This window comes from Leiobunum rupestre, chromosome 5 (assembly GCF_980474605.1).
Source record: "Leiobunum rupestre chromosome 5, qqLeiRupe1.1.hap1, whole genome shotgun sequence".
NCBI classification, from domain to species: domain Eukaryota; kingdom Metazoa; phylum Arthropoda; class Arachnida; order Opiliones; family Sclerosomatidae; genus Leiobunum; species Leiobunum rupestre.
Genome location: NC_143388.1, coordinates 39592035 through 39664123, shown reverse-complemented (window position 1 = coordinate 39664123; position 72089 = coordinate 39592035). Strand labels below are relative to the sequence as shown.

The 72089-nt window shown below is 36.5% G+C and overlaps 1 protein-coding gene across 1 annotated transcript; it reads right to left on the bottom strand.

The window, feature by feature from the left end:
• Window positions 1-59713: 59713 nt before the first annotated feature.
• LOC149944443 (cytochrome P450 3A56-like) lies at window positions 59714-71013 on the bottom strand. Its single transcript, XM_090175939.1, has 6 exons — window positions 70947-71013; window positions 70368-70476; window positions 63496-63584; window positions 61489-61626; window positions 61172-61337; window positions 59714-59936 (listed from the first exon to the last, which is right to left on the bottom strand). Exons 1-6 carry the CDS (start codon window positions 70994-70996, stop codon window positions 59841-59843), a joined length of 648 nt encoding a protein of 215 aa, XP_090032065.1. The 5' UTR covers window positions 70997-71013; the 3' UTR covers window positions 59714-59840.
• Window positions 71014-72089: the final 1076 nt, after the last annotated feature.

The following is a 72089-nucleotide window of genomic DNA, read 5'->3' as shown; positions in this document are numbered from 1 at the left end:
CCAGAAAGCAGTTGGCCAAGATTTATTTCTTGATGTCAGTCAGGCAACGGTCAGTCGCTGTCTGCATCAAGAAACCGATGCAATAAATAGCATTTTAATGGCAAAATGGATAAAATTTCCACTGAGTAAAGGGAAGCCACCAAGTTGAGGTAATTATAAAATCTTCTCATAGCAGAGAAATATTAATTTAACAATGCGTATAGATTTATGGAGAAGACCAGATTGCAAATGTTGCTCCAAATTCACGAGATTCAAATTATCGTGAACATTTGTACATTAACAGGAAAGGATACCATTCCTTAAATGTGCAATTGGTAAGCTTTATTTATATATATAAATAATATACATGTACATTCAAAAATTTACATAGTTTTTAGGTTTGCGAAAGTGATTTGGTAATTTTGAATGTCAAAGCCAAGTTTCCTGGGCGTACTCATGATGCCCACATATACAAGGCATCAATGGTTTCAAGATATCTTTAAAAAAAGTTACCTAGCAACCAAGAACTCTAGAGATCATTCCTAAGGTAAGTTTTGGGTATTAACTTCTCAATATAATGGTAAGTATGAGTATGTATAGGTAACAGAAAAACAACTATTTTTCTTTTGAAAACTTTATTAATGAAATTGCAAAAGATTCTTCAAAATAAAAAATTTTAATTTTTCACTTACTTTGTTTTAAAACTAAGCATATGAAACTCAAATTGTTTTTACAATACAAATTCTCCTTTGAGAACTAGCTATATGGCACCAAGTTTCCAACTGATCTTCCATTATCTTAGTTTGCTTATCAAGATTTGAATTTATTTTCTCAAGAAATTTGTGAGCCCTCGCATACGGCCCTGTTGCCTTTGTTGGTTGCGACCTTTAAACGGTTTAAGCCAAATTATCTTTTCCAAATTTTAAATATTTTTAAAGTAAATGATTTTCTACTTACCTCGTGCAGCTGGAGAAATATTTTTACCTTGGGAGTGATTAGAACTCACAGACGCTACTGGTGAACTATGATTAAATCTTGGAGATCTGCGGGAATGGGAGCCAGTGGGAGAAGAATGGGCGATAGTGACTGAATATGGAGGAGCCATTGTTGAAGAAACTGCGGGACTTTGATCTAAAGTAGCCAATGCCGCATCCATTTTCTTCAATTATCTGTTGTTAAAACCAAGAAATGTTAGCACGAAATGTATTCATGAAAGAATACTTACCCCAAAACCAGCTTCTGGTACTTCGTAGTGGCCATATGTACCCCCTAGGCCACTCAATAAACGAGAGCTGCCCAGCATTTGCTCGACCTTCCTCAGTTGTCTTAGTTCTAGTTTGGGAAGTTCCAGTCAGCCAAACTCTGGAATATTTATGTATAAGTAATAGAAGTAATAGTATTTATATTCCAAAAAAATTACTGCACCTCCAGTACGGTCCACCACAGGCATTAAGCCTTTGGACAAGACTAATCCACATCGCGGTGTACTGTACGCCTCGTTTGTATAGTTTGCATCAAACTTACGGCTAACGAAACGTTCATTAGCCTCCATGTATTCTAAAATTAAAACCTTTAGATTTCCGCAGAATTTTGTGGCGCGACTCAATGTTATTTATTAAAAAAAATTACCTACGAAGAACCAAAATGACAACTGCGAAAACGTAAACAAACGCAAAAATATTACAGCAGCCGACAGTGCGACAGAAATAAATAAGTGCGATTCTTATTGGACGATTAGAGGGGCGCGTCACCGGATGTTGACGTCACAACTCGCCTGCCGGTATTTTCGTTTTTACGACATTTCTGATAGCGACAGGGGGACAAGAATGTCGGTATGGCGAAGTGATAAGGCGGAATCGTTATGTCGTAACCGAGACAAGAATAGGCCCCCAGGCTCTAGTTTCTTTTAGCGACTTCAAATATTGAGACTGGGCTTTAGATGTAAAATGATGACGTGAAAATTCAATTGTTTTATTGGAAAAACTTCGCATATACTCTTCTGTCGATTCTGATATAGATATAAGGTGGGTTTTGTCGATCGAAATCCATTGTTTATATCCGATTTCTTCAACATCGTTCAGCATTGCGCGAAAGGTTTCATTATTTAGTGTTCCGTTTTCTCCGGGACATTTTTTGCACCATCTCATCATGCATTGTCTGTCGTCAAGATTACAAACAGTAAGGGTCATTATATCGGAAACTTTCATATTATTTTCTTTTGGTAATGCTAAAACCATTAATTTTACATTCTGATGATAGGTACACACATACCCCTTAGCACCAGCCAAAATACACTAAGGGGGACGCAGTGAACAGAAAGAAGAAAAACCAACTTGTGGATTACTTTCTTCGTTATACTTTTGATAGAGTTCTTTTAGATTTAGCAATAGAAGTCTTTTTTGTTTATGATCTTTAATTCCGGTATTTTTGTTTTTCGCTGAAACATCGTCTTTTTGACCAGGGGTCATTCTGCTATACTCGTCGCTTTCGAAAAAAGTAGAAACTATATCTTTCAACTCGTTGCCAGGGACACTTAAAATTCCCTTTTCATTATTTAACTGTCGACTTCTTTTCACTAAGTATCGTGAGGCACCAAATCTTTTTGCAGTTGTGGTTGCACTGAAGGGTGATATTGATAAAATTTGCAACTTTTCCGAATACGTAGTTTTTTCGGCATTGAACTTAGCTGATAATTCAACCGCCATTTTTTCATATAAAGCATGTTCTCTAAGTTAAAGTTTTAAACTTTAAGGATCTTCAACCTCCTGCAGAGACACCTCGCAAGTTTCTTCCTATTTCCTTTTTAAACTATCAGCTGCCGAATAGTATTTATTTTTCGCCATGCGTTGTACGCCTCTTGAGTTTAGTCCCTCTGTAAAATTTACAGCATATAACAAACACCCTTTAAAAAAATCAAAAACGCTCTCACTTTTCTTAACTGGTGATTGATCAAGGAGTGATTAAGTTGTATTAATTTGGACTTCAAATATTTCCCTATTTTTTACGATTGGTGGTGTAGTTTGTGGCGCACTAGATGGACTTGATTTGGAGTGAATAATTGACGATAGACCACTTGTGGTACTTTGACTAGTGCTGGGTGTCACCTTCATATTTATGTCAACCACTTCTCGAAATTTTACGAAGCATTCAAGCATAATGTTGTGTTTTCAACTTGATATATTAAGATTATGCCAGGATGAAAATAGATTTTAATGTTATCAACGTATATACAAATTAATTACCCTAAAATATAAACTGGAGATACCGACATTCTGCCACTTGCTAGTCTGTCGTGAGAGGGGGCAAGCGTGCCTTTACATTATCATATCTTGTGTCTGTAGATACCCTATCGCCCTCTATTGACATAAATTTAAATACGATAGTTTATTTATTATACATATCATTACCTTCCCTCAAAATATTTGTTTCGCGTTAAATGTTCATAAAATGTTCTAATGATATTAAGTGTCCGGATCATAACGCTTTGGTGGTCTTCGTTGACGGTCAGATCTTCTTAACTGTACTGAAGATCCAGGGTCAGGGTTTGGTGGATTCTGGACATTTCGTGGAGGAAGTCGAATTGGAGACGGTACTACTCGTGACGGATGAGAGGACATAACGCACATCGGAGGATGGTCGTTGCGTACTTCGATGACTTCAGTGTCTCCAGGAAAATACACATGTGAACGTTTCTTAGTTGTGGTTATTGGCGTCGATTCAGAAATCTGTTGAGGAGCAGGTTTAGCGTCGTGTGATTCAACAGTCCTTTGTCGAACTTGGTTCCGGTGCCTTCGTATAACACCTTCTGGAGTTTGTATTAGGAACATCATGTTGCCCAAACATTTGATTATTTGGCCTTTAAGCCAACGAGGACCTTTACCAAAGTTTCTAGCAAAAACATAGTCACCAGAGTTAAAAATAGATTGACTACGTGATGGTGAGGTCTTGACCTGAGATTGATTAATTTGATCAGTCGATTCACGACAAAGATTGCGGTTGGTAATTGGGTTGAATAAGTCAAGTTTTGAGCGAAGTCTGCGGCCTAGCATGAGTTCTGACGGAGAGAGTCCTGTTGAATTTGGAGTTCTACGATAATTGATAAGGATTCGTGCTATACGCAACGGAAGGGGATCCTTATGAAATTTCTCTAATCCGCGACCAATTATATTTAATTCTTCAGATGACTCACCGCTGATTTTCTTGAGAGATGACTTTACTATTCGAACCGATCGCTCGGCCTGCCCATTTGATTGGGGATGATAAGGTGCTGAGGTAAGGTGTATAATGCCGTTGTTATTGATAAAAGTTTTAAACTTTTCACTAGCGAAACAGGTACCGTTGTCCGTAACAAGAGTTTCCATAATTCCATATCTTGCAATGTTGTCTCTTAAAGCATCTATGACAACTTCAGTTGATGTTGTGGAAGTAATGGCTATCTCGATCCATTTTGAATAGGCATCGACGATTACTAGTAGGAATTTACCTTCCACTGGACCGGCGAAGTCGGCATGTACACGCTGCCAAGCAATTTGTGGTTTGGGCCATGGAGAAAACGTCTGGGAGGGCATGATAGCATTCTGAGAACATATTTCACAGCGACGAGAGAAATCTTCAATGTGTCGATCTATACCTGGCCACCAGACCGTATTTCGCGCTGTAGATTTCATGGCAACGATACCCTGGTGGGTACTGTGTAATTCACGTAGAATGTCATTTCGAAGGCTGGTTGGGATGATCACTTTGTTTCCAATTAATAGGATATCGCGTAGAAGTGATAACTCGTAACGTCTGTTATAAAAGGGGTGTATTACTGGATTATGTTTCGACGCGTCAGGAAAACCATTATGGACATAATGTATCACTAACATCAAAGTACCATCATCAGCTGTAGCTTGTTGAATACGATCTAAGCTAATTGGACCGGTGTCGATGTTGTTTAACAAAAGGACCTGTTCTTGAGGAAGTGGAGGTTCGTGGATCTCGGTTGGCAAGAGAAGTCTGCTTAAGGCATCCGCGTTAGCATGACAAATTCCTTTTTTGTATTTGATTGAATAATCGTATGCAGATAACATCAGCGACCATCTCTGTAAACGCGCTGCAGCAAGCGTTGGAGTGGGTTTGTCTTCGGAAAAGATAGTTGTCAAAGGCTGGTGATCCGTAAGTAAGGTAAATTTCCTACCCAATAGATACTCCTTGAAGCGGGTTACTCCGAAAACTAAGGCCAAGGCTTCACGTTCAATTTGTGAATAGTTTCGTTCGGCTGCACTTAGGGTGCGGGATGAAAATGCAATAGGCGCTTCCTGACCATTAATCACGTGGGAAATAACGGCTCCAATACCTACAGGTGAAGCATCGCATGCGAGCTGAACTGGTTTAGTACCATCAAAATGAACTAACAAGTTAGAATTCTTCAGAGATTGTTTGGCACGGTTGAATGTTTCTTCATGGTGGTCATTCCAAATCCAAGGTTGAGATTTGGTCAATAAGCAATATAGAGGTTCTAGATGAGTCGCGTTGTTTGGTAAAAATTTGGCGTAATAGTTTAACAATCCTAAAAATGATTTTAGCTCTGTTACTGATGTTGGTGAAGGAGCATCGAGAATAGCTTTTAGTTTTCCGTCCTGAGGTCGTAGTCAATTTGCATCAAGGTGGTGTCCAAGACAATTTATTGATGACTGTAGGAATTGACATTTAATTTTATTTAATTTTAAACCGGCTTCTTCAAGTTTGGATAAAACTTCATCCAATGTCGTTAAGTGCGCTTCAATTGACGGTCCACCGAGCAAAATATCATCTTGAAAAGGTGATACATTTGGACAGCCTTGAAATAAAATTTCCATTTGACGCTGAAAAATTGCGGACGAGGAGGATATACCGTAGGGTAGTCTATTATATGTGTAGAGTCCTTTCGTTGTGTTGACTACTACTAGTGATTTAGAGTCGTCGTCTAAAAGTAACTGACTGTAAGCTTCTCTGAGATCTAGTCTGGAAAATATTACACTACCAGCAAGCTTTGCGAAAATGTCCTCTGTTTTAGGAAGGGGATACTTTTCTGCATTGATAACTTTATTGGCTGTGACTTTATAGTCCCCACATATCCTAATTTCACCATTGTTCTTCTGCACGGGAACGATTGGAGCAGCATACTCAGAATACGGTACAGGTGTAATAATAGTTTCTCTTTCTAGTCGAGAAAGTTCATCTTCTACTTTTGACTTTAAAGCATAAGGAATTGGACGAGCCTTAAAAAATCTAGGGTGCGCATCAGGCTTGACATACAGTTTCACTTTGACTCCTTTTAAACAGCCCGTACCGGAAGAAAATAGATGAGCATGGCTTTCCAATATCTTATCAAGTTGAGCCTTTACTTGAACGCCAATATTTGCGGTGTGTTGAATTTCGGGAGAAACTGTTTTAATTTTGGGCAATATTCCCAATGATGAAAAAAGCCAAGACCGGCCACAGAGGTTAGGACCGGGGCCTTCAAAAATTACGAGAGGGAGAATACAGGTTTTAGAGCCATATGTAACAGTGACCAATGTTTGGCCCAAAGTGCATACTGAGTGTCCAGTGAATGAAGTGAAATTATCATCTAGTGGTTGAAGATCAGAAACGTTAGAAATTATCTTTGTATAATTTGAAGAAATCATGGAATGTCCTGATCCAGTATCCAGTTCCATTGTAATAGGAGTTCCATTAATAAAGCATTTAATATATATAGGGGGCGGTGGCTGGTTAACTTTGGAACATTTAGCTACCGTCTTGGATTCATAAATGTGATAGAGGCCATATTCGTTGTCATAAAAAGTGTCTGCACTATTTAAATTATCACTTGGTTCTGAATTGGAAGGATCTGGGAACACTGCAGCACCTTGAGTACTCTCGGTGTAGGAACTATTTGAATGGTGTGATTGGCAATCATGTTGATACGCATTGATATGGTGAGAATTTCCTTTATTAGAATTGGATCGTTGAAAATTTCCACGTTGAAATTGTCCACCTCTATTTGGATATTGATTTTGTCTACCTCTATTTGGGTAATAATTTTGTCCACCTCTATTTGCATATTGATTGCGTGGAAACTGTGATTGGTGTTGGTGTCTGATACCACGGCACGCCTTGTTAATGTGACCAGTTTTTGAACAGTTATAGCAAACGGAAGATTTGAAAGGACAATTCCACTCCTCGTGAGTCGTTTCAGTGCATCTAATACAAGGTTTAAATTGCCTATGGTTTTGATACTGACTACTACTCGGTTGATTTCTAGTCTGATTGTTAAATTGATTTTGAAAATTTTGTGAACCTCTATTTCCAGTATTAGATCTTCGAGACTTATGAGTTACTGACATTTTGTTTATTGGAAGAGATTCCTGAGGGCTCTTCAAGTTATTGGTGTCGCGAGCTGCGGACTCCAAAGATTGTGCTAAGGCAACTGTTCTTGTTAAATTCAAGTCTTCTTCAAATAATCGTTTTTGCATATTTTCGTCATTGATACCACAAATAAATCTGTCTTTAATCATTTCTTCTAATGAAGCTCCAAAATCGCAATGTTCAGTCATTTTTCTCAGTTCTGCTAAATATTGTGATACGGTCTCACTTCATTTTCTATCGCGCTTATAAAAATTTGATCTCTCCACAATTTTCCTTGGTGATGGACTAAAATGACTTGCTAGTGCTTGGATTAATTCTGCGTAAGATTTTGCATTGGGTTTATCGGGTGCGACTAAATTACGCAACAAAGCATACATTTCCTTTCCAATAACTGAAACTAATATAGCTCTCTTCGTGATTTGTACTTCAGCATTGATATCCGGATCCAAATTATCCTTGATTTTACATGCGATGAAATGTTGTTCTAGGCGCTCGTGATATAATGTCCACTGCTCAGTTTTAGGATCAAATTCGTCAAAATGGGTTTGTTGTGCCATGGCTATGCTATAAATACTTTTCTTGATCTATATTACTATTTCAATGAAATGTCGGTGCTTGTTTTCTTAGTTTAAATTTTTTTATGAATCTCAACAGTCTTCAGGGATTTAAATATTTGTATTTCAAAAGGCTTACGTTTGTCTTCAGTGGCACATGTTATGTTTGACATTTTAGGCTTAGCTTGTTACTTGATATTTTCTTTCTTATATACTTTTATATTCTCTGGCATCCCATCTCCGTCGCCAAATGTTGTGTTTTCAACTTGATATATTAAGATTATGCCAGGATGAAAATAGATTTTAATGTTATCAACGTATATACAAATTAATTACCCTAAAATATAAACTGGAGATACCGACATTCTGCCACTTGCTAGTCTGTCGTGAGAGGGGGCGAGCGTGCCTTTACATTATCATATCTTGTGTCTGTAGAGACCCTATCGCCCTCTATTGACAAATTTAAATACGATAGTTTATTTATTATACATATCACATTGCAAACAAAGTTTCTGGCCAGAAACAATTCCATCTATAATTCCTATACTAAGTTTGTAGTCTTGAAACGTGAGTATTTTCAGGGTCTTACTGCGTGGTTTTTTGTGGTGTTTAAAAATATTTAAACACCTAAATTGTCTATGAGAAAATCTATTCAAATGTAACTCTTCGTGGTGCAAACAAATCGTTTTAATTGTTTTTCTCGAGACTACAGTTCGTAAACTTAGTAGAGTTTTTTCTCTTTTACTAGTAACTTCTCTTAAATTTGCATTTTCAGTAAGAACTTTGCGGTGACAATCACCGGGAACTCCTTTAAAAGAACACGCATCCATCGCGAATCGTCTATAATAATGACAGAATGGTAGAACAAAAAGCAGACGACTATATAAATACCAGGGGCTGAACATATATTCATAGAAATCGGATAACAAACTAGAACGATTTTTGAAATTTTATCGTGAGGTCCAATTAGAACTTTTTAAAAACCCTGCCTTTGGCCCATGCTTTTCGTTTGGCTGGCAACGAAAGTTACGCCATCGGTGCCAAACTGGTGAACTAACACTATTTCGCCTAAAATTAAATGGCCGACTTTAGCTCGACGCTAACGCGGTTTTTTTTAAATCTTTAAAGTAACTTATGTTTAATTAAAGTTGAAGAATGGCATAAAACTGCGTAATCAAATCGTGTAAGAGTACATACTCAAAAGAAAACATATCTTTTCACAGGTTAGTGTTGGAAATAGTTTTCTTTTTACCATAATTTCCAATCGCTAGGAACGCACTAGAAAACGCGTTTCTTTCAAATCATTGAAAGCTAGTTTTTTTAAATAAAAAATGAAGAATGGTTCAAAATTAAGTAATTAAATATTTTAGGAGTATTTACTCAAACAAAAAACATATCTTTTCACAGGTTACTGTTAGAAATAGTTGTTTTACGAGCAATGGTTATGTGGGAAACCGGTGCACAGTAATGGTTTATCGCAAATATCTACGTTAGTATTGTATGTACGGCTATAAACCGAATTATGAACATTAGGGTCCGGCTATTTCCCACAAAAAATGTCCTATGAACATTTTACATACGAGCAATCGTGTGTCGTATTCGTAACGTTGTATCCGAAATTATGGCGAACGCTCCTTGTAATAAGAAAAAAATAACGAAATACGTTCTAAGCTTATTTAACGCTAAAAATTCCACGTATTTCGTTATTTGTTTCGTATTAAAAATATCATATTATTAATCCAAGATTTAACGATTTTAATCCGGTTTTTCCGTTTCAAAATACGCAGTAGATTAAACCGAGGCTTAAGACTGGGAAAGATTCACCGCCTTCAAATTTTCGTCTACTTTAAAGATACATTCTGAACGAACCAATGGATGAAAAGTTATGAAACTAGCTTTTAAATAAACCTTGAAACTAATTTCAAGTCATATTTATAATTCACTGATGACAAAATTCGTGAAAAGTATTAATATCGTTCCAAATTACAACCTACTTTCTAAAATCACATTTTGCTTTCTTATACGCGCGTTGACAACACAAACTTTACCTAGACGAAAAGATGTTCGCTTATCTACATGGTGCGGGAAAAATATTATTTTTGAATGTTATAAAGTGATAAACGATTTTTCAAGGCGATTTTATATTACATTTAAGTTCATATAAACGAGAAAATTTGTCAGTGTAATATTTTTTATATCATTTGGTAGGTTAATTAACGTTTAATTATCGCCAACTTTACATTAATAGACGGTAAAATAAATTCCAATGGCTTCCCAGCCTCTGAAGGGTTTTTGAATTTGGGGGTACGAAAAAGGGGAAACGTTTCGTGACAGCATGGCTGCCCGCCTCCCCGCTTCGCGACTTTAATTGTCACTGAAGTCATTTCGTCCGTTTTTCACGTCTATTACGATTGATCTCTGTTAATAATTTGTATTTTAATTTAAAGAATTCAAGTTGTAGGTGAATTTACAGTTAAACAACCATTTGGTCTAGCTTTTATTCCCGAAATATAACGGTCAGTTTACTTAGATGGCGCCACGTGCTCTACGAAGAATCACGATTTAGATATTTGTTACTCAGCGACAGTTAAAAATTGGTCTCTGCGCATACTCCAATACCAACCAATCCGGTGTTCCCTCCTTGGCTAGTGTCCAGTTTTTAAGTGGCAATGACGGTTTAAAATTCCACCCCATTTATTTTACCGTCTATTTCAATGGGGCGGGAAAAAACGTTTAACCAAGTTGCGCGAGCGCGCCTCTAGAGGCAGCGCAGATGGCGTTACTGTCGTTTTAGCCAAGAATCTAATCGGTGCCTTGTCAGCCATTCGATTAAGCGTTCTAGTTTGTTATCCGATTTCTATGCATATAATAAACGATTGTTGCGTTTATCGCAGGTAATTTGAGCCATATTCCCTGGGCTCTGCGTAAAAGTTTCAAAGATAAACGTTTTGGATATGGTAGCACTGACTACGAAATAAATGAAAAATGTAAACAATATATATACAAATAATGAGATTTTAAATAATAAATTCACTGAAAAGACTAATAATTAATAACATTACTAATAGTAATGTTAATAACAAAACAACAGGTTTTAAGTTTTAATAAATATGAGTTCCATTAAATTTATATTAAATTCTTATTTTCTGGTGTTAAATTCATAATTAAATATCTCGACATCTTGAAACATTACTTTGGGATTTTAACATTTTTAGGTAAATCACGGGCAGGGAATTCGAAAATGACCATTATTTTTAAATTAAAAGGTCTGTTAAAGCCAAAGGTTAAAGGTCAAAATGTTTGACCTTTAATATTGACCTTTATAATTTGTCAAATATTTTTTTGGTTTCATAATGTAAAAGGAACGTTTCAATAGCTTGAAAATGGCGTACTAAATTTGAAACTCGGTTGAAAACTCGTCATTTTATATCTCACTCAACGTTAAGGGTCAAGGTCATTTTTAAAGATTTCGACCTGCCGTATCTCCGAAACCCCTGATCCGATTTAAAAATAATCGAGAATTCATTTATTACGGTATTGGAAACCCCCTATACAAAATTTGAACCAAATCGGTTGAGGTAGGGTTGACATGCTTTGACCATTTGTCATGGAATTACTCGTACCGAATAGGCGAACTTTTGAAGCTGTAGACTGGCACCTAAAAATGAGTGGGCAACTTCAACCGTCTCGGTAGAGAGTGCAGAACATTCTACTTGACGTGGAAGAACCTCGGTTTATAACTACTTTTTAGTTAGGTACTTACAATTTCCGATGATGATCCGGGAACAAGTACCCGCCAAGTTGGAAGACAGTTAGGTGTCAATCATGTTTTGGTCTGGAGAATTCTATGTAGTCATCGTTTTCACCCTTTCCATCTTCAAAAAGTCCAAGACTTGAACGACGCCGACTATCCTGGACGTACCAACTTTTGTCAGTGGTTTGGGGACAGAGTACTGAATGATCAACAGTTCGCAAGTATTTTTTCCCGGAACGGCATAGTCAATTTGCACAATAATCATCAATGGAGCCAAAATAAACCACTTGGAACTTTAGTCGCGACTCACCAAAAGCGCTTTAGCCTCAACATTTGGTGTGGCATTGTCGGAGACTATCTAGTTGGACCATATTTCCTTCCGCCTAGGTTAAATGGAATCGTTAACAGAGCTATTGGAAGACGTCCCGTTGGCAACTAGAGTGCGAATGTGCATGGCTCTTGCACGATGGAGCACCACCACATTTCAGCCGCGCGGTGCGAGATCACCTTGATGCAACATTTCCTTTAAGGTGGATAGGACGAGGAGGAACTATTTCGTGGCCGCCTCGATCGGACGAATTAAACCCTTGCGATTTTTTTTGGGGGGATTTCTGAAGGACCTTGTTCATAAAACAGATGTCCGTGACATTAATGACCTTCGTCAACGCATTATTGATGAATGTGAGACTATTCGGAACAAGCCTGAAATCTTCGAAAAGTTCCGTAAATCATTTGTACGGCGTTGTCATTTTTGTATAGCAGCCCAAGGTGGGCATTTTGAACAGTTATTGTGATGTTTTACAATTTATTAAAAGACTATAATTATTTGTAACTGGTTTTTGCGTATCACTTCATAATAAGGTTTAGCTGGCGTTATCATTAATCTAAACGAATTACGGATTATTTACACTTTTAGGTTTTAAGTTTATTCTACATAAATACCAATTCCCCCCATACCACCTACAACACGTACAAGCTTCAACAAAGCTGACTATCCTCGTAGAATTGACGTTTGTCAGTGCCCCAGCAAAGCCAACATCACGCCTCCGGCGTCCTATGGACAGTACGCCGGTATATTGAATTTGTCCGTATGATGTCCCGAAAGCCGGATGGAGATAGAGATATTGACGTAACTCGGAGGTTAAAAGACGAGCAAAGGTCTGATTTTCTCAGAGTCAAATTACGTCCCGAGGACCAGTACTAAGACGTCCGTCGGGCATTTAGTGAACATCCCGAGGATGAGCGTAAGTTAAGCCTAAAGACGTCCGAGAGTATTTAGTATCAGCTTAATCGGGACGTATCCAGGACGTTCATTTGATGTCTTGTATTTCTCTTAGCCGTCTATCTACAGACTCAAAAGCCAGTCGATCTGACACCAGTCTTTTAGGAAGCTACTGCTGGTTGAATCTTTGAGCTTCTAAACCATTTTTCTTGAGCCCGTCCGTGCAATAAGCGTTCCTAGACCAATGTGCCATATTAGCTACAGAACGAATTAGACAATTTTAAAACCATTCCTTTAGAATTTTTATGAGATTTGTATCTTTAAATTTAATAACTAAAATCGTATCACTAAACTAAAATGGCTTTGTCTTAAAACTCATTTTACTTCTAAAAGGACATTAATGAACTTTTGCCACTTGTTATTAAAGTTTCTCGGCTCATGGATAAAAAACAATTGATAGTTTAATGAAAACAATTTGATTCAAGGAAGAATGTTGTTTGCCAGATTTAAGGCTGTGTCCGGTTTCTGGGGTAGTTTTTTGGGAGCCCATATCTCTGAAACGAAGCACTTTAGAACCCATGTTTATTGGACATTATAACTCATAGATACCCATAGAATGCATATATAAAGCTTCGGTACTCTTATCCGTAACACCTTGTATAGAATTAAATATATCAATTAATATAGAGTTAACGTACATAAAATTAAAGGAAGCAGTGCAGGTGAAATTCTTCCTTAAGCCCAATCCAGTTTGCAAGTAGAATAGAGCCTCGTCTACAGTTTCAATCATCAAATTCTTCGAAAAACTGTCCTCGAAGATTGTCAGTGTCATTACCTTTTTGCCACGAACCATTGTTACTCGACCTGATTGAATTTCCAATAAATCTTCGGGATGATAGGGTCTGCTTACTGTTACACTACGATATAAGTCACCATCCATCGACGAAGGCTTTAAGCAAGAAATTATTTCTGATAAATATTCAAAATCAATTATGCATGGAAACGTTTTAACTTGGTAATCTAATTGAAGAGTGCATCTCCGCATTATTAAGGTAGTTTTCTGCAGTGCTATCTTATTTAAAATCGAGGTAGCATAGAGCGCATCATGCCAGTATAAGTAATATATCCAAGCACTATTTTTTTAAACATCTTGAGCCCTGCTCAGATATAGGTTTTCAAGAATTAACTGTTAAATATTGTTAATTCTTCTCAATAAGAGATATATTATATGCTTATCATTCAATCAAAATATTTCGGTGTAATAATAAAAGTATACATGTATGAGGTATTTTTAAGAAATGACGGTATTCAATCTAAAGGTTTTGTATTCACGAACCTGTATTGGAAAGTGTTAATTTTAGTTTAATACATTTTGAAATATTGTCAGTAATTACAGCTCTAGACCGGTTTCGGCATTTTGAAACTTATGAGTACTTTTACTGTATAGAAATACTAATGTTTACTAGCAGAATTTAATTTTCCCTACATCAGTTTCCATAAAGCGCAAATTAACTTATATTAATTTAGGTTAGTCGAAGCAAGTTAATGTTCCTTAAAATACTACTAAGTTAATTTCCACATTTGAAACCCCGTAATTTCTCGTCTACTTCCGTAACTAACATCAAGGTAATTACCAACGCAGAAAGGTATTCTGAAAATGAATCGTGAGGTGGAATCCAAATTTGAAGGTTTCCTTGTCGAAATAATCTGGCCAATTTTTCCAAAGTGTCGATGTTACCGTTCCCGAAAGTAGTAGCGGATGCTTTCAATTCGCTGCTGTAATAACTGTTGAGAAACACTGATGCCAAGAGCCAAGTTAAAGTCAGTATGGATGTTCGGAATCCGTAACGATGCACGATAAATCCTAAATGAAGCAATTGAACATACATTTAGACCTTGGTTAACCATTGCCTGATATGTGATAAGGGGAAAATTACGAACCTTGGTTAAAAAGAACTCCTAGTAGGTGAAATAAATGTTTAAATTTATCTTCAAATTTAGTTGTTGTTAGCCCATACAATATTGTTAGTATTATCAATATTAGAAAAATCAAAAACCAAACCTAAGAATTTAAAAAGCATTAAGATAATTAACATTATACTACCAAGAATTTACTTGTCAGAAACCAAATTATGAAAATCGATCATTGTGTTTTACTGTCAAAGCTAAACTAGGATTGCATTTTATAATAATATAATAACCCCGTCAATTATTGATTTAATAGACGGACAGCGATGTATTGGACCTGGTACCTGTTTCTCCCAGACGACTCGCGAGCTGGCTGTTAATTTATAACTATGTTTGTTTCAACGTTCTGTTTTAGCCCTACAGAAATGAAATATTTAATAAAAAATTGAAAAATGAAATGAAATTTTACCCCGGCGTGTACTAACTTGTAAGTTCTAACTGAAAACGGAAGAGCCATAACTATTACAGTGATAGAGGTATGTTGGATGTTGTACATAACATTACTCAGTGGCGTAACTTTAGTCCTTGGGGCCCGCCCGCGAAACTCGTTTTCAACTTTCAAGCCCTTTTGATCAAGGGGACCATTTATTGGACCAAATTTGGGTTATTCTTCGGGGGTTCTGCAGGTCCCTTATTAACGCCACTGACACTAGTCGAATTCAGTAGTTTTCCAGCATTTTATATCACATATTCAGACATAAAACGTTTCGATAGGTCAGGGGCGGCTATAAAGTGCACGCAGGGTACGCAACTGCGTACGGGCGTAAGAGATGATGGGGCGTAAATTGTCGAGGACTATAAGGTTAGCAAGTTTATTAGTTGGCGCAAAATGTAGGTAGAGAAAGGTTTAACTTCACATTTAGTTCAGTCTTTATATACACGAAAAGATTATCTTACCGAGTTACGAGTTCTACTCTACTTCACTTTAACTTAGACTGCCTAGAATTAGTTCAGAAACAAGGACACACGAAATTACCATAAACTGATTTTAGTCAAAACAACATTTCTATGCGACGCGCGGACGTGGCGCAAATTTATATTGAGCTGATATCTACCTTCGATAATTTGTTTTTAATCAAACACCTTTCTCCGGACACAGCCTATTTTTAGGGTGTCTATGTGCAGAGTGCGGACAGAGAGTGTAAAGTATAGACTCTTAAACGCGCCTCCCCAATCGACCGCCATTACCTTATAGTCTACGTAAAACAGATAGAAGTGCCTAATGAAACGGGCCATTGCTCAACCGATTTTTTTTAAGTTTAGTGTCAGCCAGCTTTAAAGATTAATTCTTTTGTTGTTATCACAAATGATTTATATACACAGGGTGTGCACTTTAAACGACCCAGAGCTTATAATTAAAAAGCTACTTTTCCTCAGAATTTGATATTTTTAGATCGCATAGCACACGCAAGGGGTCATTGGATAATATAAAACCCAATGACCTTGAATCATGTACCTAAGGTGTGTGCCATCGTATTTTATGCCCAAGTGGTTCTAAACGGATATAAATTGGCCTTTAATAAGCGAAGTAAATGAACACAAGAAACAAGAAGATCATAAATAAAAATGTTCAATGACTATTTATCATCATAAAATGTTTTTGCAATTCAGTTCAGATTATGTTGGTTGAAATGAATTTGTATCTAAAAAGTGATGGCGCACACTTTTGGAATCGGAACCGACTTTCCAAACATAACGGTTTTCGATATACATTTTGAATAACATTGATGACTGGTTCAAGGTCTTAACAGAGGGAATTTTTCGTAAAATGTTCGATGCCGTAACCCAAGTACTTTCTTTATTATTAACACCATAAATATATGATACCTATTATTAACTTGGACATATATATTTATGACTTTCTTGTTTTTGGTGAATATATTCTCTGCTTCCTATTGGCTAATTTCCATCAATTCTTAGTCATATGGTCATAAAATGCGATGGCACACACCTTTCTACTTGGAACCGAGTCTCTAAGCTAAGTTGTTCTTCGTCACATTACCATTAACTTTCTAATTGGCATTTTTGCTCTAAACCTAATGGTTCTCGAGATAATTTTAGGTGACCTTGAAGACATGGTTCTAGGTCATACAATTTTCTGAATATAAAAATCTCCCACCATGATGAGATTTTCTAGCAAATTTTGACAATGTAACACGACTTGTTTTGGAGTTATTAGCGCTTTCTTGCAATTTTCCCTTTTACGACCTTTGTGATTTTGGAAATTTTTTCTCGACTTGCTAATGGTCGAATCCGATTGGGTCTACTCTAATTAGAACTACAACATGACGGGGAAAACTTTTCTAATTGGAGCCAACTTTCTAACTAAATTTGCAAAGAAGTTTTCCCTCTACATACTCTATGCGACCTAAGAATTTAAAATTCGTACCTAAACCTGCTTGGAGATATTCCACCTGGTCCATATTTTAGTGGACACCCTGTATATTGAAAAAAATTCGAACAAAACTTTTATTTTAGGCTATGAAGGGGAGGCGGGGGTTCTAGAAAGGGGGGAGCGGTGGCTCACAAGTGCAAGCCAGCAATTAAAAATTAACACTACGCCACTGTAGGCGGATTCTTATCAAATTCATTTTTTTGGTTCAATCTGAAACGAATTAGATGTCTAATATGGAATTTTTACCAAAAATGGTTAAAAATGTTTTATTTGTAATATTAACTCTGCTTACTTCATTTTTAAATGGCTTTAAGAAGTAGAAACTTTGAAGTTGGGGTACATTTTTCATTCCTACGAAAAAATGTAGGCTGTCGATGAAATACGGTGTACTGAAATCAATGACTGTTCGTCGCTGGTAGGTATCGCTTAATTTCACCAAAGCAATATCAGCCTCCTTAAAGTAAAATATAACAGTCTCCATAAAGATTACAGGCTGCTTTTTTATTTATATAAGTATTAAACTGTATTAATTAAAGAAAAATCCAAGGGGGATTTGAATAAAATATTTTCCTAGTTTAACATATCATTGTATTCATATTAAATATTTATATAGGATAAACAGATATTATTTTAAACCAATAAAATAATTTATATTTTTATTATAGTGATTAATATTTTTAATTTATTTAATATGCATATTATTAATAGAATGCCTGCAGTATTTTTCGATAGTGGAAAATTGCATCAGAGGCTTCAATGTATTTCCCCCAAACAAGTATGGAGGGGTACGCTTTTATTCCTATGGATAAGATTTTCCTACATGAACATAAATGAATAGTACATTTCTGGAAATTATAAGAAACTCAAAAATTCGTAAAGGTTTAGAACATTCAAAATATTTTAAGATATTGGCACAAGAAATTACGTTAAAGTGGAAAATATTCTTTTATCATATATAAACTTAATACATTTTAAAGGGGAAGTCAACAAAAATACCATTAAAGGTAAACCAATCTCAAATAAAGAAATAAAGCATGCTTAAACGGCGAGTGAACCACCAAGCAATACTTATAGACTTAGAGATAGTTAAATACATAAATTTTAATCAAATACAAACCGAAAAATAAATAATGCCCGTAGTTAAATAAAAATGTTATTTCGATTCTTTTTCAATATCGAGATTTTAAAATATTTATCTTCTACATAAATTCTAACTACTGGTGTATCTCATGACTAAGTTTATATCATTATGTTAACAATTTGGTAAATTTTTTCCATAACGGGGGTTATTGAAAACGAGTTGTTTGTATATGTTGCTCGTTTCTCAGGAATTAATCCCAAATCAGTGGATAGTGGCAGCTAGGAGCAACAAACAAAGTACCCCACACAAGGAGAACGCAACCCTTCAAAGTCGTGCATTTTCTTACGTACAGTTTTCATTGGTTAGACGCTTTAGCGCCTGCTGCCGCCGGAAGGAGAAAATTCGGAAATTGTATTCTCCCTTTCCGTAAAACGCTCAGCGTAAGGGCTCGTCCCTTGAAATTTGTACACAACACTGCGTTAGCGTGTTTAAAGGCTAGCTGCATACTTCTTGTGTTTGTTGCCCCTAGGGGGCAGCTAGTGAGTTCTTGTAACGACTTCGCGTCGCCGCATTCCAATGAGTGGAAAAACCCCGTGCTCGCTACGCTCGACTATTTCATTTTAACCCCTTCAACCGATGTTTATTTATGTCAAATTTGTAAAAAGTTAGTCCATGTGCCTTTTCTTCATAACGGTAAGCTAAGACACGAATAAAATAATTTATCAATAAAAATTATCGTTTAATATTATTATTATTATTTATTTAAAAAATATAGCACTCCCAAGTCAAAATGGTGCGCTAAGAAAGAAAATAAAATCGTTTTTATGCACATTACAGATATTCATGAGTTAACGAGGAAACAAAAACATGGTCAGCTCCTTTATTTACAAAATAAAACAAACTTATTATCTTCGTTTAAGAATAAATCAATCACAGTGTTGTTTGTGATTTAAATTTTAAGTCAAAAAAGCTTGTATTCTGTGTTGCTTTATCATTCCTAATAGACTGATTGAAATTCAACACCATCTTTTAAAATTCCGGCCTAATTCTACCCATTGAGTGCATTTTAACCAAATCACCTGATATTTTTTATGTTGGTAAGGTACCCCTGGTTATGAGAACCTTTGGTTTTTGATTAAAATTCAATTCCTTCTTCGAAAGCAACAGTAGCTTAACTGTTTCTGAGTGAAAAATATGTGATAAATATACAAAAGGAAACAAACAGGTATTTTTAAATAAATTTGCCTTAACTAACACAAAAATTTAAAAGAAAGATTGTCAATGACTAGATTGTACTAATTTTTTCTGGAAGTCACAGGGTCATGCACAACCTTTTTAGGGGCAAAAGCTTAAAATATGAATTCGAGAATTATTAAAATGCTGGACTCCGCAATTGAATACATTGTTTGTGTGGATCCGTTAGTGGGCTCTGATTCAAATAAATATGGTGAACATGTGAGTATACTTTTAAGAACTATATTTTAAAAAATAAAGCTAAAGTTAGAATGATTAATAGTTAGAATGATTAATTTGGTGATAGTCTTCAGAAATCTTAATCCAAAGGGACGGTAGTCCCTATCAAAACCAGTGATGTATCGTTTTCAAGGTTACAGGAAAACTAATTCCATCTAACAGGGTTGACGCGAATTTTGTTAGTAATGAGTCGAAGTTAGACTTCATTTTTTTACTTCTTATTTCAACTTCTCCTCGCAGACCGCTCTTCAGCAAAAACTACTAAACCGATTTAAATCAAATTTGGTAAACATTTTCACCCAAGGCTCCCATTGTGGCCTTCTAAAGTTCTTGAGCTACGGCGAAACATGTACAGTTTAGCGAGTCGGTAACGGTGCCAAAGAGTAATTACACAATACAAAACGTTAATCCATCTTCTCCTAATTTCGTTACTAGACGAAAATAAAAACACGTTTGCAAACAAAAATAAAGAAAGCTGGTCTGCTTTGATAAACAAAAAGGTGGGAAATAAACCCAAAAAACATTTGGTTCAAAATAGCAAGGTCCTTAAAACAAAAACGTCACGTCCTATATTACTCTAGCACATACAAGTCGTGAAATCAAACGATGATAAAGGTTTTTACTGCTCATAAAAGTCGTGAAATCAAACTATGTGAAAGGTTTTTACAGCCCATAAAAGTCATGAAATCAAATAACGAGCACGATATTATATTCCCATAAACTGGACTTATTTCTTCGGGGCACATAACTTGTCGAAAAATATGCTAGACCTTGCGCGTCCTAAATGTTTTACTGAGTTCAATATAATATATTTCGATCTAAACAATATATTTGATACAAATTACTCGGACCTATTCTAATTAAATTTACTCTTTTATATTAAAAGCATAATTACATAAAGCAGACAAGTTGTTGACTGTAGTAATTACGTCAAAAAATGTGATTCAAATATTAGCGATTCTCTTTGATATGTTTTATGGTTGTACCAAGATTTTCAACTTCGAAAGGCATTATATCATTGGCTTTCTGAATACCGTCAAAAAGGAAGTGGTTTTCGACTTACTTTATGCTCCATTTTGCAGGACTACTTATCTCTTGGTTACTACTCTTGACAATTCACAGAGCTTTAAATTAACTGACTGAGTAGCCTTAAAAAGTGGTTTCTTTTCGAAAAATTAATCTTTCTTTAGTCGTTAGAATGGTAAGTTATTGTTGTTAGTTTGTAGACCGAGCACAAAATAACGCGACGAATTGGTGAATTCGTTATAAACAACTGTAGATGTAATTTGGATTCCAGTTTTTTGAGTAGGCTTCATTGAGAAACAGTTTTGATACGTTTTGTTTCATTTTGTCTATAACAAACAAAAATGCAACACAACATGTCAGTTTTTTCCTCTAAAGTTACTTTCCTGGGAAACATAGGATTTACCGAGGAGCACAAATTGTTTGATTGGAAACCATTGAGATACTTTCTGGCACTTTTGTTTGTGCTTAACTAGTGAGAAATGCCATAAATATTGTTGGTTCGGTCCCTTTAAGTATCTTTTCTGGCTTAACTGATAAAACGACTAAGATACACAATTTTTATCCGGTTTTCGCATTTTCTTTCACTCAGAAACGGTACAGATGCATTTGGTTGGAAAGTAATTTAACTTCACCAACAGTCTAAATTTGATGTAGTAGGTAATGAACCCATTAAGATAACTCACAGGGTATCGCAAATTCAACTAAATTCTAATAAAAAGGCTTGAGTATTTGTGGAAATTGATTAAATATTTGAATGTGAATGTAGTAATAATAAAAAATAAATAAAAAAACAAAATTACTTGTCTTTGCAATTTCCCAACTGCTCCGGTCCAAGAGTTATTTAATAATTTCTGTCCAAAATGGCCATATTTAACTTCCGTTAAATCGTACCTGCCGTAGAGAATTGTTAGAATTGTACTTCATTTTTAGCAAATGAATGTTTAAGCACGATGTCGCAACTCCCAATGTTAAATACGATTTTCTAAATACAACGCTCTTCAAGCGACATCTCGTGGCAGGTTATTTATTTGTATAAAATTAGAACCGTCTGAAAAGTGGGTGACCGAAAAAGACAATCCAGCGCAAGACCGAGAATTGGCAAGATACGCCTGCCAAAATCCTTTGGTGCTTACCAGCCTAGCTTGGAGTCAACAACCGGATTTTCTTGGCCAAATAAAGAAAAAATGGGTTTGAGACGATGTCGACCGATTTGCAACTCGCTTTCCAAACCTTTCTTAAATCCGAGGTACAAGTTTCTTCGTCGCGAATTTTGTCGAGAGCTACTTAGATGGCCTTAGACCTTTAGTCCAGGCTTATTCTTTTTTCTGCGTAAAGATATATTGTTCGCATTAATAATTTTAACGTAAAATAATTTTGATTTGATTTCAGTCTATTCAGAGTTCTCCAAGCTCGCCTACAGTTTGGGTCACGCGACGAAAGAGACAACGGAATTAATCCAGATTCCTGAAAAGGACGAAACGAAGTGGACGTTTTACAGTAAATGTGTGGAGTTGTATTGGAGATTGCCAAGCTGGCATACATAGTCCGGTTGTCAGTCACCTTAATGCTCTATCCTATATTGAAATCCTTCGAGATTTGATGTTACCTTCTTTGGCGGCGATATAGGACTTGGAAAATAGTCTCTTTTTATTAACTTGTGTTTTTGGTTGGCTGTCTCAGGTTTTACTTCATGCACGATAATTGTCCAGCGCTTAATTTTTGATCACTGAGGGAATCGAAATGCAAGAGTGGTCACTGTTGTCTCCGGACTTGATCGCAATTGAAAACTGCGGGGCTAAGATTGTTTTTCTTATGGAAGAAAGATTACCCTCAGACAGTGAAGATATAAAAAACATAGTGGTCGCAGGCTTTCATTGAGTCACGCCCCAGGAACTCCATATTTTAACTAATTCATTCCGACGTCGATTTCGAGAGTGTTGGCGAAGGAGTGGAGACGTCATCCCGTATTGAAAGAATTGGCATTGTTTAATAATTCTTTTAGTTAAATCTTTTCTTTAAAAACCAAGTTTTCAAAGTGTTTTTTATTTAGTAACTAATAATAATTACTTATTATTCATAGGAATGACTTAAATTATAAAAATATTTACTCTATCTCTTAATAGGTTTACTTGAAAACGATTTAACAATTAGTGTTTAGAGATGACCATCGAAGTGGACAATGGTCGTTTTAAAATAAGTAAAAATATATGAAATATTTACGAAATTGGATTCTTATTAATTCCATACTAAAACTAGCGACTTACTCAGAATGAATTCTGATAAAAAGAACAAACAAAATGGAAGTCCAATAGCTTTTATGGATCTATCTGTAATTGTTTTCTAGCACAATTAAAAAGAGTGCAAAAATTACACTTGTCGAACACTTTTATGAACAGAGTGTACATTTTAGGTCGAATTTTAAAACATTTTTTTTGTGTAAAGAAACATTTTCTTACGTAAAGTTCAATTTGTGGGAGAGAGTTTGAAGAAGCCGCCATTCGTATCCTTTCAATGTTATTTTATCCGATGGTGAAGTTTTCGTGGTCACTAGGCTCAAAAGTACTGTCTAAAATGAAGAGCAAGACCCAAAATTTGATAAAAATTGTTTTTTTTTTCAGGATGGTAGCCTATCGCAAACTTTATGGATTTGTATAAAAATACAAATTTTAGATTCATGGAAATCTAGGTCTATAAGATCGCAACGAAATTTTCCATTTAGCAATTTACATAGTTTGTCGTTTTTTTTAAATACTTCATAATTATTTAACCTGAAAGCATTCTATATAAGCATTTCGTTTTATACCACTCCGATTTATATAATTTTTTTATATGAAGCCCTTTAAATCATTCTTACCTTCATCCACGTAATTTTTAGATTTAATCCACAGCACGGATTCTTGTTCAATGACATTTTTAGCGATTTCTATGTTAAGTAAAAGGAATTTTCAGTTAATATGTACAAACGAGAGCACCATCATTTAAAGTTAAAATAGCGCAATATGAATGTATTGTGCAAACTAAAAGTGCCGCAGAGAGTGAAGCAACCGAAAAAATGGTCCAATTAAGAGGCTCAAAACGGTGGAGTGGCTGAGTGGTTATCGAGGTCCGATCCCAGCTAGCGCCACTAGGTAAAAGCTCGGAACCACTCCTTCTGCATTGAGTTTGCAAGCTCTCTCACCACTAGTTCAAGGGGTTTTCCCCAAGTTCTTCGAATCTTCCTTACATTAAACTTGTTGAAATTAACTGTATTAGTGAGTGTAGGGAGCTGTTGGCTCGCGTGGCATGAAGGCCTGTCCACCACCCTCCTACGCTTTTTAACCCGGCCACCTGTTCAAATGCATTAAAAAGTCGCTCGATGACTTCGGCCTAGGGTGGTGCCTTGGCTATTAGCCTAGCTGATTACTATAATTATTCACCGGTGGGCCCCACAAACCCTAATAGGACACTAAATTTTGTATCTTGAGATCCAGGCTAGTTCTTCGTGGAAAATTTATTTTTCTGGAGACTAATATAGGGCTTTGGATACCAATTTACGTCTCTAAACACACCTTTATGTGGTGTGTGAACACAGCTATAAGTCTCTGAACACGATTATATGTTTTTAACACAGCTATGTCTCATAAAATAATTTTGCATAACACAATAATATATCTTTGGATATAATTATATCGTAGTAGAGAAAACTAAATGCCTCAGTACACAATGTCAGTAAAGATAACTCAATGTCTCAGGATACAACTATATGCCTCTGAAGACCAATTTCAAAGGCGACTCAAATGTAAATAAATCTAAAGCTCGCCGCTTGTAAGTGCCCGCTGGAATATCGACAAAATACCCTCAATTTAAATTTTGTGAACAAAATCGCCCCATTCCAATAGTTCTTTCTATAAAATACGAGAGGTCACGTGTAAATGTTTTTCCACGTCACTAGCCAAGAGTCATTGAAGATAGAGAGCGCGCGCTGGAGTCGATAAAGACTTTAGAATTTGAAGTCCACGTGCGGAACGCGCGTGCCAATAAAGTACTAAAAAGCTCAAGCTCGTGACGCGGAGAAAAACATTTTACACTTTTAATTTTTTTATTGTTTTATTTTATGGAAACACCTATTGATTGTTTGGACAAAATCCCCTCAAAACGGCAGATCGTTTTGGAGAATATTCGTCAATTTCTACCGATTCGAGGTTAACTTAGGTTAAGTTAGGTTAGGTTAGGTTGTAGCTTACTTTTGGGTTGGTTGTAGTTTACTTTCGGTCAAGTTGTAATATACATTCGGGTAAGTTTTAGTTTATTTTCCGGTAGGTGGTAATTTACTTTCGGTTAGGTATAAGCTTACTTTCGGGTAAAACTGACTCACTTCTTTCGGGATAATTCTTACATCGTAGCATAAATTAGAATAAGTTAATATTGGTTAAAATAATACCAGGTGCGTTAGGCTAGGTACTGTTCTCTAGGTTGCTTTATAGACGGCCCATCGTGATAGCAAGAATGGCCGACGGATGATGCTAATTTTCGTAGAAAAATTTCTTATATTCATAACGACTTAAACCAAGGAACGATAAGGTACTATAATCAAAAGCTAAGTTTTAGGCATAAAATAAAGAAAAGGTGATCAACTGTTTACATTTCAGAATCGTGGAATAATAAGTTTTCTAACATAGTCAACGGGGGAAATTTAAATATTTGGAGTCTCATTGAGGGGTATCATTGGCTTAGTAGAAAATACACTGGCAAATTTTAATTATGGCAATATTGTTGGTAGAAATTAGTGTTGTAAGTCGGGAAATTTTCCGTATTTTTCCGAAAAATATATATATTGTTTGCAAATTTAAATAAAGCGGCATTTTCACCTCATTTTTTCTAATCTAAAAGTAAAACTAAACCTATAGACTAGTTTAAACTGGTTGAAATGTAACACTATTAATGTTTTGTAGTATGTTTACTGATATTAGTCATTTTAAATCGATAAAAAGTTTAAAACATTAAAAACCCTTGAAAAGTAATTTATGTTTAAATTTTTTATTTTTCCGATTTGCGGAAAATATTCCGCAATTCGGAAAATTTTCCGCAAATCGGAAAAATGTTCTGGAAATTTTTCCGCATTTTATTTTTCCCGAAAATTAACAACCCTAGTAGAAATGAATTACAAAAATCACGGGATAAACAAAAGAAATTGAAAATATTTTGTGATAAGTATAATTCGAAAAATATCGATTTAGCAAATTTTTTGGTTAATATTGGTAACACTTGTCGTTGAAAATATTGTAAGTGGTCTAGGTTGTTTTTTTTTTAAATAAAATTAATGCATTGAAATATTAATCTTATTAAAATTTAAAAACTAGGCCAAAACATTAAAATCAATTTGGACTTTCTTTGGGGGATTTTGTCTTAGAAAAGCACATCGGGGGTATTTTGCCCGGGGGATTATGTCCCGGTGGGATTTTCTCCTAGATCCGTGCCTGCTATTTGCACTCCTGAGACCCCAGCGCCGGATGGAAAATCGTATCGCGAAAAACATGTAGTTACCAGGGAGTACAGAACGGGAGTTGAAAAGAGGGGGGTTTTTTGGTTCTTCTGCAATGAGCTACACTTCAGCAGGCGCCTCTGCAAAATACGGGACACCTCGACTATTTAACGCCATCTATTATCAGCGGCCATGCGGTTTTTGTTGAGAAATTCAAATTTTACACTCACGTGGTGAAAATAAGAATGGAGCATTGTTACATAAATCGACTTTCAAAAGTCAAAAGAAAAACAATTTAATTATTTTAACAGATATTATAATTATTTTATGTCATTTTTTTTTATTTTATTATGGGAAATATATTAGCCAATCATTGCAAAGGCTTAAGGTTTAAAACATGATACAAAATTATATTTACATTGATTTAGTACTATGATTTAAGTTGTATTGTATCCTAAAAATGATACGCTTTACTCAAGAAACTAGGAATATTGCCAGTCGTAAGATAATTTAAATATTTACAATTAGGATCTACGTTATCTAATGAAAGACGGCAGCATCCACTTCCTCCATAAACAACAAAGCCAAAAAAAATTAGGTAGATGGTACCCAAAAAAACTAATGAAAATATATATTTTCGTTGAAAAATTTTATGCGACAAATAAAATGCATTTTGAATCATGAATCATTTATTCCGGAAAAAAATAATTTAAATTTAATGTTACTGAGTTAAAATAACAACAAATGAAAATCAAAAATTAAGAACATAAGACGTTATTATCAGAAAATAAATTACCGTGCCAATTGTCTCTTTTTATCATAAAAAAATACACTGTATATGCCCTTTTAAAAAAACGACAATTACTATTTTCCCTACCTTGTTTATGCTTATACCCCAAACATTTTTCGAAAATAAAACTTTTTTAAACAAAAAGAAAGGATTTGTACAGTTCTACAACGAAAAGTATAAATGACGGACTTGGAAATGCTTAATTTACATCATTGGTGGAACGTTTTCTCCAAAGCCTTTTCGTGTACCATGAAAACGTTATGCTTTTTTTCTACTGAATATAAGTATTTTATATTTGGTTTGCAAATAAAAGGTTTTTATATTATTGACAGAAATAAATACAATGTGCCACCAACATTATGAGCGGATATGCTACTATATTCTGCAATCCTTTGATAAATATATGTGGAGGGAAGGAAATCTATAAAACAAACAAAAAATGACAATATTGAATTTCTGGAATAGCACGAAATGTTAGAACTAGCAAATAGAAATGTTTCAACTGCCTACACCTATTTGGGTAGATATCGAAATATAAAATTTATAAATACGCCCTACGAACGTATCCAATTGTAGTTCTTTAAAGCTTTTACTTTTTTAAAGAAAAACGGATATTGCATATCTAAGTTATTTCTCAGAACATTTCTCTACTTGAACCACTAAATGAATTTCTTTAATGACGATTTTCAGTGTTTTCTCATAATCGTTATGATAATTACGCGTAGTAGTGATGTCAAATCAATTAATAAGGGTTAAAAAAGTTGTTGAAAATTTCCATATATCAGAATAAAAATTACTTTCATTTTGTTTTCATTTTAAGTCTACTTTATTTTTGTCTTCGCGTACCCTCTTAAGTTTTTCGCGGGTAATATCAGGAATATTATTAATTTGTCTATAACTCTAAGAATTCTTTACTAACACTATTAGTCCGAAAGGCAGCCAAGTTACCGGTACCAAATGGGCGCACCAAGTTTTAATCACATATTCAAATAGGCCAACCCCCAAGGGTCATGGGAAAAATTGGTGGAAATTTGGGCCGTTTAGAAGCATTTTGGGGCCTCTTCTTTAGCTAATTGTTTTCAGGAAATAAATACTTGGATGATAAAATACGCGAAAAAGTAGATAAGTCCATAATTAAAAGGGATAATATAGCTAAATCCTAAACAAATTTTAAGAAATTTAAAAACTTACTAATAACTCGTAAATACTTGGGCCCCCTTGGTGGTATTATCTTGCTTACTCCCTGGCACTGCTACTGAAGAGCGAATGGAACAACTGTGTAAACAAATCTAAACCAACAACTAAAGGCGCTGCGTGATAAAACACTTCACAAATAGCCATCCTTGATATGGAACCTGAGACATTCCATTATACGACATGAGGGCCGCACGGAGAAAATTCTGCCAAATAGGCCTATAGTCTTGAGCACTTCTGGTTAAAAGTATCCGATGGAGGTGCTGGCAACAGGGCCGTCTTAAGGATTTTTGGGGCCTTGGGCCCAATGAGATTTGAAGGTTCTTTTTAACATTAATTTTTTTAAAAGATTTGTAAAAATATGATTGTCCAAATTGAAACCACTATAGCATGTATCGAATTTTTCAAAAACCAATTATTCCGTCCAATTAATGCAATTGCTTTGGTGGCCGGGGAAGCACTGCGGTGGGCCCTTTGGAAATTTTTGTGGGCGTGGGCAGTTTTTCACCTCCCCGGGAATTTTTCTCCCACACAGAACGACCCTGTATTACATTTATAATATCCTCAATAACTACCTAAAATGTTAATTAAGGTAAAATTAATGTATTTATATTAATTCTACTCATATGGCTACCGTTCGAGTGTTTCCATTGAAACTATACATATGAGGACCTTCATTATGATTTCCTGAGAGTGTTTTATTGAAATTTAAAATACTATTTGAGAACCTTCTGTGTGTTTCCATTGAAACTATAGATATGAGGACCTTAACTTTGTGTTTCTCTTCCAGTGATAAATTTGTCTTGAAAAGTCTTTGTGAGAACTTTTGTTGTGTTCCATTGAAACTATACATATGAGGACTTTAACTTTGTTTTTCACTTTCAGTGTTAAATTTGTCTTGAAACGACGTTGCGAGAACCTTTGTTGTGTTCCATTGAAACTATACATATGAGGACACTTAATTTGGTTTTCTAATAGTGTGTTTTATGTGTATTAAAACTCTTATGTGAGACCATTTCGTGTATTTACATTAATACTACACATATCAGTACCCTTCGAGTGATTCCATTGAAACTATACATATAAGGACCTTCACTTTGATTTCCCGGTAGAGTGTTTTATTTGTATTTAAACTACTATTTGAGAACCTTTTGTGGCTTTTATTGAAACTATACACATGAGGACCTTAACTTTGTTTTTCTCTTCCAGTGTTAAATTTGTCTTGATAAGTCTTTGTGAGAACCTTTGGTGTGTTCCATTGCAACTATACATATAAGGACCTCCACTTTTGTTTCCTGATAGTGTTTTATTTGTATTTAAACTGCAATGTAATGACCTTCTGTGTGTTTCCAATTAAACTATACACATGAGGACCTTAACTTTGTTTTCTCTTCCAGTGTTAAATTGGTCTTGAAACGACCTTGTGAGAACCTTTGGTGTGTTCCTTTGAAACTATACCTATAAGGACCTCCACATTGGTTTTCTGATAGTGTTTTATTTCGATTTTAACTACTTTTTGAGAACCTTTTGCGTGGTGCCATTGAAACTATACATATGAGGACCTTAATTGTTTTCCCTCAGTATTAAATTAATTTTGAAACGACTTCGTGAGAGCTTTACGTGTATTTCAATAAAACTATACGTATTTTACGTGTGTGTCAGCTGTAAATTTTCCACAAAGTCGTTTCAAGACTAATATAAAATCGGTAGAGAAAATAAAATTTATGGTCCTCATATGTTTAATTTCCATAGAAAACATGTTCTCACAAACTAGTTTAAAGACTATCAGCAAATCAAAGTTAACGTCCTAAAATATGTATATAGTTTCAATGGAAACACGAAAGGTTCTCAAATAGTAGTTTAAATACAAATAAAACACACTATTAGAAATTAAAAGTTTATGTCCTTATATGTGTAGTTTTATGAAGACACACGTCTTTTAGGAATTTCGGGCTTTGAACTTGGAATATTTAATAATTTTCCCTATCTCTGTTAACAGCGTTATGAGGACAATCCGTGTGGTTCTTATAAGTATGGTATAATTTTTAAAGTGTTTGTTAGTTCACATAAGATTGGTTAAATACTTACCGAGTGGTAGAAGATATAAAACCGGAAATACGTCATTTCACTTTTGGAATTTTTTGTTTTTTCCATATCGGAATTAAATCACATCTACACACTTTTTTTCCAATTTATCGTTAAAGGTTTTTTACGGAAGTTATTGATAAATAAAGCGGGTATTTATATGGTCGTCAACTATTGGTCGATTCATCTACCGATGTGGTCCCAGTGCGCGTATGGGTGTGTGTGTGTGTGTGTGGGTGTGGGTGCGGGTGCGTACGTGCGTGTTTTTTTACATTCGGACGTAATGTGTGATCTTGACAATGCGTGGCTCGTGTTCTTACCTATTTAAATTAAATATCGCTTGTCAAATGCTCAGATACCTCTAGCTCGGCCACGCCTATTATCTTGAGAAAATGAGTTATAATGCTATTTATTCAATCTAAATTTCGAATACAAATGGTGTTGACTTTTTTACCATGTTTCCGATTGTATGTGATAAGATCCATATTTAGTCACTGAATAGTAATCATGATCCTGATTCAACTATTTCTAGTGGTAGAAGCAAAAACGTCAAATGATGTTCCCACTAGGTGAAATAAATTCTGAATTGTGATTCTGAACTCCTCAGTACAATTTTCCCAAATTCGCATCTCGAATTCGAATTCAAACTCCTGGAGGTTATGCTACCCATTCCAAAATTGGGACTATTCTCGAATTTGCATCGCCAAATCAATTTACGGGAATCTACTTTTTGATTTACAAATAACTAATTCGTTCGATTTAGCTTCAAAAAACTTCTTTCCCCCGAGCAAAGCCTTAACAGATCTCTAGAGCCACGATCGTATCAACGAATTGGGGAAAGCCTACTCAGAAGGAACGGTTTCTAATAACAGATCACAATGCGAAAGCTTCGAAAGTATTAAATTACATTATCTGATATTATACGGGCTGAAGCTAACGGGTGACATTGATGCGAAAAAAATCGCGATTTTGCCCACCACTGGGGTTGATAGATGTTGTCATGAAAAAGACAAATTTCAATTATGCACTCTGAAATTCGTAGCTTTTCAAGATGGCGGCCGTTTCAAAATGGCGGTCACGCAACATCTTAAATGCGCATTATCTAAGGTTCACCTTGTCCGAATTTGACGTGCTATACGTTATGTAAAAGCTCTTTAAGTGAACTACATTTCAGGTTGGAAATATGAATTCGCTATGTGAAGTAGTTTTGAAGACACGCCCAATTTACGGTGACACCACCCGTTTCAATATGAACATTTCCGGTCGCTATTCAAAACCGAATTGAACAATAAAATTGCGAATTTTCTTGTTAATACTACAAATAATTGGCTTTCTTTCAACGTTTTATTCAAAGAAATCAAACCAATAGAACCGGAGGTATAATAAATATCATGTGATTTTTAATTTAACCCACATAAAAGTAATCAAATGGAAAAGAAATAATACTTTCAAAGAATCTTTTTAAGAAACCAAGATAAGTAAATCCGTTTACCTAACCATACTGGCATATTAGCTTTCTTTGTGCTTTCGCCACCACTTTGAAAAACGGCCCCCGATTCCTAAAACATTTTTGCTTAAATCTTTACTTTTGATTTTCCTATATATATCTAACCATTTTGAAATTATACCCCCTTTCAACATGTACCACTTTCTTTCGTCATAACTCTAAGTATATTTCTAATTTCAATATTTGTTACTGTAATCATTAACTTAATTTCATTCAAGTATTAAGGTACCATGTCATAGGTATTTTCTTAAATAGAAAAGTAGTTCTCGCGCCTGTATTAGATGGCGCATGAACTTATTTTTTTCTATAAAACAGTGTTGTTTGCCTTGGCTTTTCAAGGACTACTTTTTTATCTAATAATAGCATCCCTTCAAAGTAAGTTTCTTCTTCTTGAAAATTCGAACGAACTTGGCCATAAAGTTTCAAATGTTCGCCGCGGCTCTTTCAAACCTTGCGACGTGCATAGTATATTTTAGACTGGTCGAGGTCAAATATCTACTATATAGAGACGAATAGCGCGAGTTCGTTCCGGATAAAGAGAAGTTACATTATTATTTGAACTTTGGTCAAAAAGGGGTAAAAATCGGGGTAGGTAAATGAAACGAGCTTCTCTTACGGGTTCGGTTTTGTGTAGTTTTAGCACTGGAATAAATTATTAAAATATCGATGACCTCTAGGCTATAATAAAGGGTTAAAAATAACTATCTATATCTTTATAGCTTTGGGTTTCAGTGAAGTTAATTTCCGTATACTTAGGAGATTGTGGAAAACTGACATAGTAGTAATAATTATATGGCTCAATCTCAAAGCCCATCGACAAAGAAGACCACGCCCTTTGTATAATTTGCAACCGAGTGTTTCCAAAGGGTGAACTTTCGAAATTAAGGGATAAGAACTCATGGTTGAAGCCGCGAAACTTCACAAGTTTGAAGCGATTATTCGACAAGAAAGTTGCGAAGATTTACCAGATATATGGTATGAAGCTAAATGTCGCTTACAGTTTACGCATTACGGGACTTTGGATACTCTTAGACTAGCATCTCGCCAGGAAACTTTGGAAGTTAGTACGGGTAAAACCGCGATTCAGCGATCACAACGAGAGGTAGAAAACACCAAATCACTTGTGTATGAAGCCAAATGTATATTTTGCGAAAGGTAAATAAATATGCTAAATAGTGGCCTAAACAAAAACTGATTTCCCTAGTAGCACAATTCCACTGGCCCAACTGCTACAGTTTTGCAGTTGGCCCACAACCCAAATTTGAGTTGAAATGTCCGTCTGGCCAACCACAGATTTTATGGTTGGGTAGGTGGTGTTGGTTTTTGTAAAACCTAGTGACGGCCAATTAATGATTTTGGGAATGGATAGTAGAGTTGGGCCACAACCCACATTTGAGTCGGAAAGTCCGCCTGGCCAACTGCAGTTTTTATGGTTGGGAAGCTGGTGGTTGCTTCTGTAAAACCCAATGATGGCCGAATAGTGGTTTAACCTATGGATAGTACAATTGGGCCTCCATCCATATACGAGTATAAATACAGTGGCGTAACTAAGGTCCTCGGGGCCCCCCGCGAAAGTCTTTTTGGGGCCCCCTTATGAGACTCTTTTTGTGAGACTTTTGTTTACTACAAATAAACAATGGCGTATTTAAGGAGGGTTTTGGGGATTTAGCACTTTCAAAGCTGTGCTTCCACCACCTTTTCTTTTCTTCCAACCTTCCCGAAAAGCGAAAACCGCCTCGAAATTGGATTCGTGGATGCCCCCTTGCTGTGAAAATGCAACTCAGGGCAGGACTCACTGGCTATGTTACCGACTCGCTGAACTGTACATTTGTCGCCGTAGCCAAAGACCTTTACAAGATATGAACTTCTAATTTGAAGGACACAATGGGAGCTTAATTGTAAACTGTATACCAAATTGCATTTAAATCAGTTTAGTGGTTTTTGCTGTAGAGTGGTCTGCGAGGAGAAGATGGAACAAGAAGAGGAAGAAGAACAATTAAGCCTAACTTTGCCCCATTACTTCGAAACGTCGCCTCAACCCTGTTCGATCAAATTCGTAGATGTTTGTCGCGTTCCTGTAACCTTTCTAACGATACATCACTTGTGTTTATATGACCTATAGTGTTTGAGATACGAGGGGGTAAAATCGGCTTCATTCTGACTCGAGATAATATAACAAGTGCTCTATACCCGGACCTTGCATAAGGACTACCGTCCCTTTTGATAAAGGGTTTCAAATTATATTCTTCCAACATATTTTACGTAGAAACTTAGTTTCAATGAGAAAGTTGTAGAGTGCGGTCGAAAATGTTCAAAGAACTTGGTTTCATTGGAAAAGAACCCTTTTCCACGAAAAAAAAGCTATCCACAGGGGCCAATAGCGTTCGCATTTTTGTACGGAAATGAAAGAAATGTCTGAAAGATTTAATTGAACATTTAATTCGAATAAACAAAAGAATTTTACAAGTGAGGTTCTATGATACCTCCGTTTGCCGCGATACATGTTTAGGCACGATGAAGCATGTTTTGAAACGAGCGTCTGATCATATCAGGAGTGACAAGTTTGAAGGTTGCAATGATTCGGTGACGCAAATCTACGATATTCTCAACGGGCGTCTCGTAAACTTGTGCTTTGATGAACCCCCAAAAGAAAAAGTCCATCGGAGTTAGGTCCGAAGACCTCGCAGGCCATCGAACGTGACCGTTCCTGCCAACCCAACGCTGAGGGAACTCGTTAAGATGCTCCACTACACATCTAGGTACGGGGCGTGGTGTGCCGTCACGTTGGTATCACATCTGTCTGTAAGCTTCCAGCGGAATATCTTCCAAAGCGTCTGCTTTTTCGTTCTGCAAAAGCGCCAAGTAGTGTTGTCCATTAAGATGAGCTGGGAGGAAAAATGGGCCAATAACTCGATCCCCGAGCAAACCCGCCCAAACATTCAGTCGCAGTTGTTGTTGATGATGGTGAGGAAAGCCCCAGTGAGGATTTTCGTCATACCACATGAGTACGTTTTGATGGTTGAAAGGCTCATCTCTCGAAAAAGGAAACACTCGTCGGTCACCAGCATTGATGTAATGTAATGATGGGTTCTCAGAAATTAAATCTACGTTCCATATCTCCTTCGTGAAGAGCTTGGTGGAGGGTCGCTCCATACGGATGGAAATTATGATTTTGAAGAGTGGTCCACACGTTATTCGTCGATAACCCGAGATCGTTGCTTGTACCTCCGACGCTTGCTCGAGGATACGCAACAAAATAGGCTAGAACGGTATCTTCCATGTTGATGTCTTGACGACCTGGTCCACGAAATCTGGGATTGACGCTTCGGTATTTTGGAATGTCACGAACAGCTCCAATAACGGTGTTGTGGCTTGGTCTTCTATCTGGATATCGAACGGTGAACAATTCATTAACCCTTTCCGCGTTACGATTGGCTTCACCATAAAATAACTCGACCATAAAAGCACGCAGGTCACGAGCAAAATTTAGTGGCATGTTGATTAGACTTAATAAACGTTAGAGAATGGTTGAAAACAAAAGTTTTCACATTAAATACTAATTGAAAACTTGACCTTTGTGCGTAGTTGGCCTACTGATACGTTTTTAGGTCTACTGTAGGCCTAAATTGGCGTTTTTGTAAATAACATGTACTTTTTTTACGGAATTTAACTTTTAACGTGATTTACTTCATTTACGTACAAAAATGCGAAGGCTATTGGCCCCTATGGACAGCTTGTTTTTCATCTGCTCATATCTTCGTGAAACAGTGTTCTTTTCCATTGAAACCAATTACTTTGAACATTTTCGACAGCTTGCTACAACTTTCTCATCGAAACGTTTTTTCTAGCACCTAACGGTGAAATTTTTTTTTACAAAAACCCGTAATTATTTCCGAATTTTTCTGAAATTTGGAACTAGAAAATTTGCGCCTCCAAAAATCTTTACGCCCGTACGCAGTTGCGTACCCTATTTCTCCACCCCTCCACATGTTTTTCAGAAACTCTGCCAATGAAGTTTCTTGACTTTCTTCATTTATACTTATCCTCGACTTATCGGAAATGATGACCGAAATTCTTTTCCTACAGATTGAAAAGCTCGTGCCGTGATAGAATATAAGCAAGGTTATAAAACGAACTAAAACGGGGCCCCCTCGAACCAGGCCCCCCGGCACCGCGGGGTTGCGGGAGGCCTATTTACACCACTGGCTACCGCCACCATCAGACCAATCATCATAAGAAAAACTATCAAAGCTTTCATTAACAAAGTCAGAAAATTCATCCGAACCATTTACGCTCTCATCTACGTGGTGTGAATTTACAAATATGCTTGCTATAGATTGACTAGAGGAAGCCGAAGGCTCACTTTCGGGAAACTAACTGATTAGGGAGATTACCCGAAATTTCATATTCTCTATCCGAGTTAATTGTAGCTGCCCGCTCTAAAATGTGATTGATATAATTGGCTTTTTTTCTACGTTTTTGCCTCTAGTCTTACTTGACTCAGTTTCAACATCATTCTGGTAGTCCTCCCGAATTGTCTTGGTGTTTTTACTATTATCCATTTAAATCAAATAATAGCAAAGTAAAACCTAGCTATTTTAATTAAAAAATCTAAATACTCCAGAAAAATATAATTTCAAATTTAAAAAAAAATATTTCAAGACATATCTACATACATTTTCATCTGAGTCAACTTTAAATGTGATAAACCAAAACGATACTGAAAAACATTAAAACAAGAAATTAGAAACGGTTCAAAAGCACCATAACAAAGCCTAGGCCTAGGCCTAAGTGCTTTGTTTAAATGGTAAACAAAGCATTGGTACCGTTTCTCATAAAAATATACTATTATATAATAAATGTTAATTAATCCTCAATCTAGAATTAAATATAATTGATAATTAATATTTACCTTCTGAAAAAAGTCCTCCCTTCAACGTGGTTTTAAAACAGTTTCAAAGAAATTGTTTGTCCTCGTGCTCGTATAAAAGAAAAATGTTACTCTTGCAATAAGCGGACAAGAGTCTTGTCCGCTTATTGCAAGAGTAACATTGTTCCTACTCTTGTGGGAAAAATTCGCGAGGTAAAACCACATTCGTTTTATGAGCTCGTCACGTGCTTTTCGCTAAAGAAATATCCGGCAGCGCCCCCTATCCAAACTACGAATTACCCCCTCCCTTTCTTCGTACACGGTTCGCGATAAAAAGAAAGAATAAACACCGAATAATTTTCAGCGCCTTGTTCGTATTTTTTAATATTATATGTGTTTAAAAATGTTCATAGAACCATTATACATTTCATTTTAATTTTTTCTACTTTTAAAGGTTAAAATAAATATTATATATAAAAAATTATATGAACTACGATTTTAGAGCTAGCTAGTCGATGTAGCTCAAACCCGACTGCGACTCTTTTTTAGTGACTCAAACCCGCTTACAAACCGTCTGACATGTTATAGGATAATATCCGGATGATTTTACGGTGGGGAAAACGTCGGAGCATAAGTGAATTAATAAAGTTAAATTTTAATTAATACTGTAAAAGTTAAAATTATTTAATATATCACATATATGAACTGTAAATAGGAATTATTAATTATATCTAATTTTACAACGGTTATGTTTCTAAATACATATGGAAATTAACGCAAAGGTTTATGTGTTCGGTATGTCGTCGGTAATTCGATTTCATCTCCTCGCGCTTAACTATCTCAGCGGCTCTTACCCGACTTCAAACTGGTGGCCTTGTCACATTTAAGATAATATTTACAAAAAAAACATTAAATCTGAAAGAAAGAAATGGAAACTTATATGAAACATACGGTAGATCTAACATATTTCTTCAAAATAGGGATTTATTATATTTCATTACTGACCAAATATTCGATTGGGAATGCTTAGGAATTGCTGTTGGTATTTTGACTTAATGATTTTGGCGTAGTTGGCAAAGAGTCGCTCTACAACTCAAAACCAACTCCACACTCACCCAACACCGTGACTCATAACCGACTCATAACCGACGGTCTTGTGCTACTAGGGTTAAAGCGTTGATCTTCGCGCTGATCACATCATTCGAGAAGTAGCAACTAGAATGCTTGGTACCGCACTATCACCAGATGAAGTTATTTTTTACCAAAGAAAAGCCGCCCTTACAACACGAGATATAGTTGCAGCCGAGTCGTGCTTCATTAACTACACAAGACAAAGGGAAGAAAAATTTACAACGACGGACAACAAACAAAACGAATCTAGCCAATATTCAACGAAAACGTCTATCGCATACACTCAGTTGTTCCGTTTTATAAGGGACGAGCTATTTGGGGTTTATCTTCAAGATTAACTAGCTTCGCTCATTAAAGATCAGGGTGAAGTCGATGTGAGTCGAGATCTATTTAAAAATATGCGACGAAAATTAGAGACGAAATTTGGTGAAAGCCTTCAGATATTTTCCAATGACAATGGAAAAAGTATTGTGATGCCTGACAATATTACCCGCGAACACCTAGCCAAAGATCTCCTGATGGCACAAGAGAAACTGAATCGCTTTACGGGCAATTCCAAAGAAGTAATAGAAGTGGTTAGTATATTCGCCGTATTACTTCAAAGATAAATAAAACAATTGTGTGTCCAACAATCTAGGGAACAATTGTGGCCACCGAACCCAATGGAGCTCGACGTAAACTACATTAACGTTCCTGATGTCTTAACTCAATTTCTGAAAGTTATTTTTAGTGGTGAATCACCTCGTTCTCGTACATCACGGGTTGACAGGCTAGTGTGGTCAGTCAGTCAAGACTTAATTTACGGTGTCACCAGCGGGAGAACTGAAACGCCAAAGCATATTTTGCTTCCTTGGGCAGTGAAAACCCTTATAGGAAATATCGAGATGGTGAAGATTCTCAACCGCTTAAGTCACAGAGTATCGTATACCAAATTAGATGAAAAATATACTGCTTTATGTTTGCAGAAGATGGCTGATACCAATGAAAATTTACTACTGCCTTCGAATACAGTCTCCGGGGTTCGAGCTGTTCTAGCTTTCGATAATATTGAACGAATGGAAGAAACGTTAAGTGGTTCAGGAAACTCACACCGAGTTAATGGCATAACCATCAAACCACAAGTCGTGACTGCCTCTATACCACCTCAGAAACAACAGAGGGGAAAGGGTAAACAACGATCAATTACATAAAGTATCGTAACACTGCCGAATATTGTATCAGCGTCTAAGAAAAGTCATTTAGCTATAATATCACTTGAACCTTTGAAAACTGACGTTAATGAAGATAACGTTGCTTAGCTTAAGAATTTCGTGTGGATTTTAGCCCGCCTTATTCGTGAAGAAACGCCAAATATATGTTTAACATTCTCATTAACATTAACAAAACGTTTAAGCCTGACACTGTGGGATACTTGCCAACAATAAATGCATCGGCTACTCAAATGTCCACTGTTCATGAAATTCTCCGACAAACACTAAAACTCATGTCTCTCAACATTTCAGTAATAGTTTGCGTATTTGATCAGGCATTGTACGCGAAAGCTGCCGAAATTGTGTGGAATGATTTGGACTATTACAAGCCAATTGTTTTGAGACTGGGTGCCTTCCACACCATATGTAATGCTTTGTCAATTGTAGGAAAGCGATTTAGAGATGTGCCGTGGAAGCTGGAGTAGTTGCCGAGCGATCCATTGACGCTGTTCTTGATGGTCGCCAATACAATCGAGGAGTGAGACGCTTAAAAATTGTTAACAGTGGTCTCTTTCGATTATCCTGGAAGAGATTTTTAATATAGATGCGTGAACATAATCCCGATGACCTCACAACTCTGGAAAACTTGATGAAATGTGTCAAAGACGATTCTATAAAACCCGATTACCAAATCGTATTTGATTTAATGAAAAGTCAAACTTTTGTTCAAATATCAACTTTATTTGGATACTATCAAAATATTATATTCGATATGATTCGGGTCCTATCGCTTCGTTTTGGATGTCTTACGTCGACATGGCCTAAATAATTTTGGGATTAATTCGAGCTTCGCGGGAAGGAAACTGGAACCTCCACTTGCAGGCCATTCGGTCACTGATTCCATGGTGCTTCACGTACGACAAGCAGAACTACGCTAGATACCTTTCAGTGTATTACTCGCGGATGCTTTTCCGTTCAAAGGTCTACAACTAACAGCTTTGGCGGAATTCCAGTTGATCAAATGATCGAATAAACTGTAAATAAGGATATACAAACAGCTGGAGGAACGAAATAATTTAGCCTGAAACCATCTACATTGTCAAAATATTATCTGACAGCTGAGTATCGGAACGTGTCATTGAAGCAACTTCGCAGCCTGATCGATACTTATCAAAAAGAAAATAGTCATCCGGACTTTGGTGTTTTACGTATGAGAAAAGATGAAAACGACGTTCAGTTGGTCACTGATCTGCTAGAACTTAATTTGATAAATCCCTCTAAAGGACACGAGGAAGATCTGTTTAACGTTTCAACCAGTGTAAAAGCCACGCAAGACGTCGCCAGTGATCTCCTTAGGGCAACTGAAATGGGTGACGCGGCATACCAACTATTTGTTGACTCTTGACTAAAAGAAGGCGCCTTCTTTTATGGTAGACTGCCAAATTAAAACTGAAAACATTCACCACTGCCCAAGCCAAAACTAAAACTAATTCAATTACGAAAGGATTTATTCTCAAAGCTGAACATCACTTATTCCGTCGTATGATACTGGTAGCTTCGAGCAGAAAACTCAACATGGAGCAGGTGTTTTCAACACCATCTGGGACCGTTATCATGGTCCTTGCCCAATCATGACGGAACTATGAAGAAAACAAATAAAGGCCTTTTCACACGAGCCAACTTTTTGACCCAACTAGATGAATCAACTTGAGTTGAGTCAATTAGTTGGTTCGTGTGAATAAAAGTTCGATGAGTTGATCCACCAAAAAAGTACGCGAGAAAAAAATGGATCACTGATCCATTTTTGCTGACTCAGCATTTTGATTTGAAAAGTTGGCTTGTGTGAAAAGGTCTTTTGTCCGCTTTAGCAAAACACATTGAATCTGGAATCTGTCCTTCTGAAAACGATTCAAGGCCTAAAGCAATTATAATTATGGAATGGCGCTAGTACAAAAATAGAAATGCGACAACTACACCATTGGAGAGCTATCTCAATATCCTCTAAGCCAAGTGCTTCAATTAGGCTCTGAAAGTGGAAGAATCGACATTGTATTCGATGTCTATAGGGAAATCTCCATTAAAAATAGCGAAAGGCTAAAACGAGGAGCAGACTCTGGCGTTTCCTTTTCGAGAATCGTAGCTGGTCACAAAATCAAAAACTGGAGGCATTTCCTTGAAAGTTCTTCCAGTAAGAATATCTTAATTACGTTCCTTGCCGAGGATTGGAGTTTAAAATTGGACACTATAGGCACAACCGTGATGTACGTTGCCTACGGTAAAAAATGTCTTCAGATATCAAAAAGAAATACTAAAGAAGTTGAGGAACTAAACTTACCCCCGGAAGAGGTAGACACGAGAATGTTTCTACACGCTAAACACGCTTCAGAGCACGGATTTAAGTCCATTACCATTGTGGCAGAAGACTCTGACGTGTTCATTTTATGCTTAACGTTTGCATACAACATAACGGCTGAAATGAATATCAGATGTGGAACCAAAAATAGGACTCGCTTAGTTAGTGTAAGTAAAGTAGCAGCGTCACTAGGATTTGAATTTTGACAAGCTTTACCAGGACTGCATGCATTTACCGGATGTGACACTGTTAGCGCATTATCAGGTCAGGGCAAAATTAAAGGGCTCAAATTCCTTCGACAACATACAAAGTTGCAAAAAGCTTTCACCTTGTTGGACAAGAGTTTCGACTTAGATAAATAATTATTCGGTGATTTACAGGAGTTTACTTGCCGATTGTATATACCAAGAACCAACGTTATCTCGGTAAATGAGCAATGGTACCAATTGTGACGTGCCAAAAAAGGAACCGTGGAATCAGGCCAGCTACCTCCTTGCGCAGATGCTCTCCACTTTCAGGCACTCCGAGCAAATTTTCAAGCGAGGATACGGAGACGCATGTCCGAAAATACCTTAACCCCAAGGACATGGATCGGAAACAGGAAAAGATGGTCTATTGGACATCAAATGGATGTTAGGGCCCCCCGCACCTCAAGCTTCACTAGAATTTTTTGCTTGTAGCTGCGCAAAGTCGTGTCAAAATTCTAAATGTCTATGCGTATCAAATTTCATAAAATGTACAGACACCTGCAAACTTCAGGACATTTCAAATATGGCCGCTCCAGTGAAAAAGTACAAATGGACCTAAATGAGGCAGATAGCGAAGATGAAATAGAAACAATTATTATTAAGTTTTTTAAGAATTTTGGTTTACAACTTGAAAAAGAACATTAAATATTATTAGGTTAGTTTTTTCATTTATAATTAATCATTATGGGGCTTATTATTATGTTATGGTAAAAATTGATATTGGCCTAACGTTTTTGAACCATTTCAAATAGTCTAGCGACTGAACATCCCTACTTCAAAATCCTTTTTAAAAAAATAACTAATATAATATCTTAGGAACCAGCGTTCATTTTTTCGAAATGGCTGCGAAATCACAAAGAAAGCTAATATGCCAGCTAAGTTAGGTAAATCGATTTACTTAACTTGGTTTCTAAAAAAGATTCTTTGAAAGTATTATTTCTTTTCAATTTGATTACTTTTATGTTGGTCTTAACTAACTTGTTTTAATTAAAAATCACATGATATTTATTATATCTCCGGTTCTTTTGTTTTATTTATATAAATAATACGTTGAAAGAAAGCCAATGTTTTGTAGTATTAACAAGAACATTCGCAATTTTATTGTTCAACTCGGTTTTGAAATTGTTCATATTGAAACGTTTGGTGTCACCGTAAATTGGGCGTGTCTTCAAAACTTCTTCACATAGCGAACTCATATTACCAACCTGAAATGTAGTTCACTTAAAGAGCTTTTACGTAACGTATAGAACGTCAAATTCGGCCAAGGTGAACCTTAGATATGGCGTATTTAAGAAGTTGCGTGGCCGCCATCTTGAAAAGCTACGAATTTCAGAGTGCATAATTGAAATTTGTCTTTTTCATGTACAACCTAATAAGCCTGAAAAAGTGTCTGGCTCATGGACTAATAAGGCCTCATAATTTTGCTTGAAATCCGTCACTTCCTTAGAAAAAAAAAACGTTTATTACGACCAAGTATAGATTTTGGTTTTGGTTAGTCACACCTGGCAAATAGAGCTTTCATGTTTTAGGTAAAAGTATAAGCCATCATAAAAATAGCGAATCAAAACCAGACCTTCCTTATTTTTATATCAAGAAGGAACTAAACCATCTTGTGAGTTTTGTGGAAATCGATCTGGAGCAATGATTGGCTTTTGAAACATTTACGTGCTTACGAGTGCTATACTGAAATAAATACCCAATATGCACCAACAACAACCATAGTGATCGTGTTACGCAGATGGACGTGATGATATACGGACCACGGGGCCATACTAGTGCTTCTTCCTCTTAAACTCCGTTATTGCGAGGAAATCATGAATAGAATATTTACGAAAAAATGGGCTTATTATGGTGTGATATAAAGACCATATCAATACAAAATAATTAACCGCGTTCACACATACCCTCTGCAACGTTGCGAGTGCTGCCGCAACATTTGTATGCCGTCGTGTGAACAGTTACCGTTGCGCGTCCCAGCGTTTCAGATCGCTTCGGATGAACCGCTTCGTGGACCTTTTTGGCAGCGATTCATGACGTCATCGAGTCGGGTTTTGTGAACCACGAGCCTTTTTCTTACAAAAATCGTCTATCGTTAACTTTTTGCGTCTAATAAAATTGTTATGCTTTTTTATAGGATTCGAAGACGGGTTATATGTTTGGCACCACAAAAGCTCTACACTATGACGTTCCACCGAGAAGAGGGGTAATGACGTGACGATTTAACTACCGAGAAACGCTGGTGGGTAGGCTTTAGAAGGTGTGGCGTAAAAAGCGCGCGGGCCCCCGAGGGATATTTCAAATATCTTACGGAGCAATTAATTTAGGCTATACGTTTCTGAAATTTGAGTGGTTGGATATTTCCTAGAAAAAATCTCGGGATATGTGAAGCCTACTTACTTCTAGTAATAATATTAACAGATAATTACCCGGAATATTCTAGCGCAAGACATTGCTTTCACACGTTGAGATAGTTTTCACGCTTTGTAGTAGCTTTAGTTGCTATTCATCTTTTATATTTCCTTATGTAGGGCACAGTTATAATGAGTATCGACACACCTTACTCCAGTCCGGCTTGAAAAACTACGAGTCAAGAAATAGCTTTATCCTGTACAGTCTGCGCTCACTTTTTCATTCCCTCGACACATTTATGGGGCTGGTTTAACCTTACCTGTAAATGTTGCTCGCGTTTTATAGGATCTCAGGAGGCTACTACTCTACTTTCATCGTTAGACTCTTTAACGAGCAAAAAGTCGTAAGGAGTAAAAATTGATTTTTTACTCAATTGCTAAGGAAATCCTTGATAGGGAACTACCTTAATTTATAGTTAAATGAACGATAGGCTAAGGGGAGTAGCTGAGCCCTGAACGAGCAATACTTTATGGACAAAACATTGTAAGATTGGAAATCTTGAGATTATCTGAAATTGCGGTTATATTGGCTCGTCGAAATATTCGGCAACAGAGAGTAATAAGTGACAAGTCGAGGGCATTTGAATTAATTATAGTACTAATTAAAACGTTTCTCTCTGTCATATGACCATGGTGCTAACATTCCCCTACCCTTCCTAAGCCCAGATATTTTTAAAAATTTACCGAGGTATGAACTGTGCAAGAGACCAGTGGCGTAAATTGCGCCCCCGCAGACCCCACGGCACAGGGGGGGGGGGGTGGCGAGAACTAGGAGGCCCCCAAACGTTTAAGATTAAAATCGGTGCTATTTAAAAGGGCCCCGAGTCATTTTTCGCGGGGGGGGGGGGGAGTTCCTAGTTACGCCACTGCAAGAGACAATACCAGCAATGTTCCCTCAGCTCACAGCGATCCCATGAAATCATTTTTATATTCGTGGGTCTCCAACCTATTAAGAGCTAACCAGAGTCCAACAAAAGCGTGATTTTGCCAATCCTGCAAGGTAAAGACCACGTCTCCCGCAACGACGATAGATACTACCAACTTTTACGTTATCTCCCACTTGAACTCAATGTTAGATTCCAGGGTGTGGGCACACCCTGGAATCTAACATTGAGTTCAAGTGGGAGAGTTTCTGCTTGGAAACGAAACTTAAAGTGACTCAAATAGACCTCCGACTTCTGACATTAATTAATATTGCGTGGACACCTTTTATAGTTTAGAAATATGTTTTTAAATGACGTCACAACAAAATTGAAACCCTAATAAAAATATTATAAGAAAAACCACTTGTGATTGTACGATTTTCCCTTTTCAGTTTAACATCGAAACATGTACGCGAAATGTAATAAAAAGTTCGTCGTTGTCACACACCAAACATTTATTGTAACTTTTGAAAAAGTACATTTATGTATTTAAGAATTTGTTTTAAGGAACGTAAAGTCTTCTAAAGTGGATCCACTAAGAGAAGCTCGACGAGCTGACATTGTAATTCCTGTTGTAGAAAAGGTACGCCCATCACTGGCTTGAGAAGCAGGAATTCCCAATATGGATGCGGCAACATTTTTTAAAGTTCCGAAATTGCTACACTTCCAATACTCCAACAGATCAAAGTCCACAGCTGTGTGTTAAAGAGATACTTTCACATAAAACCGTTAAAACTAAAGCAAGAGTTATTTCACGACTAAAATGGTATTCTGGAATACTGAATTTAGGTGCTTAGTTCAAACCGTTAGTTGAAATTAATTCTAAATCGTTTTTTAAAGTTGTTAGTGGCAGTAACATGAAATTTGGCCGGAGTAAGGGGGGGGGGGGTGCTATTTTCATTTTTTAGGTTTCTTAAATGGATTTTCAGGCACTTATAATTTCTTAGAGCGAGCAAAATATGGTGATCCACCTACGAAATTTCAATTTCTAGGTTCCGTATAATTGTTTCGCTAAATTTTAAGATGAACTTTTGGGCTCCCTTTCAAATTCCACGGCTGGCAATCCCCCCTCACCCCACCTCACGGCAAAACCAGCCGAACGTTAAAAATTAAAATTCGAGATATTTAAATTTATATTTTAGGTTATAATTTAGTAAAGAATAATTCATGTACGTACGTTTTCAGTATTACCAGAAGGAGATAAAGGGGAAGGATGACACCAGGGTTCTCTACTGTAACGGCAGTCCGACCAACCTCTAAAAGGCGCGAAAATATGGCGGGAGTACACACTTTTTCAAACCAATTTACTCCCAAAGATAAACGTAGTCCCGAGAGATCTCCGCGGTACAATTCCGCCTTGTTGTCTGCTTAAGTCGACTCGAGTAACTGGACGATGTAGACTTTGTTTGTTTGGAAAGCTGGAGGTATGTATTTTATCTCAGATTTTAATTAAAACTATTAATAGTTTTGACTATTACCTTTTAAAGTAGTATTTGTTTATAATTAAATTATTAAAACCGGAAACTAAGGACTAGTTTGGGTTAGCATCAAAGTTAGAAAATTAGTTATTAAACAAGGCTTACCGAATCGTTTAGTTCCCTCTTTTTACTATCGCTTTCCTGAACGTATTTACTTAAACATTTAACTTGACTTGGCTTTATATTAACTTGGGTAGATTGAAACCTTGAACAGATTTACTAAGATTCGCCGCCATAGCAATCTATTTTCGCGTCTTTCGCGACGTCAGTGAGTCACGTGAGCTGACGATTCTGACGACATCGTATGTCATCATTACGGCATACGCTTGTCAGCCAATTAGAAAAAATCACGAAATTCGAGGTTGGTCGAACTGTTGTTACACTCGTAAAGCATTATAGCATATGGGCAGTGCCATCCTTCCCCTTTATCTCCTTCTGGTATTACTTTGTTAAAAATTTTAAAACTTAATTAGCTTATTAAGGCCCTTTGACTAATTTGTTTTACCAAAGTAAACCCAACATTTTTATAGGTAAAGCCTAGTACGTGTAATTTACATTGTTTCGACCGAATAAATTTTGTTCTATAAAATCAATGACATTTTTACAGTATAGTTAATGTTGTATTTAAAATGGTTTTTCTTAAAAATTTAACCGTTAAATGAGTAGAGTTTAAATTAAAATTCACTATTTAACCAGAGCAAGTTTGCCAGATAGTACTTTTCAAGCCTCCCTGGTTGAACAGAAATCTGGCTAGACCCTTGTCCTTTCATACTAAAAAGGGGGAAAGCACTCACAGACGAATTTATAGAATGGTCTACTAAGGTAAAATTTTTGTTTTGATATTTTTATTATTGGTACTTATACACTTACTCAATTTTAATAAAAGGCGTTTGTAACCTTTTGCCAAATAGCAGCCGAATTACCTACCCGCCTACTCCCTAGCGCCGCCACTGAGCCTAAAGAAATTATAATGTTTGGGAACCGTATTTTTCAAGTTTTAACCTCGAGTTTTATAGTCTTAATCGCGTAATAAATTATGGATAATCGCACCAGTGGCGACATCTGTAGATATACAGAAAAAATGGCGAAATGATCTGTTTTAGCAATTATACACCGAACGTTTCGATGATTTGTGAAATGTTCTTTATTTTGTGAATTATTATTCTTTTAAAAATGTGAACGTAGAAAATATATAACTATTTAAAATATTGTGAATTTTGAGGTGTTTTTTATACTTGAAAGTTTTTAGTTAACTCTAAACCCTTCAAAAACAGCAAATTTTATAATCCATTTCAAAATCGATTAAATTAAGGTAGTGGTTTTTTTTTCTGAAACATGCACTAAAATATGGTCCTCAGGTTTCAGAGTAGTCTGACTTTTGTTCAACCAAATATATATTATAAAAAAATGCAAAAAAGAAGTGCAGCGCTCAAACGTTATAAGATAGAAGGCCGCGGTCTGTATGTTTTGGAGTGAAAAATTATTAATTTACCTCTGGTTGCACAACTATTTCAGTCATGAAGCTAAGGGAAATTTAACTTCCAAATTTAAACGCTGTTTCCATCTAGTCATTTTATTCGTTACTAAACAGTCACAGGTAAGGGTATTATTATTCATTTCGAAGTATAGTTATTACCTTCTTACTTTTCGTTTAAATTAATTTTTGCATTTCTATCCTCTTCTACACATATAGGTCCGCTCTCTCTTTTACACAAAAATAATCTATATTTTGATAATAATTTGTACAAGTAAGCCTTATACTTTTAGTGAAAATAACAATATTGACAAATCATATCAGATTATGTTTCATTTTTATGACGTCATAGGTTGAGAGAAGCGAATACCCACAATGCACTTCGTGAGCTCGTGGAAGAGCATTACTTAAACACAAGGCGACTATTTCAACTCAAATTTAATTAACCAGTTGATTAATATCCCTAATATTACAGTTAAGTAAATACATTTTAAGTATTTGTTTCACAAATTTTAAATTTAGTAACGGCGTATCTGGCTAGATGACCTTAGGTGGTTCACGGGCTAGATATATTGTTACTAAAGACAAGGCGGTGCCAGCACACAAGCATAACATTTCCCCTAGAGGAAAATATCTGCGGTAACCAATGAGCGAAGAGCGATAATTTACTTACGTTCAACAAAGTCCATATTTAGCCGGGAGTAGTGGCGTACTCCTGTAATACCAAGTGTCTGGGAGAGTTTGTGGATGGCCGTGTGAGGACAACCACCAATCCCCCAACGGGTGGTCGGAATACATCCACCACGGGTGTCCCCACCCCTGCCCCCACGTATCCCCCCGTTGGCGTGGCCGTTACACATATCTCGCCCTGATTAATCAAATGGACGAGAGGACTGAATTGTCCCACATGTCACAATCGACTAAAAAAAACAAAGTCCATATTTAAATAACGATTATATTCTACGTCAAACCCGCTATCCATTGGATCAGGTTCACATAATTTATCATGTGATAAATATCTTGATTATTGGTTCATTTATTGGCTCTGTTGATGCCAAAGAACTTGCTGGACCTTGTAATTTTTCAAACTCAGTCCACAGAAATGTTCGTCCTTGCTAACATTCATCATATGAGCAGAACCACAATTACCGAAACCTTTAATTTAAAAGTGTATTAATACTTTCCGATTTAATTAACGAATCCGAACACACTTACTTTGGATGCAAAAAAAAGCGGCGTAATGTATTGGAGCAGGTATCATATATTCTATCAGGCATAGATGAAGCTGCTGTTTCAACAATTTCCGTTCTGAAGAGTGCTCCATATTATCCGTCAAGTGTTTCTTCAAAATGTGTCTATATGAAACCACTAATTGTATTGTTGGACGCATATCTGCTGATAAATCGATATCATCACTGCATTCCTTAAAAGGCTTAAGTTGTATTTTATTTATGCATCGGTGTTTTCCATTTCATACCGTATGCAAATATCGGAAATTTAGTATAATTCGTTGATGCGGTATTTTTTAGAGATGTTTCCCCAAGTGTGAAAAGCTTTCTAAAAACAGTGTTTGAATCACTTCTCATTTCAAAGGATGATCATTTAGTTGCCCATTGCCCCCCCCCCCTCCATCCTATCGTCGTTTTTACGAATTAACTAGTTGATTGAACGACACACATTACGCACCACCAGTACCCCCATTACGCACCCGTGGGGTTCGGAAGGAGTAAACAACTTTAAGGGGGTAACCCTAACTACTCCACTTCCTTTTTTTCACATTAACATGTTAACCAACCAAACGCACCATTTACGCACAATTATGCACCAGTCTTAATATTTCGCATAACATTCGTAGAGGGTCAGTAATACCTCAGTCTTATGCCAGTTAATTGAAATACTTAGGTTTTATTTTTTCTACTTTGGGGCGGTTCACAAGTTTCGTAACGCAAAAAATAAACTTTTTGAAGTCCCCCTCCCCTCATTAACCAAATAGCCAAAAAACCATAACAAAAATCGAAAATTTGATCTAAAAAAAGGGTCTACTTCCTAACAGAAAAATGAAACCTTGATGAATTATAATATAAAGTTTACTTACTAAAACCAATCACGACAATCTGTAATCAACTAAATTATCAATTACTTTTAACAAAACTCTCCCATTCGAGGCACAATCGTTTAATATTTTTTTCTTTATTATTCGGGATTGTAACGTGTGGGACAAATTCAGTCCGCTCGTCGACCTGATTAATCAGGGTGAGATATGTGTAACGGCCACGGCAACGGGGGGATACGTGGGGACAGGGGTGGGGACACCCGTCGCGGAAGTATTCCGACCACCCGTTGGGGGATTAGTGGTCATCCTCACACGGCCATCTACTAACTCTGCCTCCCAGACGCTTGGGACTACAGGAGTACGCCACAACTCCCGGCCCGTTTAATATTAATCACACCGACAATGTTACTGCAACGTCGATTACCAAATTTTGCCGCGGATGGCAGAAGATTGCTTGATGTCATTCCTGCAACAATATAACCCGAAAAAAGACACAAATGGTGACGATGCGACTCGATAGAAAGTAACAACACATCGCGCTCCCCTCTCACGGCCAAAACATATATCTCGCGTTCAATAATACCTAGCTTCAAAAACATCGTTAATTAAAAGAGGTTACAAAACCTTTATTTTAAATTTCGGAATTTTTATTTAAAAAAAGGAACCTCCCGTCCTTTTATTTTTATGGCGCTTGGCGACAATTACCCCTTTTGACCCTTTATTCGAACCTGACATGGATTGTGCAAATGTTTAATCTCGTAATTCACGGTGACCATTACCACGATTACTATTATGTATATTCTCCTAAATCATGGTGATAACTGTATTTGTTGTTGTAAACCCCGATAACCACGATATGTTCTTTTATAAACCTAGATGACAACGATATTTCCTTTCGTAATCCATATTAACCCCTTGATGACTTAGGCCTAAGGTGGTGACTTGTATATAAGCCTAGTTGATTATTATTATTTTTAAATTTCTATCGTAAACAGCGATGACCACGACATTTATACCTCAAGTTTTTACCATAGTTACCACCATCATTTATCTCATAACCCTCAATAACCATGATGTTTTTTCGGGTAAAAATACGGTAACCAGGATTATAACATCTCGTAAGCATCTATGAACAAAATGTATTGCAAACTATGGGATGAACACCATGTGAACGGACCTCGGGCGGATTGAATTTTGGAAACCCGAATCCGTCCAGGGTCGGATTAATCCAATCAAAATCCAATCCATAAATTTTAAAGAAGTGAAAATCCGTAACCGACCACTTCGTTCAATTATTCGGATACATTCATCCGTAATCCTACGGATTGGATTTTTTCTCAAACTGTATTATATTAATTGTCGGATCGGACAGTTTGGATTAAATTTTTTACGGTTTGAACGCTTACGGATTATATCCGAAGAGAACGGGTCACGGACGGATTGTTTCCAAAGTGTACGGATCGCGGACGGATTGGGTTTTGAATATCTGAATCCGTTTAGGATCGGATTAATCCAAGCGAAATCTAATCTGTAAAAGTTTAAGGTATAAAAATCCATAACCGACCAATTTGTCCATTGTTATGGTTTACTAACCCATAACCGTACGGATTGGACGGATCCGATTTTTCATGAGGGATCCGCAATCCGTTGAGGCTCTAGAGAGATATATTAAAAATTAACAAGCATTTTGTAACGGTTTATTATAACCGATACAAAAAGGGTCATGTGCAATAAGTATATTAACAATTTTCATTAACAATCTTGACTACCCACAAATTTTTATTTATAAATATCTATTTTTACCTCTCCGAGGGGACAAAGTCCCCTAGGAGGGATTATACAATCACCGTGTCTGTTTGTGTGTGTGTCTGTCTGGGTGTGTGTGTGTGTTAGCATTTTCCGTGCAAAGGTTAATCATTGCGTACGCAGTTTCTCGAAATCTCTGCGTTCGCAGTTGCTAGGACTATCGAAGGGTTGGCAAAACCACCGTGCGACGGTGAGCGTTAACGGATTAATTTACGGTTGGGTTTGGTTTGGATGGTGTTTTTACGTTAAAGCCCACCATCGTGACAGTTTTAACTGAGTTTGATTGGATATTTCGTTGTTGTAATGTTTATGTGTAGGGTGTGAATGTTGAGTTTGTGTTATGACGGCTGTGGGTGTTGAGTTTGTTGTGGTTGTGTTATGACGGTTGTGGGTGTTGAGTTTGTTGTGTTTGTGTTATGACGGTTGTGGGTGTTGAGTTTGTTGTGTTTGTGTTATGACGGTTGTGGGTGTCTATTTATATATAATATAGACGGATTAAAGAAACGTGCAAAATTTGCTGAAGAAGGGGTTATTGACATTATAGGAATTGTACGAGCCGATATTTGTCAACAAACTCGGTATATTCTTAATCTGATAGACCTAAATTTCAAGTTTATCAAAAGCTCAAACGAGTTTTGTTCTTTATGCGATCCACTCTAACCTCTTTCATCAAACTGGTCAATGGAATATCGACGAGAGAAATAAAACTGACTGTGAAGAATTCCCCAAATCTCTTCTGATTTGTACTTCTTTGATGACTGTCAACTTCCGAACGCGCTTGCCACTAATTATGTTAATGACGATATGTACAGTAAATTAACCTGCTTCGTGGAAATACTCGTCTCCAACCAACAGGAATAGCAAGTTAAGTAGGTGGTTCTACAACTTCTATTAAGTAAGGAATATGTTGGAAGCAAATATAAACCTAAATATTCTAGATATTTTAGAATGCAGAATTTTCTGAATTAAATCACAAAAAATATCAGAATGCGGCTTTCACTACTCTTCTAGCTAAATCCCGAAAATTTCACCCGTCCTATTTCCAAACTTAGTAGAGGTTAACTCTAAAAAATTAAAAACCACTATTACGTAGTAAATTTTAAAAGTATTTAATTATAAATTAAAAATACAGACACGACTAGTTTCGAAAACCTTGGCTTTTGAAGAAATACATTTTGACAAGATTTTTAGAAATCTATCACTAGGGGTACGGAAAAAATTTATGACAGAAATGCAAGATGCTACTAGCTGATAAAAATCCTCAACCAACAGCCAACTTAAAATTAACCAATTCCAAGCACTAAAAGAGCTAAAAAGGAATAAAGACTTTGTAATCACTAGAGCAGATAAAGGGGGATGTGTAGTTGTGTTAGACAAAATAGACTATGAAAAATGCTTAATTGAAATCCTGTCAGATAAAAATACGTATAAATTAATCAAAAAAGACCCCTCTAGCACTTTCCATAAAAAAGTGAAAGACACTTTAAACAAATGTACCATTCTCACCAAAGAACAAGTATCAAAACTTACCCCGGTCCACTACACTGCTTCTTGAATGTATATATTACCCAAAATACATAAACCTACCCTTAAATTCAGACCTATAGTAGATAACATTAATTCCTCTGCCCAACCAACAGCCAAATTTCTAGTTAAAAATAATTATCTACGTTTTCACCGGCTATTTCGTATTTCGACCCTGGGTACTCTACAAGGGGGGGGGGATTATGATAAATTTCTACTTATCACTTGATTCGTGGCTGCTCACACACGCACACGCGTTTTCTTGGAGGGGCTCGACGGAGGATTCCTTGTTTTCAAACTGTCAATTCGTCTCGCTTACGGCACGGATGCCCGAATTACGGTTACGACGACGAACTTCTTACAAGTGGCGTAGGTACTTCGGGTTTCAGTCTAAAACATCTGGTTATTCGAGGGAATCAGTCTCGGTCATCTGGGCTTTTTCTTTCGGTACGGCTAGATATTGAGTGATCAACAGGTGATTTTAGGGTGTTGAGGGCATTACATTTCCCATATTCATGGCTGCTTGGATTATGCTCTTCCGGTCGGAATGCCCTGGATGTAGATCATCTAAGCCGTCAGTGAGGTTTGTTTCAATAATGAGGGTTGCAGTGAGGGTAATTATTATCTAAGCGCAACTTCGTCGCTCATTTTTTTCTATTTATTTCGACATGGTCCTTCTCTTGCCAGAGAGGCCGAGTTCCGTCTTGAGAAATCAGACTTCTGTCCAGTTCTCTCGATTTCTCGTAAGTTCTTCCAAAAGCAGAGTTCTGTTTCTTTGGGGCTCCGTCTCTTGGTTTTTTTCGGGGATTTTAGGGCGGAGTAGAAAATAAAAAGTAATTGGTGACCTCCCACTTTACGTGGGTCATTGGTGCACCTAAGACTCGTGTCCTGTCATGGGACGTATGGCGTCGTCTGACCTACGAAAGGTCGCTCGGGGTTACGGGTGGGGATGCCAGAGAGTCTCGAGGTTCCTGATTTTGTTGTCAAGCGAAAATGTCCAGGTACACTTTGCAAAACGTGCGTTTTTTGTTGGATCCGGGTTATATGGTAGTGGGCTAATGGCCGACTAACATTACACTGGTTCCATGGGATCGCTGTGAGTTAAGGGGACATTACTGGTTTAGTTCGGTAAATTTCTGAGAAAAACTTGGATGGGGTCGGCTCGGAAAGTATTGTACCATGGTAATAAAACGAGGTAAAAGACGCCAATTATCTCCATAATTTGAGGGCTCTAATTTTTTGTATTGCTGAAGGCAGGGATTTAGTTTATAATTTATATTAAGTACCCTGTTTAATTAATTATCTTAATTTTATATTTTACAGTAGGGGTTCATTGACTTCTATAAGATTTATAAACTATATTTAAAAAGTTATTTAAATTTTTAGTTTATCATTAATTTTAATTATATTTCACACTGGAATTAATTTTTATTAAATAGGTCTTTGAATTCTAAGAAATTTGACATATGGGGCTTTATGAATACTAAACAATTACTATAGATGGTCAAGAGTGGAGGGAAAAAGGTAACAGCAAAAGTAAATAACAAAAAATAAAAAAATGTAAGTATGCGGGGGAAAATGACCCGGAAGGGTTACATATACTTAGCAATTTTAAGGTTCGCATTCACAACTATCAACTAAAATATCCATATGCCAATATTGGAACTGATTGAGCATTAAAATTGTAGAGGATATTTTCTTCTATAGTTGAAAATAATTTAACTTACGTCGTTAGATTAGATATCTGAAATCAGCGGGTCGTCTTTCTTTAAAAATAGTCAGAGGCGGATTGGAAAGGTTACTTTCAGGTGGGCATAGAACTCCACTTTGCGCCAACCTGACCCAAAGGGTGGTGTTGACCAAAAATCTAGGAGTTCGTTACTGACCCCATAAGTAAAGAGACAATCCAAAATCGAAGTTTGATTGCGGTCCTGTGGGACCTTCCTTAACAGCTCCCGTGGCCAGTTCACCTGTGAGTAAAGTAGCTGTAAGGCTTATTTTTGAAGATATAACATTGGCACCGTAACGGCTATTCCAGTTAGTAGCAGAAACCCATGCTAAACACGTGTAAGATTTCATAGCAGTATACGAATTTGAGTGACCGCAAAATCAATGCGGCGACTACATTATGGTACATTTAGATAGAAAATAACATAAAAACTACGCAAAAGGAGGTGTTCCGAGGTTTAACGGTGTGCCACAGGCTGGGATCGAACCCAGCTCCTCTTGCCGTGAGGCCAAAGTACTAACCACTCCGCCACCCCACCATTATGGAGGTGAAGATTGCAATTTAAGTTGGAATTCTGCCTGTTTGAAATCAGCGGAAAAATTACTATTACATACCCAAACACAAAAACATAAACTAATTTATTCGTAACGTATAATTGAAGAATTAAAAAATAAAATAATTTACAAATAAGATTCATTAGATTATTTATTTATTATCATGAATTTATTCAAATTGGTCTGATAGCAGTCCGTCACAATATCAAAAGTTACGATCCGGTCCACTCATTATTGCGTAGCCGAAAATAATAATTTAATTATTAAGGTAAGAGCTGCTCTCCAATTTAAAGAGTAAGGTCTATCATAATTCGAGAGAAAGGTCTAACATAATTCAAATTGATAGACAACCGATTCCCTAAAAACTTATCTAGTTTATCTTCTACAAATATATTTAATTGTGATCAAAACAAACGCTATCTTATTTCTATTAAGTAGATGTTTAATATAACATTATTAAAAATAAATATATTATTGCCTAACAATATGACTTAGCTAAGTATTTAATTTCTACGAATACAGTAAAAGATAGAGGAAATCGACAGCTTTGAATACCAGGTCCAAGCGCAAATGTTTTAACTGGAAATTTTCTAGAATTTGAAAAGAAGTTACTTAACCTAATTTAAATTGATAATAGCCACACTATAGTTTTATTAAAAGTATTATCATACGAACACTTCTCTTTCACCTAGTATATTTAAAATAATAAATATCGCGGAAGAAATAATAAAAATATTCTTATTTAATGCCCAGAAATATAAAACAATATGAGCTGTAAGTCTACAACTATGCAATTTGAAATTTACCAATTTACTTACTTATCAAAGCCATGTATGGTCAGGAGTTTTAAATAAGTGTGGCACTTCCGCCGTGAATGGCCAGAAGTAATAAATAAGTGTGGCCAGAAGCAATATTTAACGCAAATTGAAGGTTTATTATTAATTCATGATTTTATGGTACCTGCTTAACTGTAATACGGGCACGAAATAATATTATAGCCTTCTTGGCGAACTGGTTTTCTTAGCAATCGGGTCGGTTCGAACTAGTTTCACGAGCAGTTTAGAAGATGTCGGCTAAAGTTATTTTTGTTTTTAATGTAGGAGAAGGAAATTAAAAATGTAGAAATATATTGGGAACATTTGAAAACGGTACCTAATCATTCTGGTTACCAAAAACTTAAGAATATTAAAAAACATTTTAATAATTTCGATTGTGATATGTTTAAAGTTATCGTCCTTTAATCTGAAAACCGCTAATTGCCAGCCTGTTTCTATGGCTAAAGTTTTCAATATTTTTCCTGACCGTTGTTGTTTTGACTTTCGTTAATTTCATTGGTTTTTCATCTAACTTTACTTATTTATTTTTTGCGGAATGGTTAATTCTCATACTCAAATAAATTTTTATACAATGTTTTTACTCTATCGCATAGAAATGGCATTGGAGTATTCGAAAGTATTACAAGTAGTTTGGAAGCCACTTTCTTCTTCGAACAAACTTAGGTAATCCTTCTTCGTAATTTAGTTCAAGCTGTAAAACAGACTCTTAAATTCTCACTTGTCATCTTTAATCCCCCGACAAAACTGATTTCTAACCGGACAGTGTTAGGACCTCATTTCACTTAACACTACAGTGTTTGAGGACCGGCAAGTTTAACGCAAATATTATAAGAATTATTTTTCATTTTGGAAATGTTATTAAAATAATATTGGACAGTTGTTCTTCAGAAATTATAGATGCTCTAATTTGGTAACGATCTCGTTTTACAGGTGTTACGAAATAATATATGAAAATAATTAAAAAACACTTGTTAATTTACGTACTTCTGTGTTCTTTTGGTGTTCTGGTCACGTTTTTAAGTGTGATATTAGAATTTGAAATGAAGTTAAACCCTTCACGGTCTGGCGTAAAAAAACCGTAACCAGATTTTCTACGGGGAAAAAAATATTCATAATAAAATAAACAAGTTGGCAAGCCAAAATATACCTCTCCTCGGAAGAATTGTCCCTAGTGGTATTAATTTCTCGAGATAACCCTTAAAGATATATCTCCGCAATTTAGAGTTATTTGTTAAAAATATTAACCCATTTCTATCCCGCCCGGTATAAAATTTTAATTATAATTAAAATAATTGAGACGAAACGACCAATTTTAATTTATTCAGAATATCATAAGTTAAGTAGTTACAACAGTAAGTTAGACGTACTATAACAATGCACAATTGAATTAAACCCTTTTACAGAACAAGTTTATCAGTTAAATATAATACGAAGCAAATTTTAATGAAAGAAATATCTACAGAGCCTTTTTGGAATTACTCGCTTCCAAAAACTTGCCGCATCTTTAACGCTCATTTTATTTCAACACTCGCCCTTGATGAAGATACCGTAGATATCTGGTAGTGGACGACTCGTTCACTTCCTGTTGACGTTGTGACACATACCACATGAAAAAGACCAATGCCGTCCAATTTCCAATATCATATAATGACTCGCACACCCAAGAAATCATTGACTGCGTTAGAAATCGTAGATATCCAAATATCCACACCAAATGTATTTACAAGAAGCAAAAACCTTACCATCAACAAAGCACAGAGAGCCACTTGACTAACCGCCAGCTCTTAAAGCAATTAACGTTAAATTATCTCCTTTGAATTAACAGAACTATATATAGGTCGTTAAGAAAGTGGACCACCCACAGGGTCTACCCTTTAACCCTCTAATCTCGGCTGACTGCGCTAAAACAAGATTTAACCTTTAAAAAATACCAGATTAGGCCTTCATAAATTCATTAATAAAAAAAGACTTTATTACCTATTATGCTTACGATGCCTGTCTTAATTTCAGTGAATCTAAGCAGCTATCGGTGGTTCTGTGGTAGAGCGCTCGACTGCCAAGCCGAATGGTCTGGGTTCGAAACCTGGGTGGCGCATTTGTTTTTAATCAATAGAGAAACGCTAAATTAGAATTTCTTCGATGCAATAATTTCAATTTCAATTCTATTTCAATTAAACCAAAATTTCGTACTCTATTAAATACGCTTCCGATAAAGCTGAAGATCTAATTTTCAATAAGGCGTAACAAGTGTCGGTGGTTCTGTGGTAGAACGTCCGCCTGTCAATCAGGAGGTCTCGGGTTCAAATCCCGCCCGATGCGATCGCAAATTGATACTAAGACGAATACCGTGTACAACTGGTGGAAACCCTGCCATTGGACGTTGAGAGGTAGCATTACACTCAGCACTCGGTCCGTCCTAAAGTCATTAAGAAGACGTTGGAGAGAAAACGCCCATATAAACACAACAGACTCAACATGCACAACCATCAGAACACAAACACAACAAATTCAACACTCACAACCTACGCATAAACATTACAAAAACGTAATACACCAAACCGTCACGACGGTGAGCGAAAAAACACCATCCAAACCAAACCGCAAATGCATCCGTTAACGCTCACCGTCACACGGTGGTTTTGCCAACCCTTTGAGAAACTGCGTACGCAGTGATTACACTTTGCACCGAAAATGCGAACGCGTTCGCAGGCCTGACAGACCCACAGACCCACCCACAGACCCACCCACAGACAGACACGGTCGTTGTATAACCCCTCGGAGAGGTAAAAATACCAAATAGTTCAGTGTCGGTCAGGTACGCCTCTTCGCTCCTTGAGAGGACCTTTCTTACTCCCGAAGATTTTTTGACAGAAGCTGCCACGTTAGTTTTGTCATTAAAAAAGCCAGTCGTAAACTGTATTTAGCAACAGTACAGTAAACATATGTATATTAACCTGTTTGTAAATATTTGATCCCGTCGATCCGGCAAACAATTAAAAAGGTGCGAGTTAAATGGCAAAATGCCGTATATCCAAAAAGGAGATGCACCAACAAAGATTCCGATGCGCAGGCAATTGGCGGCGAAGCAATTCCAGTACCCAGCGAAAAACGTAACACATTGCGAAAAAAGTAACTTCTTTTAAAATTTATTCGATGTATTTTTGTAAATTTTTTATTGCACTATCTTCTTTTTTACTTGAATAATTTATAGATCACAATCCCTTCATCAGAATTTGTATTATTTAATACAAATGAACATTTATTGCATTTCATTATTTTCTATTCTACATCTACGTATTATGAGCTTTACACGTTAGAAAATATTGCTTTTAAATTGTATTTAAACATTTAATAAAATTAAACATATCCCACATATTATTAAGTGCAAATGAAAATATTTGAATTAAATACACTCAAAGTTATTTAATTTTTCCGCTTTGAGCCACACTCCCTTTTTGGGCTGCATCACTGCAATTTTATCGGCCACTGATAGTTTTTCCTAAGATGGAAAGTAAAAAGGCATTTAGTTAATACATTGAAATAACTTAAACATTTAATTTTTATCTGCACACTTAAGACATTGTTTAAAAACGCACTTTTCAAAGCGTTTTCGATAAAAATGAAATATCGCACATTTTTGGTAAGAGCATTTAAATTAGCCTCCTTGAAAGGTGATTTGCTTAAGGTTGTGATTTCGAACCTATTTGTTCGGTCACATTGAGCTTTACACAAAAGAAAAGATTTAACATTTCCTGTTTTTAGTGAAAACCAAACTATGGGGCCCCGAAGCGGTGCAGAACAAATTCACTGTTTTTGACCTTAGCAGGAGAAATGATACCCAAGCGAAGCGACCAATAAGACTCTTTAGGACAATCGCAAGGGCCTATAACAAACCTAAAAATATCTATGGCTTGAATTGCATTATGTCAAGGGCCCGTCATGGTGTTACATGATATCAAGATACCGTAGCGAGGGAAGGAAATGTCTAAGTCACTTAGCGATGGTAGGTGATTTGAACGCCTTGAAAGAATATAGATAATATCAAAAGTAGCATAAGACCCAAAAGTGTGTCAGCTGTACCTTCGCGCCTATTAAATTTCCTAGTGAGACCTAGTCACACTATAGTCTACAAACTCTACATAACCTACTAGTTGGAATAGTACTAGCAACTTTATATTTAGTCTACAATCTGGCGCGATTTTCTCTCTTCGATTTACTCGCCCGTAGACATACGTTCTAAAACGCCTCACTCGGCGGCGCTGGAGTACCTTGATTTTGATGACGTATTTTCCGACTCCCCCCCCCCCTTCGTTTCCCTTTTTTACTTTGCGACAAACTCTCATTAACTACTATACCGTTCTGACACACTTTTGGGTCTTATGCTACTTTTGATAATATACATTTTTCTGGGACCCGAAACGAAGGTAAATCTTCTCTAGGCCCGAGGCACTATTTGAAAAGGGTGTCTTATCCCTTTTCCGGACCCGATTAAGCATTTAAAAGACTATTTATTTATATAACATATTTTTCAGTACCAGAAAAACTTTCATTTGTGAACCAATTTGTTTCTACATGTAACTCATTTATGACTGATCAAATGGGTATTCAAAGAAAATTTACAAAGATGGGTGGTCACTTTAGTAACTTTTGAAATAATGGATGTGTATTGGTAATGTTCACCCCTTTAATTCCGAAAATAGTTTAGGAAAAACTAAAAAAGATTGGTTTACTTACAAGTTCCGAGTGTTCGCTAGGCACGAGACGGTACCGACTGAGAAGGTTGGCCATGGCGAACTTTACTATCACTTGGGCTAACCTTATTCCAATGCAGTTTCTGGGGCCAGAGCCAAATGGCTGATAGGACATTGGAACTATGTTCTTTTTGTTTTCAGGCGAGAACCTTATCAACAAAACAATTATTTGCAATAAATTTACACATCGATTATAAACTAATTTAGAAAAAGTTCTTATAAATGTAAACTTTAAAAATGTGAAATTTAAATATTAAAATAATTTTGTTAATAAAATAACCTTTTTATTTGAAGTTTTACCTTTCAGGGTCGAATACTTCAGGGTTTTTCCACAGCTCTTTGTCCGAGTGTAAAATTGAAATCGGGATATGAACAGTCAGGTCTTTTGTAATTTTCAAATTTCCGTATCTTTCTTCTTTTGAGACAGCTCTTGTAATTCTTTATTTAAAAAAACATTTCAAAAGCAATATCAATATATTACAAGAAACACAAGTTCTAAGATTAATTTAAGTTTACGCTGCATCTATTGGACCAAGGAAGTGTCTTTTTTTAATATATTTAACAATAAAATCTTATGTTGTCACAGTTAAAACGTTTTCATTTCATAGATTTACTCAAAAACCGTATTTGAATTTTTGATTTACAACATTCCGAAATAAACAACTTCGTCACGGGAAACCTAAAAAATATAGAAAGTGCAGCGGGCTTCCTGGTTATCCTACACGAATCTTACCCGTACAAAAATGTTCTACAGAAACTATACTAAATCGAGTAAATGGCAATGGGTTCTCAGTGGATTTCTATACCGTATATAGAAAATTCTAATGGGGTATTTGCGTTGTCAGTTCTAAAAAGGTTTCCAAAGTTCAAAGATTATGTGAACATTGCTTTTCATATGTAGTAAAATTTCCATATTTTTATAAAATCCACCAAATAATTGCTTATTATCCGCGAATTGCCCTTATTCCGCAAATTCAAATACCAAATCAAATGTTTAGTAAAATTTAGAAAGATACCCGAATAGAATAATAACGGAATCTCTGGCCAATATAATAAAGGAAACAGATAAAAGGCAATGAAATATTTGTTGAGTAAATAGATTGGCGCTTATATCTTTGAATATGGTTTTGTTAAACTTCTTAACATGTCTTAGAAGTGTATACATCACGATATATAAAAATATTATCCTAGTCTATGTAATCTCTATACAAACTCCAATACAATAGCGACACGAATTGTAAGATAATATTTATAATCCATCCAGTATAATTTATAAACCAGCCCCTATAGAATTAGTACATAAACTCCAATATAGGTCGTACAAAAGCACCAAAAGAGAGGGCCAAAATGCCTATAGTATTCCTACAGACAAATATTAAAGTGTCTACTCAAAAATTAAAGAGTTTCCACACAAAATTTACAGTTACCACACAAACATTGAAGAATTAACTTACAACCTTTAATAAAATTTCTACACAACATTGACAGAGTTTCATCACAAACGTTAAAGATTTTCCACGGAAATTTAATAGAGCTTCCTAACAAGCTTTTAATGAAGTTTCAAAATCAATAAATCTAAAAATTAACAAAGAAACACCTAAGGCATCCACAACTTTCTACTAAAACTGACAATGTGAGTGGTGCAATTTATTTTAATTTTAGCAAACAGCGTAATGAAGCCTTCTGGACCAACAGTTTAATTTAACGTTTAAGTATTCACCGAAAGGGAAATTAACCAATCAAATACAATACAATTGTTTGCAGCTTATAAAGGATTTCTGATTCCATCGCGGATCACACCAGGCTGGCGTCTTAAGCTTTTACCCTGCATCTAACAAGATGACCTAGCCCAAAGGCTATTTTTGCACATCATATAGTGAACTCAAAACCAGTACTAAATGTTTTGTAGTAGTATTGCAAATAACTAGAGTTCCGGACTTGCGTCCAATCATACCGACTAGAATTTTGATACGTCAAAATCTTGTCTAAACTAACCACAAGACTCTCTTTCAGCGTAAGAATCCGATAAATCTGAAGCGTTAGATGCGCTTTCACTGTAAGAGACAAAGCACAGCTCTGTTAATTAGACATCAGGGTATCATTTGAAGTTAGTTATCAAACTATTCCGCTGCTGTTTCCAAACAAAAAGGATCATTGGAGAATATATACCTGAATAAGGCTAGTTAAAAACCAAATGATACTCGAATAAGGCTAATTCGAGACCAAGGCTCATACGAAAACGATTGGTACGCTTACGTCTAATTTCGAATAGAATTTCGTCGTCCAATTAATTTAATGCATACTTACAAAAAAGCAGCGCAATAGAACCTCAAGGTTTCTGACATCACTTGATCAAGGTATTTCAATTTTGAAATACTGGAATAATTTAGTTCACCCTGAAAACAATTAAGTAATATATCCCGATATCAGTTATGTTGGATCGTTTGTAAGTTTCTCGTACTAAGCAAATCTGGAATTTTGAGCACCGGAAAGCACTTTTTAAACCAGAAACTGCTCAGATAAAATATTTTTTATTTAATCGTTTAAACACACAGAAACGTTACTGTCACCTAAACAGCTAAAAAAATTCCACTGGTGTAAAGAAAACATGCATTAACTCTTCAATTAAAATAGTTATATCTTTTAAAGGAAGTTGCGATTGCAATGCCAATATTAAGAAAATGTATTTACTTATTCACTATAGCTGTGTATAGTGTTTACCTATCGTTGCTGTTTTTTCTCATTAACAGCAAAGTGTTTGTAAGTAGAAAAATTCTTTAAAAACATAATTTTATGAGATAAAAGTGTGCTTTTCAACGCTTTTTTTAAAGTTTTGAAAGAAGAAAGATGGCCGAGGGACATTTGATTCTGGGAGGTATTGAGCAGCAAGTTTTTCAAGGTTCTAGTTCCAAAAAGGGATTTTATTTTAATACAAATTTATAGATACGAATTTTCTAAGTACTATGTCTTCTAGTATATTTAGATTTCCAGTCCACATGGACGGTAAGTATGTCGAATGGGCCTCAATTGTTCGGAAACTTCTCGGGAGAAAATTCCGTCGTTTTATCATTCGAACGACTGATCCGCTAGTGACATATCGTCCAGCTAAAAGATTAGAATATCATATTTCAATATTCTGAACGATCGTATTTACGAAACTGTCACTGATTTTATAGACAATTTTTTGTCGTTAGCTCAGCGATAAGAGTAGAATAGAGTTAGTTTTTCTAGTTTTAGCTTAATTTTTTGGTTGCCATATTTGCATTTTGTCACGAACGTGATTTAGGGAGAGAATTCGGTTTCCTCTTGGGCCATTTTGTTTTGTTTCTCGCCGGCGTGGTTACAAGTTCCCGTTGCTGCCGAAGGGAAACCTGCCTCGCTCACTACGCATTTTAAAGAAAACATCAACATGCTCCGTGACGGCCTCAACATTCCAACGGCTTTGCGCTTCCCTTCTCCTGCAAGAAAGCCGTCCGTTCGTTATATCGGGAAAATCGTCGAAGCCGAGTAACCGACGGCAATGTTACTGGAGCGGTTCGTATAGTCTGATACGATGTTTCTTTCGCTCACAACGTAGCCGTCACCCTCCCATCTCTCAGGAGTTGACATCCTTCGGGGTCATCTTTGTATTCATTAAGCGTTTTCCATAGTTAGCAGCTGGCTCTGCTGGCGGTCTTAACTCCTTGTCACCCCAGCACCTCAAGGATCTCTGGAGCTCCAGTTCTGGGGTTTCCAGCGTTTGTCTCTCACGAATATCTGTTTTCTAATGCTTGGTGGTTCACTTATCGGGGAAATTCCCGGTTCTTAACGACGAATCCATTTGCGCTCTCAAGACGAAGGACATCAGACTATAGTATTTATACCCCGTGCACAACCTACGCATTACAGGGGTTGATCATCATTTGGCACGGCCGATGTAAAAAATAACTTCCTAAAAAACTTACTGTGTAGTATACACTCGTATACGTACAACAACTACTCGTGAGTTCGTCAAAGTTTACAACGACGTAACGCATTACACGTTTCATTTCGTTGACCACTTCGTTATCCAGATATAAGAAGACTAAAGTGGTCTTCTCATCAAGTGGTTCGTTTAAGGACAGTTACGAACATAGTGATCTGAAGCTGTTTTAAGAGCCCCGCATATGCATTTCGGCGATGCAATATGCCCTAAATTGTAGAGTCAAAGTGGGAATTTACCGTGTCCACTAGGATTTGCGTCAAATAGTAGGTCGTGTTGGAGCTACTTTTAACCTTAGGAAGTCTTTTAAGTTAATTCACTTTTCTCACTTACCTCCCACTACTCTTCTCACCTACTGTTTGATATATCCATTTAAACGTGACCTGGGTCAATATCCTTTTCAAAACCTTATGGATATGTTGGCGTAAGCCACGATTGTTTTTATGATTGCCTATTGCGTTTATATAAAAAAGCCAATAAGTAAAAATCTTTGCACCATCACCTGGACGTTGCCCCTGCGTCCTTAACCAGCAAGTACTCTCATATATTGCAAAAAACTGCAAAGAAAACGCATCCACCTTTTATTTAATGCGACTGACCATGTTATAGACCTCCGCGCCGATCCTTTACACCACATATGCCACTCCGGCACCCCTACTCAACAAAGAACCGTCAGTAAATACCTCTACCCCATTACCATTAGGTAGTTGCTCCTCGATGTTTATTTTGATTCTGACCGCTGGGTGGTCCTCCCATGGGTAACCTGGGTAGATGTAGTTACCACCTCGTAACTTCACCTCACAGTGCTTGCTGTCCTCTCTGAAACAGAAGTATCTGAACACAGCAGCTTCCTGACTCACCACCAGGTCTAAAGGTTATATACCGGCCAGGACCCTGTAGCGCATCGCTTGAGATAGTCCGGTAATCACATGTTATACGAAATGCAGCATTTTTATGTATAGAGCTCAACTTTATCACCATTACACTGCTCTGCGTGCTCTTCCACCATGCACCACAAGTGTACGCAACTACTCTTACAATGCAGCCATTGTAGATAGTCCTTAACGCTTTATGGTCAAGGCCCCACTCAAGCTTGCAAAACATGCAATGTTTTGCACAAGCTTTGTCACCCGGACACTGACTTCCTCGAGGAGAGGAAGAAAGGTTAGCTTGTTGTCGATGGTTACTACTCCAAACTTATAGCTTGGGGGTCTTTTCATAACGCTCTTTGCGGCGAAGGTGACTGCTGCCGACCTCTTTATGGATAATCTCAGCTTTGCTCAACTCAAACAACTTATCCACAATCGCCTTACACGTGGTTTCTAGAGCACGCCTGGATGTACCCCAAAAAAGCGATTGCAAGTCATCCGTGAAAGTCTGGAATTGAGAATCCTCTGGATAATTATTCCTTAGTGCGCTATCCATGACCACATTGAATAGCAGAGGTTCACTGCATGAACCCTGAGGGCAGCCGCGGGTGAGTAATCTCCGTATGCAGATAATGCCTTTCCTCATCACTGCCACTCTATCCTTCAGATAGTAAACATACGTCTCGTATATGTTTTATGGACACTTAAAGCTCCTTAAACCGTGTAAGATTCCCGGAATCTACACATTGTCAGAAGCACCCTCTATATCTAAAGATTTAAAACTGGTGTGACAATTATTCGCCTTGTTATCCCTGATACGGTTCACTATATTGGTAAGACAGTGAGTCGTTTACCGACTATGTCTCAACCCATATTGCTTCTCATTAAGCAATTTGTTGCTGTGTAAGAAGTTGTATAGTCTTCTTGACAACAACTTATCCAGTACCTTCCCTGCCACTGAAAGTAGCGAGATCGATCTATTGGCCTTAGTGTCCTGTCTTCTTTGTAAAGAAGGACTAGTTTAGCAACCTTCCAAAGCTTTGGAAAATAACCCATGCTGAGGCAAGCGTTGAAAATCCTGACAAACACCGCTGGGCAAGTTAAGAAAACATACTAGAAGAGCTCGATGTTAATACCATCCTCACCCGGAGCCTTGCCCTTTTTGAATGAGTTGATGGTTTCCAAGACCTCATCACTCGTAAGCGGTTCATCGTTCGGACCCATGAATTCCTCGTGCAATGACTCCCTTATTAACATGTGAAACTTTTCATCATCATCCGTGGAGTCCTCTTTGAAAAGAGTATCTATCAGAGTAGACCAAGTCTCCTGAATACCTGTGGTTAAAGAACCATCACGTTTTTTCATGCAATTAGTTGCATTTTTTCACTTGACCTTCTCCCTTGATACCTTTGCGTTGCCAGGACTTAAGCTTTGAGTCAGCTATAAGTTTTTTAAAGCTTTTCGACTACCCCCAGTACTCGACCTTTAGCGCCTCCCGGGCAGCTTGGTCTCTGGTTCTCTGGAACCTCCTCCTGAGCGATCGTAACTCTTTTCTCTTCACACTGAGTTCGCTCGTGCACCAGGAAGTGAACGTCTGCCTCTAACTACCACGCAGCTTTGAGCATTTTTTCGAACACTCAACAATGAGCTTATTAATCTAAACTGTGCACGCTTCAAACTCGACCTCATTGTCGAGAGAAGACTCCGCCAGCCTCTCCAAGTCAGACCTGATATTGCCTTGCATCCATTGGCGCCAGCGCTCTTTTCCCTCATCGTGCATAGAGTGGCTTCCCACATGGCGTCTGAGCTTAACATCTGGTACCTCGATGATGCATCGCTTGGTGGAAGTCCAAACTCAGTCCTCGACGATCTGCTTCTTCGACAAGAAGTTTCAGCAGATATTGGCCTGGAGCTCAACCCTTCCAAATGCGAGCTGTTTCTCCTAAATTTCGGCTGCTTTGACGTTCAATACTACCAATCTTTATTCCATTCGGCAGGTCATGGAATTGAAATCTTAGCTCGCTCCGTATACATCCTCTTGGGTGCTCCCTTTTCGGACGAGGTTATCTCCCCCGGCTTGAGTCTAAATCAAGGCCTTGAGTAATATGGTTTGAAACCTACAGAAAATATCTGTACATCAGGTTTTTTTCTGTTGAGGAACTATTAAGCTGTACTTAAGTAACCCAATCTCGTTCGCAGTGCCCCGTGTGGTGAGACATTTCTGACCTCACGTTGTTTGGTGAAACCCTTCGGTCGGCCACTCAAACTGCTACGAGCAAGATAATGGACCACGCTTCCTAAATACAATCGTCATTTCCAGTGTATCAAGGGTACATGGGTATCCACCTTGCTTCTAAACGTTCTCTACCCACTTTTCTTTCGTCGGTTTCCAGCGTGGGGACATTAGATCGTGCTACTCTGTCTCTATTGACTTTTATGACTTAGATTTTCGTGATGCTTTAACTGCCCATGCATCCAGTGACAGGGACAAAGCCCAGCTACAATCTGTCAGCCTTGCAGACTCTGGCTGCTGGTTAAATACCCATCCTTCCCCGTCGCAGGGCACACTTTAGACGACGACACATTCGGTTGGGCGCCAAAATGTGTGTTCCGCTAGCTTTTAATTGCGGTTGAAGTGTATAGATTCCTTTAGCACCCATGATTTGAGTTGCAAAAGAAACTCTGGTAGACTTTCGCGCCACGATACCATCAATGACTTAATAACACGCTTTCTTACATCTGCTGGTATTCCGGCGAGACGATGGGAAACGACCAGACGGGATATCTTTGGTACCCTTATCCGGTCGAAAATCCCTGGTCTGGGATTTTACATGCAGCGACCCTCTTGCCCCATCTAACTGGGAGTCTTTTTCTTCACCGCTCTCTGTATACATGTATATGCTGACCAAAGCTCACTGTAAGATTGACTAATAAATTTTTCTGTGTCAATGGCCATATTTAACATAAATTGACTAGGTTATTGGCTGAGTTTGAAGTAAAAGAAATAGAAACAAACAAATGTCCCAAATAATACGATATCAAAGCGTTTCTTAGAATATTCTATAGAAAACCATATAAAAATGTATTTTAATAATACTAAAGGGTTTCTATAAAATCTCATAGAAAATGTTTTTTATATAAACGAGTTTAATGAAGAAATATATGTGCAATATGCTTTTAAATGTCACTATTTAATCAATAATGTGCTTTGATCCCCAGAAATTTTCGTTTTTTTAAATTTTATAAGTTAATTATGAAGTCAATTATGTGTTCCTCCTGTACCAATAAAAATTCTTGGTACGCCAATTACAGTAATACCGTTACCTTTATATCAGCACTAACTCGGAAAATTATATTTATCCCACAATTTTAGAAATTTTCAGATCTAAAAAAAATCTTAAGACCATTATTTAATGGTATTTTAATTTTACAAAACATTAAACCTTAAACTTGACCCCTTACTGACATTTAATTTTTTAGAAACCTTAAACACTTAATGTTTAAAGCAAATTTGACTGTTGAAGATGGATGATTTTGTTTGGATTTTTCTTAGTCTCAAGGGAATTTAATTTTTAAATAAATCCTCTTAGAAATGCCAAATAAACCCCTAAGAAATTCCAAAGAAATCGTCTAAGAAATGCCAAAGAAATCGTCTAAGAAATGCCAAAGAAATCGTCTAAGAAATTCCAAAGAAATTCCCTTAGAAATGCCAAAGAAACCACCTTAGAAATGTCAAAGAAATCCCCTTAAAATGCCAAAGAAACCTCCTTAGAAATGCCAATATATCCCCTTAAAATGCCCAAGAAACCTACTTAGAAATGCCAAAAATATTCCCCTTAGAAATGCCAAAGAAACCCCTTAGAAATTAAAAAGACACCCCTTTAAATGCCAAAAAACACCCTTAGAAAATATATAGAAGAACTCTAAACCTATCTACAGAAAACCCTTTAAATCTTCTAAAAATATTGGATATAATTCTAAAAACATTCTTTAGAAGATAATTTCCTTTAGAATTCTAACGACATTATATAAAAAAACTTGAGAAATAACTAAAGAGAATTGACTCTAAAGATATTCTAATAAAAAAAAAATATAAGAAATTAGAAGAAACTTTTATAGAGCTCCTCTGAGAAATTTTTCTAGAATATATTTGGAAGGGATGTTTTAAACGAAAATGTATTTGAATTAAAATGAAATAAGCATTTTTTGGAAGCCTCTTTCAATTTAAGGACATCTATCGCACGCCTAAACGTTTAACAATCCCACAAGTCAAGCTTCGTAAAGTCCCGATACTATTAAAATTACTTCATACAGAAATGTTTTCGAAACTACGTAATGTAATCACTTACTAACTCTGCTTCGACCTCTCGAACTTCCTCTCTGACTTTCTCTTGAACCTCAGGATTCGATATTAGAGCATGCGACATATATCCAAGAGCCGAACTGCTCGTTTCATGACTAAACCCAAAATAAAATATCTATTTAAAAAAAAGTTCCTTCATTTTAGCTAAAACAGTGCTATTAAAAACCCTTTATTTAAAATAACCCCTTAAAAATTTCTGAAAATTTCAAAGCAAACTGTATTTACTTGTATTTCATGACTTTTCAACCTGTATCTGTTTTGTGAATGGTTTTGCTGAATACAGTACATCTTAACTAATTCTCCCTAAATATTTAAAATAAATATTCGCTCAAGTGCTACTCAGTGAATTATCCTATTCTTGGATCCCAAGAAATGTAACCAAATTGGTTTAATAGCTGGCACCAAACTTAAATCAAAAAGATTAGGAATCATAAGTTTAAGGAAGCAACACCTGAAATATTAGCTTAATCCATAACAATGATGGCAACTATGGCGTCAAAACGCTGAGTTTATAAACTCGCCTATCTTGCAGTAAAGCTAAACGAAAAATTAAATCTCAAATTACCCTGCTATTAGAAAAAGAATGATATTAGAGGCGATTTCCTGGTCACTCATGGATAACTTTGATTTCTTATTTGTTACATCGTTTTCCTCTAAAAATAAATAAAAGAACAAAATATCACAGAGATATAAGTACTCAATGTATTTAATATATTTTGAATATTAAATATAAAGTGGGACAAACTTTTGCACATACACTAAATAAATTATAGGAAAAAGCTCAGTTTCGCTGATAAATAAAAATATATAGCTAACGGTGTATAAATTTACTAAGCTTAAGAATAGATAGATATTGAAAAGGATTGTAAAAAGTGTTTTTAGATAAAAACATTTTCAAATATTGTACAGTCTGTTACAAAAGACTTCGACAAATGGAGTTTTTGCATTTCTCTTAAATTTTCTCGAAACGTGTAAACGATAGAAAAATGACACTATAAACAATTTTTAATATTTTTTGTTTCCTTTCACGTGGAATTGCCGGTTTTTTCAGAGCGACAATTGGTTCGGCGGTAACGCCAGATGTCGTTTTTGACAACTTTTTTAATAATGCAGTTACGCCCCTGAAACCGGAATTATCAGATTCAGGGTGGTTAATTCATATTTAGAAAGTGTCACTGTCATTGCTCTACCACCAACGGTTGAGGAGCTATAGCCGGTTGCAATTTTCGATTCCATTTTGGAAAAACTAAAAGACGTCAAATATCACTTGTGGCATTCCCCCGATAACGCAGAGCGTTTCAACAACATTTAATATTATATAGGGAACGATACGATAATGGAAGCAAAGAAAGTAGAAAATAGGTGTAGAAAACTGTAATTACTGGTTTAGCATCCTTTCCTCGAATCATTCGACTTTTTTTACAATATTTTGATAGACACAGTGGCTAAAAGTTTTAACATTGAAACAATGGCAAGTGTCATATTAATAGAGATTATGTTACTTGTGGTAAAACCGAATGTGGCAGAATCGGTTGAGGGGTTAAAAGGCGGAAATCTTTGGCTACACCAGTGATTACAGTTTTCTTCACCATTTTTTTACTTCCATTGCTTCCATTCTCGTCCCTTTTCCTATACAATATTAAATGTTGTTGAAACGGTCTGCGTAATCGGGGGTATGCCACAAGTGATATTCGATGTCTATTAGTTT

Excerpts from the sequence above, each read along its gene's own strand:
- LOC149944443 (XM_090175939.1), bottom strand. The coding sequence starts at position 70,996 with ATGAGTGACCAGGAAATCGCCTCTAATATCATTCTTTTTCTAATAGCA. Across the intron at positions 70,477-70,946 it reads ATTCTTTTTCTAATAGCAGG|TCATGAAACGAGCAGTTCGG; the intron begins GTAATTTGAGAT and ends TTTTGGGTTTAG. Across the intron at positions 63,585-70,367 it reads GAGAGGTCGAAGCAGAGTTA|GGTGAACTAAATTATTCCAG; the intron begins GTAAGTGATTAC and ends AATTGTTTTCAG.